The sequence below is a fragment of the Lactuca saligna genome, chromosome 5, assembly GCF_052625555.1.
Source record: "Lactuca saligna cultivar CGN05327 chromosome 5, ASM5262555v1, whole genome shotgun sequence".
Lineage (NCBI taxonomy): Eukaryota > Viridiplantae > Streptophyta > Magnoliopsida > Asterales > Asteraceae > Lactuca > Lactuca saligna.
The window spans coordinates 222,407,576-222,479,513 of NC_136421.1; the positions used below are offsets into that span (position 1 = coordinate 222,407,576).

Sequence of the window (71,938 nt, forward strand, 5' to 3'; positions counted from 1 at the left end):
AAAGAAAGAGAAATGCTGTTGAGTGATTGATTACCTTTAGAAACAGGCGCTTGTCATGGCCAGTTGCAGCAACCCTTAGAACAGATTCAGCTGCACCTACGGTATTAGCCAAGCACGCAAACAGGCTGTTTGCAGTATCCTGAGATATCTGCCATTCAAGTGGATCCACAGGCACTCTGCAATATCAGAGGATAAGTATTATTAAAACATAAGAAGAACTCCTTTTCCGATCTCAACAATACCTAGGATGGAATCGATCCAATACGCATACTACCATGGAAAGTCAAACTCACGGGTTATCTTAGGTATAATTGTAAGCGGATTGCTGGGAAAAAAACCTATTACATAAAAATTGGGGGAATTGAATTGTTGCTGTATTGGATTTGATTTATAACAAGAATCAGTAGAAACAGAAAGTGAAAGACGTACTGGATGTTCATCTGGCGGAAAAGGAGGCCGAGGATGGCGAGGGAACAAAGGAGGACGATGAAGACGTCGGAAATGAGTGATATGATGCTTGAATCACGATATGCGCAGTGGTAATACACCAACGTACCACACATCCCGACTATCAACGGCTTCCCTCTCCCTATTACTGCTGCTGCTCCCAACTCCTTCCTGTTGCCGGCCCTCTTCCTTCTTGTTACTCCCAATCCATCATCGTTTTCACTTGCTCCGCCTCCGCCTCCGCCTCCGCCGCCGCCGTTGCTGTTGAGTTCATCCATGGCCGCAGTTGTCTTCAAGAGACGGAATAAATTTGCTCAGTTACTCTCATCATCATCATCCAACGCATTAATAGTTTAGATTTAGAAACTGGAATAGTTGTTGAAGACCTTAAAGTGGGCCGTCTTGGTCGAAAATGGAGTTCTAATTTTCGGATTTCACTTTGGTCGAAAATGGAGTTCTAATTTTCGGATTTCACTTTGTGCCCTTTTATAATTTTCTTTTTCTAATTTTATCCTTTAACAAAAAGTTTTATCGAATATAGTAACTGTTTTTTATATTATAACTATCATCGGAAAAATAAGCAAAATGACCCTATTTTTCAAAAAAAAAAAAAAAAAAAAAAAAAAAAAAAAAAAAAAAAAAAAACTATATCACAATATTTTCAGAAATAGTGCCTAGAAAGAACTAGATTTACAAAAATAGTCTAGAAATACTCCATGTATTGAGATTTACAAAGTTACAAAAGGTATTTCAAAGAAATTAAGAATTATAGAAATGGTCATACAAACAAGAAATGAAATATCCTTCTATATTTTTTCTCCTATCATCTTCTTACACATTTAAGATTATCACATTTGTCATATTTAATAAATTTAATAGATGGTCCCCATATAATAACAAGAATACATAAATAGACCATACGAAATATCTAAATTGAAATTGAAGACGTGGTCAACGCATAATATCATATCGAAAAAAACGGTCATTATATTACATAAATAACAACATTAATAATAGTCATTATGTAAATAGAAATGATCCTTGTGTAATGTCGAAGTTATAAAAACGATCCATGTGTAAAACAAAATTAAACTCATGGATCATGCATAATAGCAAAGTTATAGAAATGATATTCGGTGTGGCTTTTTGTCTAACTTACCACCATGCCATGGGGTGGTGTGTAAACCTTTCGGACATGGTCGAATTGTTGTTTTCAGTGATTACAATTTCAGTCGAGTTGTTGTTTTCAGTGATTACAATTTCAGTCGAGATATTGTTTAACTACTTTATTAATGATTAAATGAAAGACCAATTTCATCTTCAATTCAATTGCTAGTTGTTATTCTATATGAAATGCTAATATAAATCAACCAATGAGAACCTCAGGCTGATAAAACATTTGGTCAGGAACCTTCATTACTTGAAACTAAATCTTTCGTTTACATAAATTTATAACTTAGTGACTTAATGGTTTACAAAAAATAAATAAAAAAAAGTACCCAAAAACAAGCTTATTGAATATGTGTTGAGGCAACCAAAGCCTATAAAAATGCGCCAAAGTCCTACCAAAGCAAGTATCTAAAATACGTGCTCATGTGTAATATATACCGAATAATGTGCTTATATAGTTCATATGAAGTAAAACAAGTTTTTAACTAAACATAGTTTATAGATACTACAATTGTGAGGCTGGAATGACATTTTTCGGCAAGAAGATGTCCAAGAACTTGTAAAGTATCTTCAAAAGTATGCAAGGATTCACGGTTGATGAATTGACCATAATATCCCACAACTTCAAGCATATTGATGTGGTCATGGGGATGATTCCACAACTCAACTATGCTTCACTCATTTCTTTAGTGACTTTCTCAGCACAAGCTAAATTCCCTTCCTTAATGTAGGAGTTGTCATCCAGATAAAAACCATTGCAAGAAGATCTAAAAAGGTAGTCAAATCCATGTTTTTTTTTCTGAAAAGGGAAAGCAGAGAAACCGAGAAGAGGTTAAATACATTTATAGATCTGAAGCTTTATGAAACATAAAATATGGTTGCTAACGAGTGGTTGCAAATACAATAAGCATCAATAGAGCAACACCGAAGGAAAAAGAAACTACTAGAACGAAGATGAGAGTATGCTTTGAAGACAAAGGCAAACAAAGGGAGGAAGAGGGTTATATGAGAATAAAGAAATGTGTAAACTCAACGAAAAATTTATAATAATAAATTGGATGGTATTTTGGTCGTTAGACAACGGTCATATTATTGATAGTTTTAGTTTTAAATTTAAATACAAGAGCCATGATGACAAGTTTATATTCTAAGAATGATTGTTATGTAATGGTAAAAAATACCTTACAAAGAGAGCGAATGACTGAATCATAATCGACACAACAAAATTTAAGAAATTATCAAAGTGTTATGTGATATTTATTTTTCTTTTGCTATAGTTCTTTTAAATGAGGAAAAAAATAAAACGAGTGCTCATATGTAGTTAATTCAAATTGCAAATAAGTAATGGATTGATACAAGCTAAAAATAAGGAAGTTATGAAAATAAGAAGAAATAGGGTATATGTGACTTTCGCTTCAATGCTAAAATCGAAAAAACTCACTTTAACAGTAATGTTTTAAAGATAAACGGAAGATTAAACCTTGAAAAATGATCCAAATAAAATTAATGGTTTATATATGTATGTGTATATTTTATCCTTGTGATTCAACTATTTCTTATATTTTTTATATTTTAAACACTATAAAACATTTATATTTTATGGTGTAAGATAATATCCGGTTACAAGTCAAAAACTATATGGAACCTGATTGACTTATACTCTATATCTATATGCATTGTCAAATTCAAATGTGTATTGGTAAATAAACCATATTGATGAGACATTTATGTGTGTAGGCCCCACACAAACATATTTATCATATCATTAAGGTTCATTTCAATCTCTTTTTAAAAGAGCCAAATTTTCTATAAGTATGACAAAAGAACATTCAACATCATTAAATGAGACTACGATTCCATTATAACTGGGTAACATTATCAGTTTTTGATCCATCTATTTAAAAGTAAGATGATTTGACGTTTACACCACCTCCAAGGGTGAAAAGCAGCATCAAATTTTCAAGACAATATTTTTTCCATAAAGCATGTAATTGATGGGAGTCTTGAGATTGCTAATGCAAATGGACGTTCAATGTTCCGGTTATCCCCATGATTGGGTGGGGGATTTGTTCAAATTTCCAAAAGCCGGAAGCATAGTTAGTAAGAAAATCTGTTCATCCTATCATACAGTTTTGCACTTACATGTCAAATTGGTCGACAATAATGGCAACATCAAGTAAGAAGGTAATGCTAGATTTATATGGTCAAATAGAAGCACTTGTTTCAAATGCACCTACCCCAACCGAAGCTTCATTAACATTTTCCGGTTTTCTTGTGAAAATAAACAGCCTCCACATGTAATGTAATGTTTGGCATACAGAAAAACATAAACATACCCCACATGATGACAATAACGTGACAACTTTCAGTCGGCATTCTTTTTGATTTGTAAAGCTTATAGTAGGGAAGGGATCAAACATATTTATTTTATTCATTATTAATTCATACGGATTAAATAAAGAAAAAAAACAACAGTTGTTCCAACAACATCAGTAGTTCCAAGACTACACCCTACATGCTGCGGCTTATTTAACTCTCAACATACAAAATCCCAAAAAGAATTATAGCTAAGCACCCAAATGGACAAACCAGTAACCAGCCTTTTGAAGTTTGAATAATAAATAAATCAAACAACTAACAACAATCTCATTTCATTCCTTTCTTTCTTCCTTCATGCACTAAGAAACAAACAACCACCACTTTGATCTCGGTTTCATCTTCAAAATAATCAAATCACGTCTTCTTTCTTTGTTTGTTTACCGGGTTTCATCCTCAAGGTTGCGGAAACCAGCAGTAAGATCTTCATTTAGTTTCTTAAATTTCCCAATAAGAACATCCTCCCCTTCAGCCGGATCCTCAAACTTCTGAGACCTGTTTTGTTAATAATTATACATTATAAACACATTATTTTTTAGACCAACTCAATTTTAGTTTTTACTGGAGGAGAGAAGCGTATTTTTTTCACTTACACCAAGCGGTAAAATAGATCACCCAACCGATGCTTGATGAGCGTGTAAGTGATCTTCTGCCCATCCATACCAGCTCCTCGCTCCACTGACTGTTTATGTATAATAAAAACATATATCATTATTCTTTTTTTTTTTAAATTAACTAAAATCAAAATAAGAGAAGAGATGAGCCCACCTGATTGGCTAAATTGTAGAAATGGATAATGTTGCGCATCATCCAAACAGACTTGTAGAAGGGGCAGAACTTATCATATCTGTCACATCACATCACCACAATATAAACTTTCAAAACCATATTTATATAATATAATATATGTGTGTACATTGGTCAAACAAATTAGGTGGTGTTTGGTTAGTATGATGGAATCATGGACTCAAAGGTTCATTCCATTACCTTGCTTATCCCAATCCATCCTACCAAACAGACACTTGGTGCAAAAAAAAAAAAAACTAGTACTTACGGTGTGAATGCATTTTGAGCAAGATAGTCTTCCCTCAAAAGTTTTGCAGTCTCCAAAGTAATCTTATCAGTTTCAGCCAAGGCATCTTTCCCCACCAACTGAAACAACAATCACCACCACGTTATCCCTCCCCCTTACCAATATATAAATATATATAATGCCTCCACATAAATTCTCATTTAATATTTATGATTCCATATATAATAAAAAGCAACAAACCTGGACAATTTCATTCAGATCATCTTCTCTCTGAAGCACCTCACGAGCCTTTGTCCTAATGTTAATGAAATCCGAATCAAACTTCTCATAGTATGATTCTAGAGCCTGAACAACCAATCATTTTTCAGTAATCAGTACATAAAAAAAAAGTGACAGCTTAATTCATTTAATTTCAACAACTTACAGTTGAGTACTTGGAGTAGGAGATAAGCCAGTTGACAGAAGGAAAATGTTTCCTCTGAGCAAGCTTCTTATCTAGACCCCAGAAAACCTGACATTAAAAAAAACATGCAAAAACTTATGACTATGAATTCAGTGAGCAAACTAAATTTAAAAAATAAATAAATAAAAAAATACCTGAACAATACTGAGGGTAGCGGATGTAACAGGGTCGGAGAAATCTCCTCCAGGAGGTGATACAGCACCAACAATTGTAACACTACCATCACGTTCTGGTCCACCTAGACATTTTACTTTACCAGCACGTTCATAAAAGGATGCCAACCGTGCAGCCAGGTAAGCAGGGTAACCACTATCAGCAGGCATTTCAGCCTGAATAAAACAAAAATTAATTCCATCGTTTTTTAATCAAAATTAATAAATTCATTTCAGACAAGTAGTTTAAAATAAAAGCAAGCATACCAGTCGACCAGAAATTTCACGCAATGCTTCCGCCCAACGTGAGGTAGAGTCTGCCATCATACTTACATTGTATCCCATGTCTCTGAAGTATTCAGCTATGGTAATTCCTGAAAAGGTGAATTAAAAAACAAATTAAATTACCACTTACTACATCCTGAAAGACTAGGAAAAAAAAAAGGCTATACTGGAGCTGAAGTTACCTGTATAGATTGAAGCTTCACGAGCAGCCACAGGCATGTTAGAAGTGTTGGCCACAAGTGTAGTACGTTTCATCACAGATTCTTCACGCCCATCAGGCAATGTCATTGTCAATTGAGGGAAATCCATCAGGACCTGACCATTTATTTACAATATCAACAACTGAAACGAAAATTAAAAATAAAAATAACGAAAATTATATGCAGTGGGAGTGGAATGTGTACTTCTGCCATTTCATTTCCTCTTTCCCCGCAACCAACATAAACAACAGTATCCGAATTTGAGTACTGCAAGATGAGGGGTAAACAATAAGTATAATAAATAAAATATATATTGGAAATTAACTATTTAAATTTAATGTTGAAAATACCTTGGAGAGAGCTTGACTAATAACTGTTTTCCCACAGCCGAATGCACCAGGAATGGCACATGTCCCACCAAGAACCGAGGGGAAAAGGGCATCAAGAACACGCTAATACATACAATACATGATTAGATACGGATCGAAGGGCATAATGGTCAATGATGAAAAGAGAAAAAATAAACATCATTTAGTGAAGGGTACCTGCCCAGTAAGAAGAGGAGTATCAGCAGCAAGCTTTGATGCAACTGGGCGAGGTGTACGTACAGGCCAAGTCTGCAAATAAGAATTTGATAAAAATAAGATATCCATTGTCAAAACTTGATTATGTTAATCAATCATTATCTTAGGAAAAGAGATGTAAAAACCTGAAGCATGGTGAATTTCTTTTTGACACCTTGAAATTCAAGTTCCAAGACAGTGTCCTGAACAAAAAGGAAATAATTAATAATATAATAAGACAGATCATCTTTATTAAGATAAGGGGGTTTAGAGAAAAACCTTCAATGAGTATTGACCAGGTGGTGCAATATATGTCACTTTTCCCATGGCATCAGGAGGTAGACCAATGCGATGTTCCACTAAACTGTTCTCAAACACAGTCTGCATAAAGACAAGAAGATAAGTTAAAACCTTATGACAATTAATCTTATTCTGGATATAAATCAAACAAGAAAAAACTTTTAAATTTTAGAAATAATGGGGGATGTTAAGACTTACAGCATATAGATCTCCACCAGTTACAGAATCACCCTCGCCTGACATCAAAACACATATCGAAATTAATAAATATCTATCACACGAAAAAATTTAACTGCTGAAAGAGGGATAATGCAAAATCACCTATTTTTTTAGGCTGGAATTCCCAAAGTATATCCTTGTCAAGAGCTGGGACAGACACACCACGAGGAATGTAGACATCACCTGATATTCTTGCAATAGTCTTCAGAGGCCTCTGAATCATGTGTTTACAGATACAGAAAATTGCAGTTTGCAGTTAGTAACTCTCGAAAAAAAAACAATAAAGTTGAAACAAAATTAAATGGAAAGATAAAAGAAGCTTGCCAACCTGGATACCATCAAATATATTCCCTAAGATTCCAGGGCCCAACTCCACAGATAGAGGCTGAAAGTTAAAGTTAAAGTTACTGCATATATTGTTCAAATTATAACTATCTCCAAGAGAGTGGTGATCTAAAATGTGTACCTTGTGTGTCCGAAGAACAGGATCATTCACTGTAAGTCCGGCTGTTTCTTCGTACACTGAAATACAAGGAATAACTTTTCTCAATATTGTGAAACAAAAGATACAGGATAGTGTCATTAAAGGATATAAGAAACTTAAATAAATACCTTGAATTGTAGCAGAATCGCCTTCCAAACGGATAATCTCACCAATAAGGTTGTCATGTCCAACACGGACAAGTTCATACATAGCAGCCCCTGCCATTCCATCTGCAATGACCACTGGCCCTGAAACCTGCCACAAACAATCAAGCATAACTCAGTATAATTCTTGTAGATGACTAAAGCCCTAACTAATTTGTCAAATCTTGAATTCTTGATCTACCCAAACAAAATTGTTTGTTCTCTCCAAAGAATAGTATATTAATACAAAAACACATATCATATGATTAAAGGATCAGACAGCTTTGATGACTCAAGCACTTCACATCTTAATCATTGAGCACCATGGATAGCATTCAGCTAAAGTTCTTGATACTTTACAAAAACATGGTGTGAATGCCAATACATACACCTATGTTGAAAATCTAAATCAAACAAAACTGCATTTTCTAATCTAAAACTTGTGTTAAGAAATTAAAAATAAAATAAAATAAAATCTTGAGTGAGCATCTGAGTGATGCATGACTTTTCAGAAGAAATATAGTTTAATCATAAATCATCAATATGATGTGAAAGAGACACAATAAGAGGCTAAAAGAAATTTACTATTTACAAAGTTTCGGGTGCAGGGGATGTCCTTGATCCAAAACAGGTAAATGGGACAACTTGGAACAGGATTGATTTTGAGGCATATGTACCCGAAGTTGATTCTATTATCATTCGTAAACTCATTTGCATAGAGGTTTGTAAAATTTGACTGTATGAGAACTGTACATAGAGTCAGTAGTACTCATTTCATAATTATTGTCATTTTGGGTAAGCCTCTAGAGCAATTTATCTTTGGGCTACTCAAATTGACTGAAAAAGGAAATACTTTTATAGATCGAAAATTTAAACATAAATCACAATACATAAAAGACCAGGGTTCCAAATTGACATGCTAAGTGGATTAGCAAAGAATTTCAAAGCATTGGTCCTTCGCAAAGCGTGAACCACTGGATCGTTAAATCATGTCAGACCTGTACATACAATATCAAAATCTAGATGGCATCTGATTGTAATAATTTTAAGTTTGGAACAAATGAATAAGGAAAAAAAATCCAATCAAAATTCAAAATCAATGAAACGCAGTGAGTGATTGTTGATGGTAGTATCAAGATGGATCCGATCAAGATCAAAAACCGAAGAAAGTCAATCCGATTGAACGGAATGTTAATGAACCATGGAGTTGTATAGCAGGAGAAGAGTGAAAGATGTAGATCGGAAGGCTCACCTTGCGCACGTAACCACACTCGCTTTCCTTCTCGGAATCCTCAAAGGTGGTCAATCGAGCACCATAAGCAGACGGCATATTGAGATCGGGAGCTAGGGTTCGAATACGATTGGCGCTTCACAGATGCAACCAAGGGGAAGACGTGTAGGCAATGCTATGGACAAGAAGATGAATAATGGCGATGTGGTGGGGATCATATCAATATGTCTTCATCCTTGTGCTGTAAATCGGCCTTTGGAGTTTGGAGAGGTACTGATCGTATGCTACGCATTCAGATATGTACCAGATCTTTGCCCAGTAATACATCGCCACGTAGGCCACATCTCACGAGCTAACCGCTGGATCATTTGACTCTTCTTTTGGAGTAAGATGGTTACCTTTTCCGTTCCTTTTAGATCAAACATATGAACTTTCAAACATATCGAAACTATGGTCCTTTTGTTGTTATTTGACATTTTTATTTTAAGTAACCAATGAGGTAACTGTCCAAAAAAAAGGATTTGATTTCAATTTAATGCAACATTTTGTTGCAAATGGCTTCGGAACTAAATTTTGCATAATAATAATCAATTTTGGTCTATGTAAACATTTTGTTTTTGAAACTTTTATTTTACATGTCTTGTTATTGAATTTGTGTGGGATGTTTCTATTGTAGATTTAGCTGACCAAACATGATTTTTCATGCCTAACATTAATTTTTTGTTGATATGTGTTGGGTTTATTATAAGGTTTTATCCTATGAATAAGAGACATTTTCAACTATCACATAACTTACTTAATCTCAACTCTATTTTATTAGTGAAATACATTTTCAGGTATCACATACCGAAAAAAAAAAAAAAAAAAAAAAAAAAAGGGTTAGCTCCATTTTTAGTTTTGAAGACCGTCCTTCAATGTTTGATCATTTTTCAAGGATTCAAGGGTCCGTTTGACCTAATTTTTGGACAAATTCACATCTAAGAGAACGTTTCCATCGGTTGGTTCGCAATTATTTGTCTCAAAGCCTCGGGAATTGCAACTTTTGTTTGTTGTTGCAGCAGCCGCTATTTTTTGTGATCCTTCATTTCCCTTTGTTATTTGAAATATCTAATATGTTCAAAAGTCATATTAGAATGATGTTGTTAATTAACATATAACCCTAAGCGTCACACTAACAACTTGATATATATATATATAGAGAGAGAGAGAGAGGGAGAGAGAAAGAGAGAGAGAGAGAGAGAGAGAAAAGAGAGATAGAGTTCAAATGTTTCCAACAACTATTATATGCATCTAAGAACAAATCAGAATTAAGAAAAAAATAAAATCATTAATAAATCATAAAAATGTATAATAGTAATCTATGCACTTGCTTATATGGAAATTCCAAAGATATTTGATCAGTTCTCCTTAAGGCCTTGTTCCCGAGTTCCACTTAAGGAAAGAAATGGGAGGATACAGAGGGAAAGTGAGGGGTGTCGAAGGAAAATCGTGTTCCCGAGTTTCATGAATGGAAGGAAGGTGAGGGGAGGGGAAGGATTTATAGTCATATTTTCCTTCCAAATTTTCCTCCCAAATTGGGCGGATGTGGGAAGAAAGTGAGGGGAAGGAAAATTTTAAGTTTTATTTTCTTTTTCCTCCTAACTCGGGAATACAAAAACTAAAAATTTTCCTTTCATTTTCTTCGAACTTGGGAACACAGAATAACGAATATTTTACTTCACCTCCCTTTCTTTCTGTTAAAATTTTCCTTCCCTTTCCTTTAATGAATTTACATAAAAACTCAGGAACAAGACGTAAATTACGTCATTTTACATCTCAAAAACCCTACTCCATGAACCGATCACATCTGCAATGATTCTCCCTCTTTCCTATTATTTTCTCTTCTCTTTACTATCCTCCAATCAACGAGCCAACCTCACCATCGACGACAGCAACCACCGATTGTTGCCTTCCTCTAGTCCCAACTTCAATGTCTCATTCACTCCGTCGACATCCTATTCCTTGTTCAATCAACGATCGCCGCCACCTACTCCTTCCCCTTCATCGCCATCAATCACATCAACAGTAGTATCAAGCAGGTTTTTTACTACTTTTTTTTTTACAGAAATTGTGTTTTGTTTTTCTCTCTTTCCCATGATTTCATGAATTTTTCTCATGCTTTCGGTGCAATTTCTGGTGTTGTGAATGTGTTTGGTGTTTAATACAACTTGTTGAAGGGCTTTTACATTATATTTCAAGGTAAAGCTATGACAATTAGATAATGCACAAAAGGTGTTTGATAAAATGCATAAGAGATGTTTCGAGCCAAATTCTCGGTACTTGACTAATTCCATATTTAAAACATACTTTCTAGTAATTTTTACAATAGCATGCTTGTGAAATATTTGACCGGTTGTGTCTATGGTAAGGATGGAATTTCCAAGAAAATATTGCGAACAGACCCATGTCTTCTGTCATATTCTATGTATTCTATCATAATATATATATCAATATTTTGAAGAATCTATGCATTAATAAAATTGTAATTATCAGTAGGATACCATTAGTGTTTGTTTTTAACTTTTTCTCTCTTGCAATGTATAAAAAAACACAATTGGTGTTGTTTTTTAGATGAAATTAGTATATTATGATGTGATAGATAAGTATGAGGTTGAATGGATTTGTGTGTATGTTGTCAGAATTTATTTGTATAAATTCATTCTTTCAAAATGTTTGTATTCTAGCATAACGTATTTTATGTATTCTGCCAAAATTTATAAAATAAATCTTATCAATAAAATTATTTTAGAATGGATTAGTGTTTTTGTTAGATTTTAATGTTTTTTTTTCTTTTTAGGTTTTGAAGAGTTTGTCATTCATGTGGAAAAGAAAGAAAATATGGAGAACAAGAGTATCTTATAGTAGAATGTATTCTGCTAGAATGTATAAAATGAATCTTAGCAATATTATTCTTTCAGGATGAATTAGTGTTTTTTGTTGGGTTTTGAAATTTTCGTTACATTTGTGATAAGAATAGCTTGAAGACTTTATAAGAATGACGTGAAAAATGAATCAAAGATTGATCATACTTACAGTTTAAGAATGTTGTTGTTTTTTAAGAATTACATTTGTTATTCTTTCAGAATGTTATTATTATTCAAGAATGTTCTTTTTGTATCACAACCATAAAATATAATTATTTGATATACTATTTGTTCAAGAATCGGTTTTGTATATTGTTTCATAATGTATTTATTCATGTTTTCTTCTTATTTATGTATTCTTAAAAGATGTCATAAAATGTTATTCTAACAGAATTTCATTCTAACAAAATCGCATTCTGACAGAATAAAATAAGTTATAATCGGTTATGATTATAAATTAAATTAGAATTGAAATTGAATAATTAAAAAAAAATTAGAATTATCCTTTCAAATTCGAAAATTTCTTTTTTTAAATATAGTTAATTGTCTAAAATACCATTTAAATTAAATTTGAGTGATATTATGGTACATGATATTTCATTGTAATGTCATAGACCCTCAAAACAATAGTCATTCATTATTTCATCTATTGTTTCAGAATTCTCGTTACATGCACACAATAGTTACCTAAAACACAATAATCTAACAAGATATATATATATATATATATATATATATATATATATATATATATATATATATATATATATATATATATAAGCACAAAAAGCTTGCATCATGAACTTTTTGGGATTAAGATTTTTGTCGCAGTTCTTTGATCATTTTGACACTATTGGCCCTTGCAGTCAAAACTTTTACATTTTAGCAAAAAAAAAAAAGCATTAGGTTTTTACCACAATTTTTTAGCCACTTTGATATTTTTGGTCTTTGTAGTCAAAACTTTTACATTTGACATAAAATACATAAAAAACATTTAGGTTTTTGCCATAATTCTTTAGGCAGTTTGTCACTTTTGGTCCTTCCAGTCAAAACTTTTACATTTTGGCATAATAAACACAAAAAAGGTCTTCAGGTGCTGCCCGAGCTTTCCTTTTGGTTTTAATAAAAATAAATAAATTAATAAATACTCATAAACTCTTATAATAAATTGGGAAAATATTTATTTCATGAAAATAATTATTTTACAATACAAGTAACACTTTATTTCATAAGGTATGAATTAATAAGTCATGCACAACCTTTTGGACTAGTTGTATCTTTTTGTCTTTTACATAAGACAAAGTTTATATTTTATAAACTTTGAGTTTATAAAATTTAAACAATTTGTCTTCTTTTTGGCTCCATGGTCGTAAGTTCTAGGAGAACCAAAGGCATGGCTCATGCATTTGTTTAATGTAAAGAAATCAACCTAAGAAGCATGGCAAGACACATTCATGACATAGGGACATGGTTGATTAATGTGTTAAGACCCAATGAGTATTAACTTAACTTTATGCATATAGATTTGGCGCTTGCATTTGGTCTTTCACTCTTATATGCCGAAATTGCTCTCTCTTACTCTCTCTTATTCTTTCAAGCAAAGGGCTTAATATTTAGTTACTTATTTTTCAATCTCTTGGATCAAATACTTGTGTATTTCTTTCCAAGATTAAGAAATTACAAAGAACTAGTATTCTCATCAAGTTGGTGCATGTTGGTGTTGTTAATCAAACTAATAGACGCGCAAGGAAACCGACAAATAACATTGAGAATTATATGTCGATTAGTTGTGAATAATAGATCCAATTATTATTATTATATTACCGAGTTTTGTCAAGAAACCAGATTTATCCTTCTCGATTAGATCCGATTATAAGAAAGGCAGAAGAAGACTGTCCTGTTATTGGACGAATTAAACACAAGACAGAAAAGTAAAACCGACCTGTTGATTGCTGACTTGATCTTGAAGCAATTGCACGGATCAGATTCCTGTCCTTAAAGGTTTTTACTTCGCTTGTATTGGCTGTAAGCAACAGAGTAAAACCCCAGGATTTAATGCAGCTAGATCGATATTCCAACAGCACTAGAAATCGACAAACACAAAGCGACTACTCGGAAACTAGAAGAAAAAACCGCAGAGAGAGGGAGAGCTTTCAAATTTTCGTGAGAGACTATATGGCTCCTTGGGAGCTGTATTTATAGGTATCATAACCCTAGAAGGCATCAAACGGGCCCCCATAGACTAGCCCCAGAAACCCTAGGGCGACAGCTTGCTCTCCAAGCAAGTTGTTTCCTAATCCTTCTAGAATACCCTGACTTGGCCTCCACGAAGTCAACGGCGGTCAACCATTTGACCGGATCGGTCAAACCGGCTTGACCCGAACTCTTCAAAAATAAAAGCTACTCAGCTCCCAGCGACCGTAACCCTAGAAGGCATCAAACGGGCCCCCATAGGCCGACCCCAGAAACCCTAGGGCGACAGCTTGCTCTCCAAGCAAGTTGTTTCCTGATCCTTCTAGAATACCCTGACTTGGCCTCCACGAAGTCAACGACGGTCAACAATAAATTGTTTGACAATATCCCAGAATCCTCAAAACATAATCTTTAGCTGGTGTGTACAATCATGTCGACACCTTCTTAGGATCCTAAGAGGTACCTGAAACACATTTCACACAACACTGTAAGCACGAAGCTTAGTGAGTTCCCCAAAATACCACACACAAATAATTAGCCTCTCATGGCTATACTCGATAAATTCCCTCCGGTCATGTGTCAGTGAAGACCCTTTGGTCTCACAGCTTGGGTTGGACCCTCCAATATGGTATCTCAATGAAGACCCTCCGGTCTCACAACTCGGTTTGGACCCTCCGGTCCTAACTTAATAAGGCACAAATTAATATACAACATAAACCACAAAGACAAAATGCATAATATATCACACAACTCAATATAAGCACATAATATCCTTCGGTCAATAACTCAGATAAGACCCTCCAGTCATACAATATTACAAATCAGGTAAGTATAATGAGAATACTCACCACATAAGTAAAGCAAGTAGGTCTCGTACTCAACGATTGGTCTAGACTCCGCCTACATATCATAATCATCTCTAATAAACAATTTATAACATCTCCAAATACGTTAAGCTAACTCATTTACTAATTCTCGGAAAGGGTGAAAGATCATTTTACCCCTCCATGACCTCTAAAATCCACAACTTGACCAAACCCGACAAAGTCAACAGAAGTCAACAATCCATGTTGACCCAACTCGTCGAGTGCATCTATGCGACTCATCGAGTTCCTCCTGTTCTTAGAAAAATCAGGAAAAATCCAACTCAACTCGCTGAGTTGTCTCACCAACTCGTCAAGTTTTCACATTGTCCAGAATAATTGAGGAAAACCCTAACCAACTCGTCAAGTTGGCCAACAAACTCGTCGAGTCCCTTCAGCTCAAACACTCATCCAGACGCTTTTAAGTGAGACTAATGCCCCAAAATCTAGATTAGGGCCTAAAATCCCTCGTTTCGGGAGTTCAAGGCGTGTGGGGCGCTAGAGTTTTCAAGGGTCAAGGACCCCATTGTCAGTTGATGCTGGGTGGCGGATATCGAAAACGCCCAACGCATAAGTTCTTGCCCGAATGCGAAAAAGGTTGGATTTTCTTCTTGCATGCTGAGAGACAGGGCCCATTATTAGTGGGGCGAGGTTACTAGCCAGGTAAGAGCAGCTGGGTGGCTGAGATGATGTGGGCTGAGTTTGTTAGATGGTTTGATCTGGAGTTTGCACCATCGATTGAGGTGCAACGGCTTGTGAGGGAGTTTCATGTCCTTCAGCAGACCACCAAGGTTGTGGCATAAGATCACACCAAGTTCCGAGAATGAGCTTTTTTGATCCCACAGTGCGCTACTGATGAGGACATGCAGAGGACGAGATATCATTCCATGCCGAGGGATGATATCCGAGAGTTTGTGAGCTTTACAGGGTGCCAAATCCCGAACGAGATGGTAGAAAAGGTACGTAAGCGGGAGATGGAGTTAGACTTCCGCACCAAGAGGAAGCCTGAGCAGGCACAGACGGTAGTAGGTCAGGCTAAAAATCCTAAGACCTCGGATTCATCTAGTAGGGGCCAGCAGGGTCGGGGCCGATGCGCCAAGTGCAGTAAGCCGCACAATGTACTTTGTCAGGTGACAGGATCGAGATACTATACATGTGGCCAGCAGGGCCACTTGAGCAGGGATTGCCCCAAGAAGGGCTTGATTTGTTTTAACTGCAACCAGACCGGCCATAAGCGGGCCGAATGTCCGAGGTTGCAGGCAGGGAGAGGAACAGTGGCGGCGCCTGTGCCCACCACGTTGAGGATTACCGATGGCCGCCCTGCCAAGGCGTATGTTCCAATGGTGAAGACCCACGCATCTCAGTTGACCACCAAGGAGGCTCGGGCAGCGCCAGACGTTGTGGCTGGTATGTATCTACTATTCTTCACTCTTTATGATCTGTACGATTTATGTGTATGTTATACTTGTTTAGGGACCTTTTCAGTCAATTGTATGTCGGCGCATGTTTTGTTTGATTTGGGTGCTACCCGATCGTTCGTATCTCTTGTGCTTAGCAAGAAGTTCTGGGACGTGCCTAGAACTATGGATTCCTCACTCGATATAGAGATTCCATATGACCACACCGTTAGTGTTGCGAGGGTGTATCAGGACTGTGTCCTGAACGTGCTTAGTGAGAGGTTTCGTGTCAACCTAGTCCCGATACCGTTGTGAGGGTTGAAAGTTATTATCAGGATGGATTAGTTGGGGGCCAACGGAGCCATAATCGACTATGAGCATCAGTTGGTGAGGGTTCGAACCCCAAGTGGGGGAGAACTGGTTATACATGGTGAGAGGGCCTTGCAGGGACCGACCCTTTGTTCGACTGTTAGGGCTAGAAGGTTTTTCCAGCAGGGTTGCACGGGGTTTCTGGATTATATCTCGGATAGGAGGTTAGAGACCGTGACGTATGTGGACAGTGTGTCAATTGTACAGGATTTTCAGGATGTCTTCCCCGAAGAGTTACCAGGAGTGCCCCTGGAGAGGCAGGTGAAGTTTCGCATCGACTTGGTGTCAGGTGTCGCTTTGATAGAAAAGGCGCCATACCGGGTGGCACCACCGAAAATGCAAGAGTTATCTACGCAGCTTCATGAGCTTCTAGACCGAGGGTTCGTTTTTCCAAGCAGTTCCCGTGGGGTGCACTGATCCTTATGTGAGAAAGAAGGATGGATCCCATAGGATGTGCATCGATTATAAGGAGCTGAACAAACTAATAGTGAAGATCCGTTATCCTTTGTCGAGGATCGATGATTTGTTTGATCAGTTGCAGGGTGCATCTTGGTTTTCCAAGATTGATCTTCGGTCAGGGTATCATCAGATAAGGATTCGGGATGAGGATATACCGAAAACGGCTTTCAGGACTCAGTATGGGCACTATGAGTTTGTGGTGATGCCGTTTGGGCTCACTAATGCCCCAACATCGTTCATGGATCTCATGAGCAGGGTGTATAGACCGATGTTGGATCAGTCGGTGATTTTATTTATTGATGACATCCTGGTCTATTCTAAGACCAGGGAGCAGCATGAGCAGCATTTGAGGGAAGTACTGGAAACCCTGAGGGCGGATAAACTTTAATGTAAAGTTCTCCAAATGTGATTTCTGGCTACGAGAAGTACAATTTGTAGAGCATGTTATCAATCAGGAGGGTATTTCAGTTGATCCGGCCAAGGTTGAGGTTGTAATGCGGTGGGAAGTACCGAAGAATACATCAGAGATTCGTAGCTTATTGGGTTTAGCGGGCTATTACCGAAGATTTATCCAAGATTTCTCCAAGATTTTTGTACCATTGACCCGCTTGACCAAGAAGAATGTGACCTTTTGGTGGGGTACGGACCAGCAAATGGCTTTTGAGACCCTGAGACGGAAGTTATGCGAGGCTCCAATTCTAGTACTACCTGAAGGGTTAGATGATTTAGTAGTGCACTGTGACACATCGATTTTAGGGTTAGGTGAGATGCTGACGCAGAGAGGGCACGTGATTGCTTACGCCTCGAGGCAGTTGAAGCCTCACGATGTTGATGCAGGCGGTTCACCATTTATATTAATCACAAGAGTTTAAAGTATTTGATGGATCAGCAGAACCTCAACATGCGGCAGAGAAGGTGGTTGGACGTGCTAAAGAGCTATGATTGTGAGATCATATACCATCCAGGGAAGGCCAACGTGGTTGCTGATGCATTGAGCGCAATACGGTGTGGTCCCCGATTAGGGACACATGTATGAGGATGATGGTGATTTCTCCATTGTTGGATATGATCAAAGAGGCTCATATTGAGGGAGTGAAGAAAGAGAATAGGAAGATAGAGAAAATCCAGGGACAATATCCTTTGTTTGTTAAGGACGGTCGAGGCCTTTTACGCAATGTGGCCGGATGTGGGTACCGGTGACAGGGGGAGTGAGGCAGAGGATATTAGAGGAGGCACATAAATCCAAGTTCTCGATACATCCATGGGCTACAAAAATGTATAGAGACTTGAGACTGAGTAATTGGTGGCCCTGCATGAAGCGGGAGATCGTCTGGTTCATGGAGCGATGCTTGACTTGCAGGAAGATCAAGGTTGACCATCAACGACCTCATGGCAAGGTACAACCACTACCCATTCCCATATGGAAGTGGGAAGAGATCACTATGTACTTCATCATGAAGTTACCGAGGACGGCTAAGGGCGTGGACGTCATTTGGGTGATCGTGAATAGACTGACAAAGAGTGTCCACTTCATTCCGAATATATATATATATATATATATATATATATATATATATATGTGTGTGTGTGTGTGTGTGTGTTTATAAATTATTGAGGCCAAACAAATGGTCATGCACTTAAGAAGCAAAGAAAATATGTTGATGCAACAAACGTGAACAACAAAACTCGTGTAAGTTCACAAAGAAAAGACACATAATTATAATCCATGTCATGCGCCTTGCTAAGGTAGAGTAGTAACGATCATGGACCAACACTATCAATTTTCTAGTATTCACTAAATTTAATATTTATTTCTGTTTTTTAAACAATGTCATGGACTACCATATTATTTATTCTAATAAATGAATGTTTTTTTTGTCACTTGTTACATTCTCATTCAATTTGTCAAATATCATTTGTGGTTATTTTGAATTAATTTTATTCTACATATCATTTTATGGTTTTTTTTATTTTATTAAATTCCACATAATATTTAAATGCTATAATAAATGCATATTAATTTCCTTAATGAACTTTCATTTTAATTTCAAATTTACTAACTTAAAGGTCCATTAATTTTATTTATTTATTTATCTAAATTATTTGTTTAAATTTAGAGAAAAAAATTTAATTTTTATAATTTAATATTTTTTTCTTATTTTTTTTATAAATTCAAACTTCTCAAATATATAAAATTTTATATTTAGTTTTTTCTTTTAAATAAACTATTTTAAATAAACTATGTAATATATGAATCTCATATGTAATGTATAATATTTTCAGGGAGTTTACATACTATTTATAAAAGTTTGGGACAATTGTTCTACTATCATCCTTTTTAAGAATCATACTTTTTGAGAACTGCGCTACCAAGTACCACCAACATTTCTATATATTTTAAAAAAAAATATTAGTTGTTTAGTCTAAAGACGTTCTACTTTTGGTCTTGATCGGATATATTTAGAATATCAATATCCTTTCTAAATATATATACAATTATGTAAATTTGTTTATCTAGCTTTTGTTCATGCTATATGTGTTATATCTTTTTGCTTGTCCCTTAAACAAATATAAAATAACTCAAATGAATAAGTTGTGCACTTTCTACTAACTTTTAATATATATATATATATATATATATATATATATATATATATATATATATATATATATATATATATATATATATATATATATGAAATGGAAAAATTGAATTACAAAGTCATATATCGATAAAAATTTTAGAATTTCCAGAGAAGTTTGAAAATCTAAAACAGATACAAGCTTTTTTAGGATTGGTTAATTATGCGCGAAACTTTATTCCTAATCTTTCAAAGTTAGTGAGACCATTATATAGTAAAACAAAAAAAAATGGATAAAGACATTTTAACCAAGAAGACATTAAATTAGTTAAAGTAATTAAAGAAGCAGTTAAAAATATTAAATCATTAGAATTACCATTAGTTACTGATTACATAATAATAGAAGTTGATGGATGCAAAGAAGGATGGGGAGCCGTTCTCCTTTGTAAATCCGATAAATATAGCCCAAAAGATACAGAAAAATATGCTCATATGCTAGTGGAAGCTTTAATAAGACAAGAATGAATTGGACTTCTATAGACTACGAAATACAAGCTTTAATAAATGCTTTAGAAAAATTTAAAATATTTTTACATAAAGAATTTACAGTTAGAACAGATTGTGAAGCTATAGTTCGTTTTATTAAAAATGATCAAAGTAAGAAAATAAATAGGACATGATAGATTAATTTACAAATATACAATACAAGGAAGTGGATATAAGATATATTTTGAGCACATAAAAGGAGAAAATAATGGAATAGCTGATATGCTATCCCGAAATATTAATAAATTATTTTCTGCAGATGGATAGTCGAAACAAAGGAAAGAGCAAATTAATACAGCCTACACAGCAAAAAAGGAGTTCCTCTTCCATGAGTATTAGAAGAAGATAGAAACACAACATCAATGGAAAAATTATTGGATTCAGCAATAAAAACAGAATATCTACATAAACCCACACAACAAAACTCGATTCCTTATATGGAAATAGCGAGTATTACACATAATAATAACCTTTTGCAAGGATCTAGACCACAATCTCAAAACATTCAACATGCACATTATTGGACAGAACCTTCAAAAAATACACAATATACACAGAACAAAGAAGCCGTTATAGCATTTGGTAACTGCACTTTACCAATTTGCTTCGATGAACGTAAAAAGTTTAGGCCCATGATCGGGGTATCTTGACAGAAGACCAACAATGTTTGCTAGACAACTTATGGCATATTCAGACAGTTCCACAAGCTTCATCATTTAAAGTTCAAATTCTCAATGCTTTAAGTTTTTACTTTCATAAACAATCACCATTGACTCCTGAAAAACAAATAAAGAAATTTACACATTATGTTGTCATCAGGGGCACTAAAGTTGGGATTTTTAATAATTGGGCAACAATCATAAAATATATACAGTGTCAAAATCCCCTTTACAAGGGATGTTATAGCTTCCAAGAAGCTATGAATATTGCTCGAGAACATTTTGGGTTAAACAGTTTTTTCATAGAACCTGAACAGGTGAAAACTTTTTCAGAAATAGCAAGAACTAGTCCAGAGCAAATGATCAAGGCTTAAGAAAAAATTATTGTAAAGTTACGACAACAACTTATCCAATCTGGAAAAGATACACAATATATACAAAGCCAGATTGAAAACAATATTTTGAAACAAAAAATAAAAATTCTTGAAGCAAAAAATGTACAACTTATACAAAGAAATGAGAAAAAAAAGACGAGAAATTAAAAACAACAATATACATAAATTATGAATGCTTTAAAGGTTGCATTTTAGATCTCCCTTGGAGACAAACGTTGAGACCAGTACTTGATCAGTTCAAAGAATTTGAGCAAATGGTGTCTCAAAAAATTTGTATAGAATTTCCAGTAATTCTATATGATTTACAGCAGAAGATTGTACAGATTGCTTTTCAAGAAATCAATTATAAAGGAGTTACAGTAATCCAAAGATTGAATGATGAAGGAGAAGATACTCTCATACTCCTGTTACAGATAAACCTAAAGACTACAGATATGTCAGAAGAACAGATAATTAATTTTTATCACAATGGAATGATAGATTACTTAGAATTCTGCCTCAATAGCAGCATAGAAAGTCTTCTTAATAAATTAGGAGAAAATTTTATTTTAACAGCCGGAAACATCGCCTCTCACAACATCAGTCCAATTATTGGGTGCAAAATTTTTCCTTCTTTTCCAGCAGCAGATGAACATACATACAGACCTGCTAGAAAAAGGATCTTCATCACCCAAAGAACAGTACAACATGGATATCTTAAAAAGTTATCATGCAAACAAGAAATAGATTTTGGGACTCTACAGAATCTTTCAAACGAAGATATATGCATAGCTCTAAAAACACCTTTACTACCTGCAAGCTTTCGTTGGGAAAATTATAAACGCCTAGCAGAAGGACACTACTTACAAATTTGGTCTCATCAAAACTAGCATATGCTCTTGCCATTCAGCGGCGAAGGAGATACACTATTGAGACTAGAAGATATCATGAACAGTGAAGAACAGATTGACACAGAACCAGGATCACCGGTTTCTATTGATAGTAATCATCGGGATTTTTAGCAAATGATGTTTTTCCAACAAAGGATACAAAGTGATAAGTTTAAACAAATTTAGGGGCCATTTGTAATAATGATAAGACATAACAAGTTCAAGGGCCATTTATGAAATTATAGTTGTGGTAGATAATTATTATTTCCAACTTTTTACAAAATGTGCCTTTACTTTATTTGGTGTGTAGTCTTTTCCTACTTTATGTAATGTCATGTTTTGTCTGTCGATATTTTAAGTGTAAATATTACGCTACCATTTCCTATATAAAGGATTGTAAACGATTGTAAAAATCATCGAATATTCATAGGAATAAAAAATTCTATTGTTATTTCCCTCATGTTTCTCTAAACACTCTCTTTCCGATTCTCTTAGCTTATCTCTTAAGTTCCTAGTTCTTTCAAGCACTTCATATTATATCCCTTATAAATAAATAAATAAATAAAAAAAGAAGTTGCTGCTGCACATTGTTTCCCTTCTCATAGTCTTCCTTGTAAGTTTACTCTTCTTGATTTTAATTTTTGTTCACATTACATTGTTTCCCTTCTCATAGTCTTCCTTGTAAGTTTACTCTTCTTGATTTTAATTTTTGTTTACATTATTTTTATGGTTTAACGGTAAACCCGGAAAAAACCACCATACCCTCTTATCAATGTGAAACCCTCGTTCACAACCATTCTACAAATCAAACATACGCTAAAACAAATTTCATCAAATAATATGACTTTTAAAAGAGAGCTACTAAATTAAAGTTGGATATTTCATATTTCGCCAAGACAAATAGATCAAATAACTATCATTAAGCCAGCGTCATGATGTTTAAAATCATTGTAGCTCTACCAATTATACTTAAAAGTGTAAGAAGACTCGATACGAAAAGTTGATTACAGAAAGAAAATAACCAAGGTTTATTAAACGTACCAATAGAAGAGCATAATATACTTCTAGATAGAATATTAACATTAGTTTTTAAAAAAAATTGAAGTATATTCTTACTAAAAAGTGAAATCTTGTACTGAATTATGACAAAGATTAAAGTACTTTCTAGAACTACTAGTTTTGTGTTAATAATTTCAACATTTCAGACAATCAAACAACCGAACAAGCAACTTCTTCATTCCATACTGCTAATGCTACGTTCTAGTGTAACACCCCTCATAAAATATCATCAGAAAACAGCATACATAGACCTTAAGATCAATAATTTAACACCCCTCGTAAACTATCAAGGGCTTGAGTTCAATAATTTATCAAAACTAACCAAATACCAATATATATTTTTTTTCTCATAAAAATACACACGAACATTGCATATCTCCATGTCAGTAGATCCCTGGTATGATCCTATATGGAACCTTGTTGCAATACGTCTTCCAATACTTACCATACCTGCATCCAACCCAAATCAAATCCAAAATCAAAATCAAAATCATTACTTCTATTATTTTATTTTCTCAAAAGAAAACATTTCAATCAAACAAAACACGAATGGGAAGGATGCTTACTTTGAACGACATCTATCATCGTCTCTTTTGGCTCGATCAAACAACAAGATGGTCAAGAACACGAAATAGAAGTATGGAAGAAACTGCAAAAACAAAATTAAATAATTCAAGATTCCTTTCTTTAGACTACTACAAGTCTATAACAACACCAATAAAGATCATATTCAAGTAATCAAATTACATTATCGAAAAGGGCCGGAACTGTCCAGAAAAACGCTGCCATAATTTCAGGTACATAGTGGAAATGACGAGATAGACCCCACCTGCAACAACATCAAAAAACATCATCATCTCATGGGAATCGGAATCAAAATCAGAATCGGAATCGGAATGGTGATCTAGTTTGTGACAATTAGCCACTGCCAACTCACCACCCTGAAGTCAGCAGAAGGCTGGTCTTAGTCTCCCCCTTGGTTGTAGTGTATGATGCAACTATCTGTAATAATACCGAATATATCTTACTATTAATATATCAAAAATTAATAATAATAATTTAATTTCACTACAGAAAAGTTGACAGTTTGAACAAGTTACCTTGCTTGGAGCTTTCCCCCAAACCAAGCTCTTGCCATTTGTTCTACGAAATTCTTGCCTTTGTCTATCACAGTCATAATTTATGTATATGCACAAAATTCCTGCTATTAGGATGGAAATCGCCAGCTGTTTGTATTGTATCAACACAGAAACAATTTAAAAAATGATGTATACATGAAAATAAACTGTTCAAAATATTAATTTACATTAGACAAAAAATTAAAAAAAGAACCTGAGCTCCAAGATTAACAGGATGATTGACAAGGTACATGCCAGGGGAAGTATATATAGAAGGAACCCAAACCAAGCATCCCCAACAGATATAAAATCCAGCTACCAAAAAGAATCAATAAAAAATATATATATATACATTTCAGAATATATATATATATATATATATATATATATATATATATATATATATATATATATATCATACAACTCGTGTACAAAAATAATAGCAATATATTTACCTCGATCGTGTGCAATATCCATTGTGTTCCAGTACCCTGCTTCCCACCAAAAGAACTTTGTAATGTAAACCAACATTAACAATGTGCTTACAGCCATAGAATCTGCCACTTTCCCATCTCTTTCATACTGAATAAAAATAGATTGCAAATTTATCAATCAATGATTCTATTGCTTCAAATCATGCATGGATAAATAGTAAATTAATTAATGGTTTTCAACTGCATACCTGTTTTATGCAGTAGGTTACAGCTAGAACAGCCCAAGACATCATCCCGAATCTACAGTTGGTGAAAACTTTGATATCAAAATTCTTTCCAATTCGAGGATAAAGCTCCATGCCCTATTAAACCCCATCAAGCATAACATATACTCAGAACAACATTTCTTGATATTCATTCATGTAAACAGAAACAAATTCACAGAAACTCACCCAATAGAAATCGAATATTATGTTTCCTGATGAACCAGAATCAGTGGAAGAAGGTGCTACATGACCCTGTAAACCAAAGCTACAAGTGTCAGAAGAATAAATATAGTATATGATTGATGATATGTGACATCATGTATCATGCTCACCTTTATGTATAAGAATATACAAAAGACAAAGCTTCCGAAAATGAGGGCGGAGTATATTTCTCCCAAATGATCATAAACAACTGTCGGATTAAATATCCCAAACCTGAAAATACAAAAAGAATAGGTAGTTGTAGGTCAAAGATGCAACCTCAACTTATGTAAGAAGAAAAAAAAAAACGATTATTGTAACATTTTAAGCTTACCACCAAAGGCTAATGTATGTAATCAGTGTCACCACATACGCTGCCACACCATTAGCCTGAAACACAAAAAATATATATATATTCTTGAAACATTCTTAAAATCTATTTAATGTTATAGTGTGAAATTGTCGATGTTGTTGATTTGGTACCTTATAGATTGGCCTATTGCCTGTAGGCGATATTGGGCCTTCAACTGTTTTCCCGGGTAACCATAGCTGGAGGGCTGCTTCAAAGAGGCCATAACAAGCAATGATCTTCCATGCGATAGCAGTAGGTTTAGGCCATATGTTCACAAACCCTTCAAATCCATGCTCCATGAGATAATTGAATGTGTGTAGTAAAGAACCATCTAGATGTACCATTGTATACCATCTGTAAAAAGTAATCAAGTTTAGTTAAATCCATCGATGTCTTCTTTTATGTTTTCATTGTTATCAATAACTAGCTAAGTTATAATGTCAGGTTAATTTACAGGCGACAACTCATTATTCATTACTCTATGATAGTTAAGAAAACACTGACAACAAGCTACTGTATCTTTTTTATTTTGAAAATCAGTTTTTGATGTGTAAGTGATTGAGAAGTATGATGAATGTGAACTTTAAAACTAAGAGAATCGATTATGCATGCTCTCGTAAGGCCATGGAAGCACAGAGATCTACAAGACAAGATCCAGATTCATCAAAAATCGTCGGCTTCAAATATTCTCAATTTACAATACAATTATACAATTATCGTTTTGAATTAAAATCTATATGGATAAAGATCGAATCAAGGAGCAGAAACAAAGTTAAAATTTTTACGAAAAAAGAAACAGAAAGAGTAAGTATAAAGATCTGATTTCATGTTGGTTGTAAAGAAGTTAAAAGATGTGAAAGAAGAAAGATAGGTGAGAACTTACAGGAGGATGACGAAAGGAGGGCAAGTGGAGAGAAGAGTGATGACTGAGAAGTAAGTTAGAATCGGAGAATGAACCATCTCCTTCTTCTTCGCGGAGTCTGCATCTGTTGCACCCATTTTCTTCACCAGATGCAGAGTACGATGGGGGAAAGAGGAGAGTGACAAGATGTTTGTGTTTAGTGAGAGAGAGAGAATGCGAAGACGCGAAGACTTGATATGCTTCGTGGTCGTGGAACGACTTCCACCAAATCAGGTGGGCATAAAAATAAAAATAAAAGTGTAGGGTACAATTAGACAGCGGTGATAATTTCACCAAATCATCCTATGTATATGCTAATTTAATACACCAAAACATAACTTGCCTTTCGTTTTTATATTTATCGTTTTCATGTATTAAATTTCATGACCCTTTGACTATGCTACCTCAATACATTTGTGTTAGTAAATTCTAAAAGATCAAACTATATATAATTTTTTTTTTTTTAATAATAGGATTAATCATCCTTTTAGGAAAACTATTATTTTAATGTTTTTAAATCGGTAACAAACTGATTTTAAAAACGGCAATCAATATTTTTTTCACTATTACTATTTTCAATCCTATAGTTTTGTGATTCAAAAATGATTTATAGTACAACTTATTATTTATTTACCCGCAACATCTATTTAAATATTTCTTATGAATTTGATAATGAATTGATATTTTATTTTAAAAAAGAATTGTATAGTATATATGTTTTAAATTTTATACTTTCAGCTTATATTTTAAAATTTGTTATAAATTTGATCCAGACTTTAAAATTTTTACAACTTTTAGTGTAACATTTTAAAACCTTTTTTATATTTTATTCTTTAACATCCCGTTCAAGAGTTTTTATTTATTTATTTTATTTTAAGAAAAGAAAGGGAAGGAAATAAAAGAAAAAAGATGTTCTTGAGCTTTTTAAAGAGGGCAGAAAAAAAATGTATTTTTGAGTTCTTTTTAGGATGAGAAATAAAGGAATAGTGTTCTTGAGTTTTCTTTAAGAAAAATAAAATAAAGGAAAATGAAGGAAAGAAAAAAATTATTTCTTAATATTTATTTTCTTTCATTTTTGAGATGATTAGGAGGGAAATTGAGATAAATGAAAAAGATTGAAAGAAAATGTTACTAATTTTTTATTTCTTCCTCTTTCTTTCATTCTTTATATTTTCCTTCATTTTACTTCTTTAAAAAAAATTAAAAAATTAAAAAATAATAAATAATAAACTCAAGAATAGGGTGTAAGACTTTTTTATAACTTTGTGTATTCTTTTTTAAAACATTTCTATAGTTTTTTTTACAATATTTTAAAATCGTTTTAAATAAACTTTCATGTAACTTTTGTATTATCAATTTGTAAATTTTTTTAATATAAGTTTCCATCAATATGATTATATTGGTTTGGTTTTATGGGTTTCCATATGTGTAATTTCTCTTTCTATTTTCTTAACAAAGTTGTTTATGTGGTTTTTGATTTATGTTTTGTGATAGTTGGTTCTATGGATTTTGATATACTTTTGTGATAATTAGTTCTATGGGTTTCGATCAATAAAAAAGATTGTATGAAATGTTAAAAAATTGTAAAAAGGTTTACAAGGGTTGTGAAGATTTGTAAAAATGTTTGAAAATGTTGTTAAAATTTGTAAAAAATGCAAAAAAAAAAAAAAAAAAAAAAAAAAAAAAAAAAAAAGAAGTAGTAATGCTTTTTTTATAAAAAAGTAAAAGAAAAAAAAGTTTTACAAAAGTCTGAAAATTGTTGTACAAAGTCTAATTAAATTTTAAAAAAAAATAGTTAAATTCTATGGAAAAAAAATTGGATCATATTATATAACTAGCTGTGAGATCCATATATTACATGAGTTAATTTTAAAAAAAAAATTATATATAAATGTTAAAATATTTAAAAACTTTGAATTTATAATAAAATAAAAAAATAATAATAAATTATTATAATGGATATGTTTTTTATTTTTAAATTTAAATAAATAAAAGAAACTAATGAACTTTGATTTTAGAAATCTTGAAATTAAAAAGTAAGTTCATTAATAAAATTGATATCAATTTATTATTATATTTTTTGCAATTATTATATTGAAATATAATATGGAATTTAATAAAATAAAAGACTCATAACATCCAGGTGTCCATAAGGAACCAATCATTGCCGAACCTTAGATTGTCCTTGACAGTTGTTTAATTAATTTAGTCAAATCCGGTTCTAGTCCTTTTCCCTCTTAATGCCCTAGGCATTTGGAAATTTTAGAACGTTCGAATATTATAGCATATGCAATTGATCCTATACCCGAAGCGTATGGGACACGATTCATAATGAAAAACGTGATACTTTATCAATTTTTTGTTATAATATTGTCATATGTAGAACTCCTATATGTTGAGTCTTTTCAACATAACATCCATATATGTCATTTGACTATATTTAAATAAAATTTATCGATCCAACCTTTTATATTTTCAAATGAAGTATAATATTCTCTCTCTTACTTACAGAAAAACAACTTTTTAACCCCTACAACTTTGCAAAGTGAAACCTTTTGTTTCCTATAATTAATATTGCTAACTTACAACACTTGAAATAATAATCATGCTCCCACTAACATGATGATTATATCAATACCAGCATAACATTTATGCTCCCACTAGTTTTGACACGTATTCAGAAAACAGTTGGACTTCTAGAAAGCAATACTTATTGACTTCCAAAGTTCATATTTCAAATATGATATTCTTCGATAAGCCTTTATCTAAGCATATCAAACTCATACACCTTTCCTTAGATAACTCACATGCGTGTCTAAACAATTCTAGAACTTACAACAATAATTCTCGAATGTTCAAACTAATTGCTAAATCTCACAATTCGAACTATGAAGAGGGATGTCGTAATCATATTTGAATTTGAGAATGCAATTTACATAATCGCTATATCCTTAAAATCTTCCTAGTGAAATCGTTTCCTCACAATCATTTTCATGAAGGAGAGAAACCTTATGACACTTAGATTTTATGGTGTATGTGTTCCTATCCATGTGAATTTGTCATAACCATAATCATAAGACAAGGTTTGTGACAAATCCAAACTCTTATGGATAGAACTTGTTCATTCTTAATTTCTTGCCATCAAGGGACTCACCATTGCTTCCAAGTTATTTAGCAGCTCACCTATACTAGTCAATGTACTTTCATTGAACAAGGTGCTTGTCTTATGCAGTCTGTTGAGAACTCGTAGAACTCATATGCATAATCAACTTTACTGAAATAACACAGAAACAAGAATATGTTAACACGATAGGTTACAAACCTCAAGTTATGTGCTAGTGTTTAACTAGGTTTATTCTTGATTTGTTCTTGAAACTTTTTCAAGATCATTTAGACTCCCACTAACCTCTTGACATATAAGACCCTCTTGTCAATAAACATTTATTGACAACCAAATATTCAAGAGTTATCGAGGATTCTTATCAAGGCGAACACTACACACAACTGGTATTAGTTGGTATTTGTCTTATCCAAAATATCACAATTTACCAATTTCAAACGTGCAAGAGTAAGAAAAAACAATTTTATGCTTCACATTTGATGAGTGTGTTTAAACTTATTAAGATGTGTCACCTACGTCACAATCTTGGAGTATAACTCTAAGATTTGATTTTGGAACAAAGTATGATTCATCCTTCTGATTTAACCATTTCAACAATTTCTGATTCCTCTTCTTAGCCATACTAGTGCACTAAGGTGTCCTTAGAGGATTAATTGTAATATGGTTTCATAATCAACAAGATGATCATAAAACATGATATTAAAGTACTCTCCCATCTTTTCAGATTGGAGAAACTTTTATATTTCTGCCTATTTGATTCTTCTTATTTATTCTGTCATTCATTGAAACTTTTCAATGACTCAAAATTATACTTAATCTTGTAAGCATAACCACATTTACTAGACTTTTAGTAATCATCACGAATAATCTTATTGTTTTTTGTGGTGGACTTGACCAGTGCACAACATTGTGTATCATTTCTCCTAGTCCTTCACTTGACTATTTGTCAAGAAATTAGTCTTAATCTTCCAAATATGAAGGTTCTCATTCATCATACGATAGAAGTCGTATGATTCCAAGTTTATGTCCAATTGAAACTCAGGCGAAAAGAACCTTTCCTTATTTGGTAAATTCTCAACATACCCACAAATAACATAATAAAGAATCACATCCATTACTCATAATATAAATACAAAAACATCAATTTTCACACATGCCATTGCAAGGAAATATGTAAATAAGACAATATCAAATTTTATTTTATTTATCAAAACGCGGAAAAACTTGTACTTAAAAAGCAAATTAAAAGAAAACTATGCTATTATATATTCCTAAGCAGTTTATCATAAATCTAAAAGTAGCAGCTCAAAAATCTAATCTTCGAATCATGCGATCGAAATCCATTTCTTCGTGATCGGATTCAGCTCACTTCTTCCTTTAAGTTTCCTTTCTTTTCTTCGATCCTACAAAACATCAAAATGTAATCTTATCACATCATGTATTAAGAATCTAAAATAGGAACTTAATAGAGTTAGATAGTGGATTCTATACCTGAAGTAGAGCCATAAGTCTTGACTCTCCCATCTCTTAGATCTCTCAGGTACTCAGGACGACTTCGTGACCAATGCCCCTTCCTTTGGCAATAAAAGCAATGGACTATTTTGGAATGGCGCATGGGACAATTTCATATTTAGCCCTTTTCTTTACCATCCGGTCAAACGGTTCGACCAAAGCCAATCCATTTCCATTGGGAAGAGAAGACTTTTCTGAACTTCCAGTGTCGCCAGTGTCCATGGAAGCTTGGGACACTGACCCACCAGACAAATTTGCTTGTCCAGCACATCAAATCATTGTTGATTCAGCAGCAATAAGCAAATATGTGAATTCAATGAGGGTCACGTCATGGTCCATCATATCGTACTCTCTTACGATCTCGCTATATGAGTCAGGAAGCGACTGAAGAACCCAGTCAACAACCATCTCCTTATAGACAACAACACCTAACATTCCCAGCTTGTCGATGTGTGACTTTATCTCTAAGACGTGTGCACACATAGACTTTCCATTTTCGTGTTTACTTGCCAAGAGGGCTTGAGTGAGCTTGAACTTTTCAAGCTTTTGAGCTTGTGGGTCAGGGAGAACAATTGGAGGGGGTGGAGGAAATGAAGCATGATTCTTATTTCCACGATCCAATCGCGGAAGATCATCTTCTATAGATTTAGGAAGACCATAATTGTTAGACATCTACAAAACGGGAGAAACTCAAGTTGGTTGATTGGAATCCTTGATATAACATCCAAATGAAATATCAATGCTACGACCAAACACAATATCCTACAATATGGAAGAGGGATGCCGTAATCTAAATTGCAGAATATTTGAAGGTAGGTAAATGACGATTTACCAATTTCCACCATGAAAAACGAAAAGGAATTTAAGTTTTAAATGAATTGAAACTCCTAGATCTTTTGAGATTCATTGAACTTTTCAATGACATGTTTAAATCTTGATTGTGCCCTTCAAGCTTGTGACTGTGATGCCGATGATCACAAACAAGTTGTGGATAATCATGCAAATTAGCTTGGTACTCTCGATGTTACAAATCACCTAACCAATGCGCCGGTTAACAACACACGCTCAATTGATCTATGATAAACATCAAACTACCCATTACGCTCCACTAATCGACCAACAAGGTGCAATGTGAAATTTCATGGATTAGCACCAATCCCACAGTTTTCCTAAAATAACTAAGATTTGGGAATTTATAAAAGTGTTTAGTTACTTCATATTTCATTATACTTATAATGGAAAGTTGTGTCATATCCTACCCGTTTGGCTAACGACCCTCCACTAGTCAAGAGTACGGTGAGTAAGAGTAGATGCTCATTCAATCGCCATTTTATAGGCAATTTCCTTAAACACCCCTTATAGACCAACTTCGAGAATGAGGCCTACTAACGGTAAGACTGACTTTTTACTTATACATATATAATATTAGACCTTTTTAATTTTATATAATATAAGGGTGAATTTTACACTTTTAAAATGCTAGGTGGTATAATTTAATAAATTACACTTTTAATTTAATTAAATGTAAACCATATCATTATGGATTTATTAATTCTCTTTTAGTTATACACTTAACTAATTTAATAAAACCATAATGGTATAATTTGAACTTTTCAAAAAACTAGGGTTTTAGAATTTAATATTTCAAAATTAAGTTTTCAATCTAAATTTTAAATTCCAAAACTTGAGGTAAAGTTTTGAACTTTTCAAAACATTAGTGTTTAGAATTTAAATATTTCAAAATTAAAATTTTAATCAAATTAATTTCCAAAACTTGAGGGCAAGTTTTGAAACTTTTCAAAACTATCTAGATCAAATTACAAATAATTCAATTAATCAATTAAATGGTGATTATCTAAATTTGACATAATTCAATTACTTGCAAGATAATTCATCAAATAATTCAAATAAATCAAGTTTATCACATAAGACAATAATTAACTAATTAATTTGACAATTATCTTCTATTTTGATAAGGATAATCACTCCAGATTAATAAAAATCGGATTTTTATCAATAGAAAATGTTTTTGGTAATTATCCCACAGCAAAATAGGTCAAAAACCTGAAAATCTAGCATCTGATACCCCGACTCGTCGAGCCAACCTTGGACTCGTCGAGTTGCCAGAGAACTCGACGAGTTCACATATGGACTCGGAGTCCAGCCTCCAAATCCAAGATATTTCGATTTCTAGCTTTGAATAATCATGTAAAGCATCAAATACATCAAACAAATAGCCTAGGCTATGATACCACTGATGGGATTTGAGCACTACATCAATCCTATGGTGTACATGCAAACCCTAAAGCTTTTGGATCTAGTTTGTCTAATGAACATGCGATAATCATCCAAAGCTCATAAACCCTAGATCTAGCATACATAGAAATCGAAATCTATATTAAACTAGTTTAGATAGTACCTTTCAATGTTTACAAGAGTTCTTTGATCTTCAATAAGTTTAGTGTTACAAGTGTCACACATCTAATGGCTCACAAACACCAAGAGCAAAATAATGATGTAGAGGAGAGAGGATGGAAGGCAAAAATCAGCTTTAGGGTTCCAAAGGTTCAAGTGTCCGATTTTCTAAGCCTTAGGGGTCCTTATATAGTTAGACTATTAGGGTTATCAAACAAGGAAACACTAATTTGACTGTTTAAGCTCCAAGCAGCCCATAGACTCCCTCCTTAGACGCCTTGGACGAATTTTTATGGGTTTCCCCATAGATTTCGTCCACTCCAACTTATATGGAGTCCATCAACCCATTATTCAACTATCACACAATTGACAGTTTTAGTCCCCTTTATTTAATTAATGACTTTTAGCCACAAAATTAATTTTTAATTAATTATTGTCTAATATTAATTAAACTATATCATCTCTCTTTTAATATATTATTCATATAATATATTAATAAACCATAATAAACTCTCTCTTTATAAATCATCCTATCAAGTTGCTTTAGGGAATGCAACCCAAAATGATCATGCACAACAGGGTAAAGTACTTACCAAATATAATTACGAGCTAAGATACTAACCCAACAAACGTAACTGTCACCAGTAAAACAAGCACAATCAGGATGCAAAGTTCAAGTTGATGCTTTCCTTTTGCTAGATAACAACTACCATTTCATATGATGAAGCTTTTTTTTTTTTGAGGGGCGTGTTGTAAGAAGTTTTGAACCTCCAACTTCCCATTGTACTTTATGTTATGCCATATGCATTTTTTTCCTACCTACTATAATCTATTTATCTACTAATTAAAAATAACAAAAATCCATTTACAAAACAACCAAACTAGCTATAAAGATGCTTACTTAGAAATGTGAACTAATACTTATAAAGGAAAAAAAATAACGTTATATATATATATATATATATATATATATATATATATATATATATATATATATTCTAAACATATTGTTCCGGACCGGCCATGAGGAATTAAATATTCTCAAAGGTCCAAGAAGAACAAGAACAAAAAATCGTTATCATTAGTATATATAATAATGTTTTTATTTTTGAATAAAAATATATAATAAAAAATTTAAACCATGTACACCTGTTCACTTTATCATTTTCCATAATGTTATTCTTATTTAACAAAAACGTTGATAATAGAGTAAAAATCAATAATTTTCTTATATACCAAAACAAAACCATTAATCACCCAAACCATGTAGGCATGTAGCCAATTGTACTTATTACATAAAATATCCATATGATGAAGCTTTTTTTTTTGGAGACGTATTGTAAGAAGTCTTGAACCTCCCACTTCCCATTGTACTTTATGTTATGCCATATGAATTGCATTTTTTTCCTACCTACTATAATCTATTTATCTACTAATTAAAAATAACAAAAATTCATTTACAAAACAACCAAACTAGCTATAAAGATGCTTACTTAGAAATGTGAACTAATACTTATAAAGGAAAAAAAATAACGTTACTTATATATATATATATATATATATATATATATATATATATATATATATATATATATATATATATATATATATATATATATATATATTCTAAACATATTGTTCCGGACCGGTCATGAAGAATTAAATATTCTCAAAGGACCAGGTAGAACAAGAAAAAAAAATCGTTATCATTATTACATATAATAATGTTTTTATTTTTGAATAAAAATATATAATAAAAAATTTAAGCCATATACAGCTATCCACTTTGTCCCTCCCCATGATATTATTCTTATTTAAAAAAAAACGTTGATAATAGAGTAAAAATCAATAATTTTCTTATATACCAAAACAAAACCATTAATCACCCAAACCATGTAGGCATGTAGCCGATTGTACTTATTACATAAAATAAAAATAGATCTTGTAAAGAGAAATCATAATTACAGTTAATAAACAAAATAAATGAAATTCACCTGTTAAAGAAAAAATTATTATATCCATCCAACTCATTCAATAGCCGTCATTTTGCTAATGCCATGAAGTATAACAGTTAGAAAGGCAATTAAATAACCAACACTTCATTTAAGGGAATGCATTGACTCTTGACAAAACCCAAATGCAGAACTCATCATCATTTCCCAACAAGATAATTGTAAAAATATGGATAACTTATAAATAGGTTATAAATTGTAAAAATATTGATAACTTATAAATTGGTTATAAATAAGGAGTGATAACATGTTTAACACATGTTTAGCATCTTGACATATCATATTTTCCCTGTTGCCTAAGCTTCATATACACTTGGATTTTAGAAAAAAAAAAATTAAGAAAAATATTACATGAAAAAGAGCCAATCAAATCTTTTGATTTAAAAAAAAATGAAAAAATAAAAACACAAAAGGGAAATAGCCAATCACGATCCTTCTTTTCTTATGCAATTTCTCTTTCTTCTCACTAACCAGATAGCGAACTTACCATGGCGAGTCTTGTAGCAAAGCTTAAGGGGTGGTCTGGCGAGCTGATGGCATCTCTTGGCGAGCTGGAGGTGAGGGCTACTCCCTCCAGCCTAAGCACATCATAGATAACCAGCCTCGTATATTAAATATTTAATGTCACATTCAATGCCACACAAAATACGATGAAAATTATAACGAAGTACGAAGAGACTACACCATACGAAAGAATGCAACAATGGAACTATGTTCAAAGATAATCATAAACCTCCCACATATGTAGCTAATTAGTTCCTTATCTACTTAGTCAACAATGTCGATTTCATGTCATTTACGCTATCTTTTTACATGTTCTTTGTAAGTATCTTCTTAGAAACATTAAGATATCGTTTTTATATTAAAGTCGGGTTAATCGTATTGATAAACATAAAATACCTGTCTATATTTCCCATATAATGAATATAAGATGTATAAAAAAAATATTTTAAAAAATAAGAATCAATACAATTTCACATAACATCCTGTTGAATACATACACATTTAGACTTCTTAATTGCATCCCACCTCGACTATCAAAACAATCCATCAGTTTCATTTCCAAAATTATGAACGCATTTATTATAGCAACTCAAATGTCACATTCCATCTATATAACTATCAACCTCATTACCGGTTCTTAACCCATCCACTTACAACCTCAGTCACAAACCCCCACAAAAAAAAAACCAAAAAAATGAAACCCCAATAAATGGAGAACATTATTCAAGTTCTCATCCGACGGCTGGAAGATGAGAAGATGGGACTAGAAAACCTTCAAAATGATTTCTTCCTACATCAACAAACCAAAGACGAAATACTAGAGAACATGAATCAGCACTAGAAGTACATTAACTACTTGCAAATAGAGAAGCTCCTTCACAACAACACCTACGAGGTGGCGAAGACAATTCAGGCTATCTATATACTGAAGAAGAAGAAGGCAGAGAGCATGATTGATGTGTTGGATCTATATGCCCAATAATCATTATAGAGTGATATTGTTAATAATATATGATCCTATAGGGTTACACATTCATCAAGTTGACACATTTTGTATATTTATTATTAATATGATTATTAATAAATAATATCAATTCTTGTAATTTAATTAGGAAAAAATTATTGTTCTATGAAAATAATAATTATAAGAGAGTATTACTAGTTATTATTTCATATGGTATGAATTAATAAGTCATGCATAACATTTTGGATTAGTTTGATTCATTTGTCTTTTATCAAAAGACAAAGTTTATATTTTATAAACTTGGAGTTTATAAAAAATAAAGAAACTTGCTTTTTAAAATGCATAATGATGGTGTAGGATGTTGCTTTTTCAACCTTCCACATTTTGTCTCTCTAATGCTTCTAAATGCTACTATTACTTTAGATTATTTTAATGGTTAGACGTTACTTTTCATGGGCTATATAAAAGATGCATGAGGATTGTATTTTTGCAAGTGTAAAGCTCTTCTTCTTCCTTTCTTTCTCTCTAAAACTGTGGGTCCTCTACTCCTTTCCCTTTCTCTCTTTTGAAGTTAGTTTGGTGGTTTAGAAGACCTCTTGAGTTGTTCCCTTTAGTGCTTATTTAAGTTAAGCACTTAAAGACTTTAGACACTCAAGAATACAAGAAGGAACTAGCATTCCAAGTGCCTTACTCTTGATGATGGATACTTGTAGAGAATATCATACACTTTGATCTATTGTTATCTTCAACAACACCCCAAAACCAAGTGGGTTCAAAGGCTTCAAATGTTATCTCTAAAACATCATATGGTTGATTTTATTTCATTCCAACCTCTATAAATGGATACATGATGGTTCAGTTTTGTTATGAACTAAAGATAAATTTTTTATTTTCAAAGTCTTCCGTTGTCGGTTTTTGTGAAAAACAAACTTTTATTTCATATCAAAACCCAACATGATGACCTGAAGAAAAAGCTCAAAAAGCTTCCTGAAGACGACCAACCATATATGGATTGACGTTAAAGGTCAAGACAGATGGTTCTTTCACTTTTTGCTTCAGCATATATATATATATATATATATATATATATATATATATATATATATATATATATATATATATATATATATATATATATTGTCACACCCCAAAACCGGGAATGGCGGAAACGTTCTGGGGCGGAGGACGTCATGTAAAGTATTACAACACAGTATAATAGTAAACAAGTAAACAACATCATCCATTGCATTAAAAATATAATTTTAATACAAGTCTGTTCTGTAGTATATAAGACAACAAAATATGAAGCAAAATATAAGAGGAGTCTTGTATGCGCTCCATCTTCTCAAAAGTTGGCATCGGTACGTGTCTACTGATGACCTGAGAATACAAGTTATTTTGAAAGAGTTTATCAACATTAAAGCTGGTGAGTTCATAAGTATTTAGTGTCTATGTTTGTATCAAAATGTTTGAAATGTTGTTTGAAGTACGAGTTTGTAAACGTTTGCAGTAAAAGTATGTGAATGTTTGTAAGTGTTTGTAAAAGTTTGTAACTCCTAGAAAATCCTATATTTTCTACTAAAAGTAGCCTTCTACAAAGGCACAACTGTTTTGTATGTTTGTTTTCTTGTAAAAATGTGTAAATTTCCCAAGTGTAACTATCATTATCAAGATATAGTTTGTACATTAATGTTTAAGTGAAATAATCACCAAATAAATGTAAAGGGTAAATTAATGTGGTACTGTAGTTTTGTATTATAGGAACTACTGTTGTACAAACTACCTTAAACCGAATTTATATCAAGGTATTATGAGATTACTTGTACCATACTATCGGCTGGTCAACACGACAATGTAAGTCGTCAAAAGGTATGATGTTTGGCACTGCAGACCTGCAGGTCCGGCTGTAGCTAGCAGCAAGGTGTAGGATAGTCAATCCAGTATAGATCTATACGCAAACTCACGCTCTCCCTCCAGGAGATTCTGGTTACAACTCGGGCCATGACAATGAAGGCATGCTACGATACAGTGGATCACATTTATGTTAATGTATTCTTGTATATGTAATGTATTGTTACTCATCATAGTATCATTGTATATGTTCTTATCATAGTATAGTTGTATATGTTATCATCATAGTATAGTTGTATATGTTCTCATCCTTAGTATAGTTGTATATGTTCTCATAGTAATAAGTAATGACTCATGAATGAACTGACTCTTGTTTGCTTCATTGGGCTGAAAGTAGTAAGTAGTATAACTCTAAACTATACCTATTATAGTTTATTAGTAAACTTGTTTAAATGATTGAATGTACTGAACTGAGATGAAAGTCTTTATATCTATACATATATACATAATATATAACTAAGGATTCAACGACACTCGGACAAACAACCGGGTACTTTAAGACCACAACCAAACAAGGACATGAAGTAAAGTGGGTTACCTTTCCTAAGTCCTTCAAACCTTTTTTATATAACTATATATGTAATAGACATGATTTTAACAATATATAAGATTGAAAACTATACAAGAAAGGTTTAGTATAGAAAAGTGAATTTGATAAAGAGTTTGATATGTAAAATAGTTTGATAAACAGTTTGAAGTCATTTGTTTGGTAAAACAGTTTAAAGTATGAAAATCCATTTGTATGTTAGTTATTAATCACATGTGATTGATCTAATAACTAACATGGTTCAACTTGTATCCCCCCATAAACATTTAAAAACATTTAAAAGCATTTCAAAGGTTAATTAAGGGGTATGAACTCACCTGCAGTGAGTGGTTTGTTCGGAAGTGTTGGACAAGGTGCTAGGTGTCAAGTGAGGACTTGAACACACACAATGGTCCTAGTTATCATATAATAAACATATATGCATCTAATTAATCATTTAGCAACTAATTAATCATGTTAAGACACCCTAGGTCATGGAAACAGTTTGATTCTAGTGCTATAGGTACCAAAGGGTTGCATCTAAGGGTTGTATGGCATGGCATTGGAGTTTATGGCCCAAGGACCACTCCTTATGGAGTTTACGGACCATGACCATTTACCCATGAGTTTATGGTATTAACTCATGGTACTAAGTTCCATTTTGTGTTTTGAGGTCTTACAAGTCATGATTGGGCATCAATTGATCAAGTCCAAGCCTTAGGAAAGCATTAGGGGCATATTAAGGCTCCTTTGTGGAGTTTACGGCCAAAGGACCATATCCTTAGGTGTTCACGGCCGTAAACTCTCTCAGGGACTTGTTTTGATTGTTTTTTAAGGTCTTAAACAATTCTAGGAAGGATCAAGGTTGGCATCCAAGGCTTAGGAAAGGACTAAAGTCCATTTTACCACCTTATGAGGGGTTTACGACCCAAGAACATCCTTGGCCGTAAACTCCTTTGTTCTTATGATATTTGATGATTTTTCAAGTGTTATAAAGTTCATATTAAGCACACAAGAATCTAGGGTAAGTGTACTTACAAGATAGAAGCTTGATTTGGTGTTTAAGGTCCAAGAACACTAGTGTGTGTTCTTGTTGTTTTGAAGAACACTTGAAGATCTATCTATAAATCAATAATGAATGGATGAAATGATGTATAACTACTAGATGTTAGGTTATAACAACAAATCAAGTCGAGAAACACTTACGTTTTCGGAAGATCGGATGAAGAACGGGATGATAGTTGAGAGATAATAGAGGGTGTTCTTGAGAATGGAAGTTAGAAATGAAGAGTATGGGGAGTAAACTCATGCCTAAGGCATGAGTTCACGGCCATGGGAGAGTTTACGACCCAAACTCCAAAAGTTTGGTCGTGAACTCTTTGTTAGGGTGCAATGGGTGGGTTTGCTACTTCAAGACCCGAGACGGTACTTCCTTTCCTTCGTTCGTTTAAAGAATAAACACTAAAAACACTCAAAAGGACTTTTAAATTGGCTAACAATTATTAGAAATTTAATTGACTTTTACTTGAAGTGATTAAATTTAGAGTTTGTCCGAATGAAAATTTCGGGTTGTCACACACACACACACACACACATACATATATATATATATATATATATATATATATATATATATATATATATCAGTTTTCCTATCCTAAATACTTCTACTCAAAAATCATCATCTTTGTTTCGCTTTGTTGAATGGATGTAATGGAAAAACAATCGTATGCATGTTTAACAAATGTTATGTAATGGACACCTACTTGAAATATGTTTCTTTCCCATTTGACAGACTCCCCTATCACATACTTGCAAATTGATTATATGACATTATCGCTTTAAACAAAAGTAAAATTTTCTGTTGGACTAAAAAAATAAATATAACTAAAATAAAAAAATTACACACCACTAGAACCTCGTGTGACAATCGACCAGTCCACTTTAGCATATTAACTATTCTTATAAGTTATAAGTAGAGACATAGGACAACACACCACCTGAATAGTAAATAATACAACTTGGATATGGATATTGTTGTCCGCACCTTTACCCTGAATCCAACTCAAAGTTCTCGATTATATATAAGATTCCCAACATCACATCCTCTTATCCACCATATAACCCTTATCAATACAAAACCAAGTCCTCCATGAAGAACCAAACTGTTATCACCGTCCTTTCCTCGCTAATCAGCTACCTACGAGAAATACATGATCTCGTTGAAGTAGCACAAACCAAACTTATAGAAGGTTTCATGATGGACAACAACTCTTATAACATCATTTCCACACACAAAGAACACCCATACTACAAGTTCCTAAAGAAACTCCTTCAAGATGCAAGCGATGACAACCTATCAATGGAGGACAACATAGCTTTCATGCTTGGATGTATCCAGAAAAGAATTGGGAATTATAACTGTATAATAAATGATCAATAAATCGGTTGTAAACGATAGTTGATGCCATGCTTATCATCTATGCTAATAAATTAAGCTTTTTATGTTGTTTCCTTTACCGTTTCTAATCCCTCAACGCGAGGTTCTTCTTTTTTTCTCTAGTTTATAACAAAATTTAAAGTTTCTGTCAAATTCGTAACAAAATTTTAAAACATTAATAAAAAATATAAATTTGAAAATTACATGTTGGAGGTGGAAATATAAAATATAAAATGTTACCTTTAATGTAAAAATCTCACCAATCTCAAAACTAAAGTTAAAAGGAAAAAAAAATCATTTGTGAATGCAACGTCCCGAAAATCCAAGGTAAAATGTTCATTTTTAAAACATTAATTCATATAACAATTTGTTCCCCAAACCATGTAAGGTGAAAAATAGTATTTAAACATCAGAGTAAAAGTTATTAATGCGGACTAAACTATGGGTGAATGTTGTGCAGTCACGTCGGCCTCTTTCCTCTCGCACTGGAAGTACATGAAACCATAATCATGAAATCGTAAGCACAAAGCTTAGCGAGTTCCCTAAAATACCACATACCATATATATCATTGCGCCTAGCCCTCATATTGGGCCCAACGTATAATAATGGGCCTAGCCCTTACTAATCAATGTTCCCAACCCAGCATACAAATAGGTTTAACCCTTCCTAAACAATGGGCCTAGCCCATCATACAAATAGGTCTAGTCTGTCATACCATAGGCCTAGCCCAACATACAATGGGCCTAGCCTAATACAAAATGAGCCTAGCCTGACATACCATGGGCCTAGTTTGACATACAGATGCAAAAGTCACGAAGACAGCTAGCATCGTACATAACATACCTTAGTGGGTTGGCATTGGTGCCTTCGACCCACAGATATAAGGAGGAAACTCACATGAATCACAAACCCGACTAACACTCAGCTCAAAGCCACGCAACCGCCACTACATCACTCCTATTACAACATACAAGGTCCAACCTTAGACTACATACTGAAATCAATCATCTTGGCTAAAAGTCAACCCATGTTATAAGCGAACGGTCAAAGTCAAAGTCAATAGCCCATAATGTCAATTATTTAGCCTCACGTTATGACCAGCCCTTGATCACGTCGTGAGAGCTCACTCTGTCCGATTCCAACTCATCTCAACTCAACTCAGCCAACGCAGACATGAAAAGTCACTGGAGTTGATCTCACGTCGTGAGTAGCCTCCTCTTACGTCCTGAGCATTATCTGAAGCTAAAAATCCAACAATTTAAGTCCTTAGTACATTAAGCCTTTTACCCTAATTTTCTAGAAGGCCTTATGACTCAATAATACACTTAAAAGTCGATGCTTTATAAGCATGTATGTCTAATACATGTCTAGATCTCATTTGGGACCAATATTGAATAAAAGATCATCCAACTTTCATGCATGGTTCCAAAACCTAACCACTCATTAGATCTGAACTTCATAGCACTCTAAGGACCTTTATAACCCATAAAGTTGCCAACTTTATGGTTTCTATTCATTCAAACTTGCTCAACCAAGGAGAAAAGTGGGACAAAACTTAGATCTAGCCACAAACAACAATAAAGGTGGAAGCTTTGACACTTACAAGGATCCAGAAACGATATGAGCTGATGATGATTCCTTGCAAACCTCTTCAAAATATCACCTTCTTCTTCAAACGAAGAAAGGATCCAAAATGACCAAGAATCAAGCAAGGGATAGAGGATAGGGTTTTCTGAGGTGAAAGAGGATTTGGAGATTGATAATGAACCCTAAAATAGGTTTAGAGACGCTTAAATATGAAGGAAACCCTAAAAGTTCATGGGCTTGGGTTGCATAAGTTCTCACGTCGTGAGCCTCTATGTCTCACGTCGTGAGACCAGTTCCGAAGAAATAATTTCATATAAACCTATCTCATGTCGCGAGCCTTTATGTCTCACGTCGTGAGGCTCGTTTTTTTTTTTTCCAAAATCCAACTTTTTGACTCCTTAAAACCCTAATTCGACTCATCCAAGAAAACGGCTGTTACAGTGAAAATTGTGGTTTAAAATACGAAATTGAGAGTTTATTTGTGAAAATTTTTAGAATAATAATAACTTTTAAAGTTCCGGGTGTTAAACCGTTAGAAGTCTTAAAAACCATTTCCATAGCCAAAAAAAAAACTTAATATTAAGTTTTTTAAATGACCAACTCACATATTCACTATTCTATTCTTAAATCTACCATTTCGTCCATGACGAGACTTGGTTGAGGTATATTGTTCCGTCAATTTCTGATACCATTAAGTCACATTTGGTAAAAAAAAAATGCTTAATATTATATTTTACCTACGAAATTAATAAAAAAAAAATGAATTTCACACCTGCAAAATCCTCCGATCAATCTATGAAATCCTTTGAAAATTTGTGAGAAATCTATTTTTTGTTATTTTCAATGGTCAAAACTAGAATATTAAGCTTTTTTTCATTATGAAAATGGTTTTTAAACACTTGTAACAAAAACTTCAATATATATATATATATATTAAATTTTATAGGTAAACTTTTATTTTCATAATTAAAACATGGATTTTCACAGATGCTATCTGTAAAAAAATAAATTCAAATATAATTTTGGAAACGATGTGTTTCAAAGATTTTCACAATGTTATATGTGAAAATCATGGCTATTTTGGTATAGTTGCTAATTTTTGCTTAAATCTTGAAAAACAGATAATAAGCTTAGCTTGATTTGTCTTTTTAACCGGTTTGAAGATATTTTATGCATGGAATAAAAAAATCCCTTAAGAATTATTAAAAGTTTAAAACCCATATAGAGTAAGAATATTTGTCATTCAGTTTAAGTTAAATTTTAAAAAAGAAACACTACTAATACATGAACCCCAAATCTGCTGTTACATACAAACATCCTAACCAACAAGACTACAAACATTTGTTGTAATTAAAATATGCCATGAGGTTGGCAGTTTGATACTCGCATTACTTTATAATGTAACTAAATTTTGGAAAATGAAACACCATTCTTTTGTGTGCATAGATTCTTTTTGCCACCTTTCCTATTTCTAATGTTGCCCTATTAAGATTTAACACCTTATGATTATAGTTAATAACATGTATAAAAGTAGTGGATTTCAACTTCATGGGTGTTTAAGTGAACTTTACATAAAGCAAAAATTGCTTTTTCAGTGATGGTGGTAAAGTTAATATGCAAGTCACATTTATTATCAATTTATAGAACTGTCTTGGGTAAAAATAGTAATTGGGCCACTTATATTATAGTAGTTAAATGTTTGTTTCATTATTTTTGAAACAAGGAATTTAATGATTAATAATCCAATTAGATATGAAAAGTAGCTATCATCCTTTCTTTCTGTAGGAATCATCCTCCATATTAGGAAAAGGAAACTAACAATTCAAGATCTTCTAAACTAACATTTATTATTGTTTCTTTCAAAAAAAAAAATATTATTGTTGTCCAATACGTCAATTTTTCAAATCCTGGTCAAGAAAATAACAATTTAGTGAGGCTGAATATGTGTATGTAGTTCGGAAAAAAAAAAAAAAAAAAAAAAAAAAAAAACAAGCATGCATGCGATTTCATTTTGTTAACACTGATAAGTAGAACCAAGAAACAGACAATCAGCAATCAGCAGTAACATTTGTCAACTGTAACAACCTTAACACATTATAAGATAAGTAGTTAAGTACTACTACTGGTTTTGTCTATGTTGTTGAAAGTTGGCATGGTTCTGTTGGGGATTCTGCTGCATAGGTACCATACCAGGTTGTTGTTGTAAATTCTGTGTGTTTTGTTGCATGTTCCCAAAGCCACCTTGCTGCTGTTGTTGTTGTTGCTGTTGCTGTTGCTGTATAGGCATCATGCTACCAGGATTCCCTCCCATATTAAACACTGTCATCCAAATGAAAACCCCATCATTATAATTTATTCATACACAACAAAAATAACCTAACTTCAAACAAAAACTATGCCCCTACCCTGATCGCTCAAATTTTGAGCTCCAAGAGTCCGGTTGCCACCCGATAATCCAAACTGAAAATTACAAAAAAAAAAAAAAAAAAAATTGACAAAATAATACAAATTTGTAAATTAAGCTATAAAAAAACCAACCTGCATCCGAGGTAAAATTGATTGTGATGGCATCATACCCGTCATATTCGACATCTAACATTACAAAACACACAAAACCAGCATCAGTTAGTCACCAAAATATGTAACACCAAATGACCACCTTTTCAATATTTATCACAAAACGACAACCTATTTCATGAAGAAAAAAAAAAAAGGTTCCCTAGTTGTTAAATTAAAATACCCTTGGTCACTTTTGTGATCACTTCACAAAGTTAATGAGAATTGAAAATGTAACAGATGAGGAAAGTACAACTGACCATTTGGTTATTTGGTGTAGCTTGTGCAGCATTGAACAATGCAGTGTTGGCAGTGGTAGACATTTGGTTTAAATGACGACCTAATTGGTTTCCTTGGTTTAGTTGACTTTGTGCAATCCCATGTTGAATGCCTCCAGAAGGTAACTGTCTACCCTGAAATTGCTGCCCACCCAATGACTGAGAAAACGCCATTTGATTTTGACCATGTAACTAACACCACATAATAACAAATTAATATTAACTACACTGAAACAAAATACTAAAAACATCAACCGAAAAAACATGATAATATCCAATCACCTGATACTTCTGTTGACCTTGCAAATCATGCAGCTGTGACAATTGATTCTGGACATATCAAATAATTACAATAACATTACACATTATCTGAATTCTAATAATATATATATATATATATATATATATATATATATATATATATATATATATATTGTACAGCTACAACAATATCCATACATACCTGTGCTAATCCAGTCATTGGATTTTGCCTGAGTGATTGAGCAAGCATTTGCTGCTGATGTTGTGGTAACTGCTGCATCAATCTTTGTCTTTGTTGTTGTTGTTGTTGTTGATGTTGTTGTTGCTGCTGTTGTTGTTGAGTTTGTTGTTGTGGGGAAGGTGTGTTCATCATGTTTCCAGATCTTGGTGAGTTTGCATATGGTAAAGGGGATGCTGTTGTGTTATCAAAAGATGATGCCCCAGTGGGACCCGAAGGTGATGCAGCTGCTCTTCCCATGAGTTGTGAGCCAGAAGCCTGCAACAATGCTCCTTGACTGTTTACAGTGTTTGAAGACATTGGAGGGGTGTTCTTCATGTACATTCCTGTGAAAAAAAGACAAAACCATATTATTGTTACAAGATGAACATTTATTGATCTTTGATTTCTTTTCTTTTTTTTTTAAGGATATTAATATACCGGATGACTCGGAAATGGTCTGTATGCCATCATTTACTGGGAGAACATCCACTAGATGAGCTGGAAGTGATGATGTGATCTGTCTTTGGTCCATGGGTATGCGTAAACCTTGACCATGGTTAACAGCATGTCTAAGTAAATTTTCTTGTTCTTGAATCTTTGCAGCTTGAGCTTTATCTAGAGTTAAGATATTGGTGGGCCCTTGGCGAGTGCCAAAGTAGGTTTTTCTAGTGTCAGCAATGACTTTTTCAGCGCTTTCACAAGCTGCTCCAATCATGTCAATTCTAGCCTACAAAAAATGGTGCATATGTAAAGGTTTCAGGAAATATAAGGTGATTGATCACACTTGTGCAGGATTTAATACCTTTAACTTTTCAATCTGTGAGGGTACAGAGAGATTTTGCATTGCGTATAGTAACTGCTCTCGTTTGGAATTGTCATCTGCTTCTATCTCAGGTAATAGCTTTGATGAAATCATAACAGGCAAAACTACAATGGAAGTAAAGATCATTAGTTGTATCTTCAATTTGAGGTGTAAAAGCATTGTAGGAATATTTTCAGATGAGGAAGAAGGTTTGCAAGTTCTTACTTCCAGCATTTTCACCATTGACATTCTTTGGATGGACAACAAATGCCTTTGAAACCTTCTTAATGTCTTCGACAATGTTATAGAGCTCAAGGTTTACCATAGAAAATTGACCCAATACATCTTGCCTGGTGCACCCGAAAAAAATGAGAGCAATTCTTTTTTAAATGTTAACGATTGACATCGTTCTAAGTTCAGAAGCATTGCTAGATTCAACGAAATTAATATTACAATGCGCGGATTCGAAATATTTGTTAATTGGGGAAACTAACCACTTGGGTACGGAATTGGTGCGGGCAATGAGTTCGAAATCTTCAAGGATGCGAGTGATGGCTTTATAAAGGCTCAAGGCTCTGGTCTTGACGGATTCTAGGTTAAGTTGCTGCTGTACGGCAGGGTTCAGCCTCTCCTTCGCCACCGCTTGCTGCTGTGGTTGTTCTTGTTGCTGCTGTGGCTGCCCTTGACCTATGCCCATCGGACCATCCATTGCCTGCACAACTCGGAGCACAAGGAGCTGATTTCGGTTAAACGATTTCAAAGATGCGAAATTCACAGAGCTGATTTAAGATTGACGTTTGGTTTTAGTTCGAGTATTTCATTAACTTTTCCGGGTTTTTTTAGGACGATTAAAAAAAATGGAATATGATAGTAATTTTTTTTTTGGTAGTAATTTTATTATTATTATTATTTTTTTTTTTTTGTAACAAATCATGTTCATATATAAACATTATGATTTGTTGTAGCTGGTTACATCCCATCATAATAGTTATGTGATCATTTTCAACAAGTCCGTTATCTACACAAAACGAAAAGTAAGAGTAATTACACGAATAGTCATTATGGTTTGGAAGAATTTGTGTGTTTAGTCTCTAACTTTTTTTTAACTCGGATGGTCCCTACTGTTTATTTTTGTTGTATGTTTGGTTTTTGTCTTACTTAAAATGACTATTGTGGCCTTACTAATTACACAAATCGTCTCTCGTGTACGTGTCAAAATGCACGTTTAGTCCCTATTTTCAAAAATTAACCTGAATCATCCCTTGTATAGTTAAAAGTTACACATGTCGTCCCTCATTAGTTTAAATTTGCATGTTTCATCGCTTGCGAGCCATGAAATGACTATTCTACCCTTTTTATTCTTTTTTTGAATTATTGTTTTTTCTTACAGTTATTTGCCAGCCATGAAAATTTCATAGACCCCACATATCTATATCTCCCCACCCTAAACATTGAGAAATTTAATCTGGATCTCACCGATCACCATCACATCTCCTATCCTCCCCAACTTTTATTTACTTTCTATCTTTAGTGACATCGATGGCTTCACCATCCATTTTTTTTCGGTGCTTCAACTTTGACAAACCAACAACACAAAAGATGGAAAGGAAATAGAAGTTGTGATGCATTGGGTTGTGGTGGTGGAAAATTCGATGAAGAGACCGTAGGTTGTGATTTTGGTTCGACAGAGTTGATGGACCGAGGAAAAAAAAAATTGGAAACAAGATTTTTAAAGGTATTGTGAACTCTGAACTTCGAATACCACAGGGAGATATCTGTTAAAAAAATCAAAAACGAGGGCAGGAGTAAGATTAACCTCCATTTTAATTTCGGGGATGGAGATAGGAGCAGACAGTCCCGTCCCAAACCTCCATGGGTGTCGATAATATATTATATATTATATATAAACGTATGTATATATTAATTATATAAATATAATAAATAATAAAAATGATTTAGAATTTTCAAAATTCAACAAAAATCATGTTTTTAAGTTGTTGGTATAACGTTTTTGAGATTGTATAAGATTTTTGTTTTTAATATGTAACCTTATGTTATAAATAACTATTTAACCTAAAAAATAGTTTCTTTAAGCCCCAAAAAACAACTTGTTTTAGCCCAATAAAAAAGATAGTTCGAAATCAATCTAGGGCAGGGGTGAGGAGGATGAAAATTTCTGGGCAGGGAAATAGGAAAATTCTAGGGGTGGGGACGGGGGATGCAACCCCCATCATGTTTGCCCCCGTTGACATCCTTATACTAAATCAGTGCGTACCCGAGAATCTTAAATACTGAAATGGGTGAAAACAATAACACCAACCGAACTAACATTAGTGGTACGGATTTTTGGTACTAGCACCAATACCGACAATAACGAATCCTGAATTTCATAATTTTAGAGTACTGATTACAGTCTTATTTATTTAAATTTGGTATCCGTATCGATACGTGATCAAAATTTGGTATTAAATGCTTATCCGTAATAATATTCCCAGCTTCGTTTGAAAATGGACAAAAAATAATCCAATAAAAAAAATACATATCATATTATTGTATTATTTTTGTATAATCTTATAATAACAGTAATTCTATAGTATTTTTCTTTTTCTTATCTAGATAATCTACATCAGGCATGGATTATTTTCCTGATTTATTTTTACTGTAATTTTATAGTATTTTCTATGTCAATTATATTCTATATATATAATCAAGATCGGATATAAAATATAAAATATTATATTACTGTATTCTTATTTGTAAGGTTATTATATTCTTATTGAAATGATATTATAATATTATCACAATTTCTTTGTCTGATCCAGATCAAACAAAGAGTATTATTTACTATAATTTAATTGCATTCTCTCTATATTTTTATTGTAATGTAATTGCATTCCTACGTAATTTTATTGTATTTTTTTTTGTTTAATCCAAAAACTTTGGATATTATTTTACTATAATATTATTGTATTCGTTCTACTAGAGCAAAATAATATCATTGCATTTTATCTGTTTTAGATCAGTATCCTATTTTATTTTCGACAAAGATATTGAAAAGTCGTTTTATTTTGAAAAAACCTTTCCATCTGGATGATCTTTTTTTACCGGCTAAAATCGCAAATGTGTAAAAATTTATCGGGGTTTTTTTGGTTAAAAAAATCATAACTTTTTCATCAGTAAGACTAAAGTTTTTTAACTTTAAAGTTTCAGGGTTTTACAAGAGATTTTTCTTTTCAGAGGTGATAAGCATGTTATAATACTAGTAATATTTGTCATGTTATAATACTAGAAATATTTTTCACGACATTTCTCTCGAGTCACATTCATTGATGAATGGTCCCCTATAAACATGCTCAATCTCAATGTACTACTTAGAAGCTTCAACTTAACATCCAATTTAAAGGTCGTTCTTCATAAAAGCAATGTATATGGTGTTGGTGTCGATTCCTCGAAGATGACTAAATTTGCTTGCATTGTTAGATGTGAGCATGCTTTGTTCCCCTTTTTATTATGGAATAAGCTTTTTATGCCCTTGAATTTGTTCAAAAATTTCTTAATCAATCAATGAATTAAGGTTGAAGATCACTCATCAATTGCGGTGGTTTGGGATTTGAAAACACCAATGCGAGCGGGATTGGAAGCTAGATTATTGGATGATTTGTCACAATTCTCACATGGTGTTTTTTTTATCGGGTATAAGGTTGAAGATCCTTCTGAGTATTCAGCTAAATCTCTTAGGCATTTCCAACCCATCTTTGGTGTAAATGACAACATTAGGCATCTCCAACCCAACTTTAACTTTTACATCAAAAATTGAGTTATAGATAGTATTATATTATATTTGGAGCAACACTATTTATTCACATTATATAATAGAGTTTAAGTTGGTGGCGTTTTCATGGGAAAATCAAGTTTCAGGGTTATCCAAGGGTTTTAAACCAAGTGTTGATGAGAAAATCAATCCCAATTTATTTATATAATTCTTATTGATTCCTTTCCAGAGACAATATTATTTTGTCCCTACATGATAAAGACATGAGGATCTATAAATGAGGTTTAAAGTTCAAAGTCAAACATCACCTTCTTTAAAACCATTAATTTGAATTGTTATTTTAAAACCATATTATTAATTTAATTTAATTGTTTTTTTATTAACATCAGTCAAACTAGCAAAACAAAATCCTAATCCAAATAACAACAAACACAAAACCACAAACCATTTTGCAAATCAGGATCTTTGTTACTTGTGCACAGTGTAAACACCACCTCTTTTTATCAACTTCCACAGTGCTGCTTTGGCTTCCTCCACTGTTCTAATCCCTTGCCATTCTTCAAATACCAACCTCTGTATGTTAAACTGCAAAGACACAGAGACAAAGTTAAGCATCACGGATTCCAAAGGAGTTGGAGTCAAATGAACGGAACTAAATTCCAACAGATTCCAATTCCTTTGACCGATTCCATTCCTACCTGAGCACCTTGACGAACACGAATATCTGTCCCCTTGCTATCAATCGATATCAAAGAAACATCATCCACCTCACTCTCCAATGAGAGTAACTCTCTCAAGGGCTTGGAAAACATTACATTCAGCTCCTGTCACCATCATTAATTCAGATATAAAATTATAAAAACAATAGTTATTGAAATAAAAATAAAAATAAATGCAAATCCTCACCTTCAGGTTCTGCTCACTGCCATCAACAGCAATATCATCTGGTTGAAGACCTTCATATTCCTTCACATTAACCCAAGCAACAGTCCCAAAACCTCCGATAAAGTATATATCTCTGTTTCAAACAAAGGGATAATGTCAGCCAATGGTTGACCGGTTTGACCACTACCATGCTGACGTGGCAGACACGAAATAATCTTATCTTATTTGTAATAGACAAACCTTATATTCTGCATCCTAAAGTAGTAGAAGTTTCCCCACTGTTGTAAAGGTGCTTCTTGGTGTTTTGCTACATACTGCTTATGTGCCCATTCCTGAGGTAAATAACAACAATTCATACATAAGAAATAAGATAACAGTAAAAAAGTTGATAAATTTGACAAAGAATAATGAATAATCACCTGCTGATCTTCTGGAAGGGGGAAAACATCACCAAAAATTGTAACCCTAGCATTTGACAAGCCACTCCATCCAGGAATCTACAAAGAGAACCACTAGTAAAAGCTATATTTGCGCAAGTGATACAAGATTATTAAAGTTTATTAACATGTGCAACTGCAACAAAAGAATACTAACCTGAACCACTAATGTACACCTTGGATTGGCTAATAGATTCCGTGTGTGCATACCCAACTGTGAGAAAGAAAATATTGGATCTAAAAGTTCAACATGAAAAAGAGATGTCAGAATCAGAATATATAGAACATAATCAATCATCAAACACTCACGTCCCATTGCATCTGATACAAAATCCACCAGTGAACCAAATGGGTATCCTTCACTTCGTTGGTGCATACATGACATTACAGTAGACATGTGAGCAAACCTAGCCTTAAATGGTATATATAATATGGTGAAAAACATCAGAACTGAACTTTGAAGTTAAACATGTGATAATAAGTCAACGTATGAGGTTATATATATGTTTATATACCTGTTCCATCAGATTGCGAACTGCTAGAGGTGGTCTAGGTAAGTCATGAACAGAGGTTGCACTCTGCACTCCCCCAGATATTGGGGTTCTGAAAAGGCTAGCTCTTTTGTCTGTATGAGATGAGGCAACATCGGATTTCTTATTCAACTCCTCTTTGCTATAGGTTTCACTAGAAGCACCCTTCATGATATGAAATATTTCATCATAAGTTTAAAACATAGCTCAACTAGTCATTTGATAAACTACATTACATCAGATTTTGTGATGTTTTCCTTGATTTATGCTTCTCATATGTTCGCTCGTTGTTTGAATTGCTTAATTCACAAAGCATAAAAAATAATAACAATAATAGGGATACTATTCACTTTTGCATGCATCAACAGTCACTTTGAGGAGTTGGACAAAGCCCTAAATTTGCACTGTGCCTGGTTTCTTTAGAGGAATAGTCTTAGATTTTGTTCATTTTAAGTTAGTTCTTGATAATTACGATCTTCGAAGCTCAAATTTGGCAGGTATGACCTTAAGAAGTCAAATTGCTTGTGGATTATAGATGAAATCGGTATCATATGAGCATTTACACCAGTAAGTTAAAAATAAAACACGGGATGCGTGACATGCAGATACTAGTTGAGGTTTTCTACAGATACCAAACTGTTACAAGTGAATAGAAAAAGCAGAGAAAGCAAAAATAAGTTGTACCGAATAGGAAGAAGAGGAAGCTTCTTGAGAAACAAAATTTAATACATTATGAAAAGGTATCTGTTGATCATCTTCGCCGTCAGCTGAAAGTTGACGAGAAGCAGCGGCCACAAGCGTAGTTTTAGGCGAAGACAAGCTAATTCGGAGAGAAGCAGCAGGCTGAATGGAATGTGAGTCTGGAAAAGTAGGAAGGAATACAGAGGTTGAAAGAGCTTCCATTGTTCGATTGTGATGAATAGGGATTTTGAGAGAGGAATCCGGCAGCCGCGAAAAGATAGTGAAATTGCAAAAAGCTTGGCCTTTCGGCGTTATAATTATTAAATACTTACACGCTCGCGAGTTAGGAAAGAATAGAAAGAAAATCGATAGTAAAGAGACAAAGCAAAAGAGATTGATACTCTTGAGTTCAAGAAAATTGAAGGATCATTTTCCATCTTAATTTTTTTTTTCATTTGAGAGAATTTGAAAAGAAAGAATAAAATATTTAATTTTTCTTTCATTTTTCTCCAACTCGAAAAACAAAAGATAAATTTATTTTTCTTTTTTTTTTCTTCTTTTCTCTCCTTACTTTTTTTTCTATTTTCTTCTTTTTGTTGCTTCAACTCAGGAGCTGGGTGTTACATTAGACTGGAATGAGTAGGAGGGATGGTTCCCTCACTTTTGGTGGGCCATACCATTCTTTCCCTCACTCTCATTTCCCTCACCTAAAAGCCAATGAGTATGGATGTAAGTGAGCCGAGCTACTCGCGAGCTACTCGGGATCGACTCGCTAAAAGCTCGACTCGAGATCGAATTAAACGAGCCCGAGCCGAGCTCGAGCCCAAATATGAGGCTCGTTTATTAAACGAGCTCGAGCCGAGCTTCAGCTAGTGGGCTCGCGAGCCTAAAAGAACCTAAACGAGCATATATATATATATATATATATATATATATATATATATATATATATATATATATATATATATATATATATATATATATATATATATATATATATATATATATATAGGGAAAAGTGAATATACCCTTAAGGGTATATAAGCTTATGTACCCAAACTCACTATATTACGTCATTTTGTATCATATATATACATTGTAATTGTTCAATGTTCTTCTAATTCAACTTCTAACTTGATTTACTTCGAAGATATTTATAAATTTCACATTTATTGTCCTCTTACATAATTTTCATTTTTAACTATATATAGCCTAGTAATGTTCGACAAAAAGATGTAATGTAAGAGGAAGATAATGGAGAAATATTGGAAATGTTGAACGTAAATCAAGTTAGGGGTTGAAGTTTAAGAACATTATAATGAATATATGAAACAAAACATTGTATTATGGTGGGTTTGGGTACCTAAGCTTATATACCCTTAAGGGTATATTCACTTTTCCCATATATATATATATATATATATATATATATATATATATATATATATATATATATATATATATATATGTATGTGTGTGTGAGAGAGAGTGTGTGTGTGTGTGTGTGTGTATATATATATATATAGGCTTGTATAAGCTTGTTTAGGCTCGCGAGCTCACTAAATTGTTCACGAGCCGAGCTCGAGCTTAATTTTAAGGCTCGAATCGAGCTCGAGCTCGAGCTTCTTCAAAATTAAACGAGCCGAGCTCGAGCTTGGTTAGGCTCAGGCTCGGCTCGGCTCGTTTACACCCCTACCAACGAGTGGGTGGGAAGCCTTTCCCTCAACTTTTTTTTTTCTATAAATAAAATTAATTTTTTTGTTATGAATTATAATTTTTAAATTAATATTAAACATAAAACTTAATTAAAAATCAAAAGTATTTCATAATTAAAATAAAACTTACATTAAACCTAAAATATAAAAAGATAGAAAATTTAAAAAAAAAAAAAAAAAAAAAAAAAAAAAAAAAAAACACACACACACACACACACATAAACTAAAAATCAAACAAACCACCAACTACCTTCGGAAAATATTTTTTTCAAAATTTTTTCCCTCTTCTTCATTACGAGCTCGAGAGCCGGTCCCGAGAGATGATCGACGTTTTCCATCAAAAACTTCATGTCTTCCATTTCTTGTCTCTCCGCCCGCTCCTTTTTCCTTGTTTCTTCTTTTTCTTTGTCGAAAGTCAAACGTTCGGAGAAATTAAGATTATATCGATCAAACGACGATGTTATCTTCCGCATTTCCTCAATGTCCACGCTGAAATCAGATGCACTCGAAGAAGTCCATTTTCCCTTTCTCTTCGCTTTGTCCCTACCCATTGGGCGGACAATTTCTTCTAGCTTGAGTTCGTCGTCCTAATTTAAATCTAGACCGACCCGAGCATCGGAGGAGGTTGTGTAACCACTAGAGCCCGTTTTCGTTCGCTTTGATTGTTGGACTCCAAAAATAAAATCTCGCTCGTATGTTATCCACCTAGGACTTCGGACCAATAATTTCCAACAATCGTGCCACTTGAATGAGTTTCCGACTTCCTCAAGGTAAAATTGCAACGCTTCTTGAAGTATTTCTTCGTTGCCTTGGCCGCTTTTTCGTTGGGTTTTTAGGTTGTTGTACAACTCGTTAATTTTTGAAACCCCCTTGTTATTTCTCGAAACTTTGAGTTAAGTTGATGTTTTTAGTACGGTAGTCGTCACATTTTCCTAGCTCCTCTCGAAATCGTTCTAATATGCGAAACCAAAAATGTTCTCCCGGTTGTGCGTTTCCCTGAATTGAATCTTCAGAAATATCAACCTATGTTTTGACCAAAACTAGCTCTTCGTGTGGAACCCATAGTGTCGGCTTTGTCTTCCCGGTTATGCGACACCCTCGCGCACTTGTTTTTTTCCTTTACGTCTTTGTGGTGGTGGTGTTGGTTGAGTTCGAAAACCATGTCTTCTTCTTCCGTGTCATCCAATTCATCGACAAGTTGGTGGTGGTGTTGAGTTTGGGTTTGAGTTTCAGTTTCAGTTTGAGTTTAGCGTTGAGATTGATTTGGCGATTGTTGATCCGGAAACACAACAAAGTTTGAAAGCATTTGCGACAGAACATTTGGAACTTGCATCGGGTAATATTGGCCAACATTTTGGTATTGAAATTCTAGTGGCGATTGAATGGGAGAATCGAGTTGGAGGCGGTAAACTCCTTGTTGTGATGAATCGATAGCAAAAATGTTGCGATGAGGGATTTTTATACTGGAACCATGACTTTTTTTCCGTCGATCGGAACTTTGGGGTTTGTTTGTCGGGATTCTTTTTTTTTTTTTTGATATGAAGTAGAGAGTATAGAGAATAGTTTGATACATTTATAAGTTATGTGTATGTATTTATAGTAGTTGTAAAAGGATTTAAAAAAAAAAAAAAAAAAAAAAAAAAAAAAGTAATCGTTAACAACCACAGGAAAAAAAATGAAAAAAAAAAAAATCATTTTTTTAGCGTTGTATACAACGGTATTTTTTCAAAAAAATAAATAAATAAATAAATGGACCAATCACAGCAGGAGAGAGAGAGAGCGGGACTCTCTCCCCCCGGTTGCTTCCCGCGGTTCCTTTCCCGCACCCATGGTTCGGTGTGCGCAGGTACGGGATCGGTTCCTCGCCCTTCCCTCACCCACTCCGTCCGGCCTTATGAAAAATATTTAAAAGGCAATATATTATCATGTTTTATGTATTTAGTATTTTTTTTAATTGATTTACCAATTAGTTTTATAACCATAGAAATCAAATGATTATAAAATTAATTAAATTTTTATAACAAAAATTTATAATTATTAAAAAATAAATAATTTTAAACAAATTATTAATTAAGAAATAAAAAAAAAATTAAGTTAATTATAACTTCAAAATTAACATATAACTAGTGAAGAATGTTAGAATAGTAGAATGTCATATTTGACCCAAAAAAATGTGTTAACAAACTCTTAACTGTTGTTTTTGAGATTTCTTGGCATGTATAATGCTAAAAATATATATAAAACAATTCTTGCACTGCATCTTTGAAGTTTAAGAAACAAAGCACGATCTATGTATAACTATAGTCCCAAAATTCTAGCATGTGAAAAAGAAAATTGTGCAACACTTGAAGTCGCTCCAAACCCAAGGGTAAAATTCAGAAATGTTTTTATACTTCCGCCTTCTCCCGTATACCTATATGTAAGAGAGGATACTACTTTTTCTTGACCAAGGTAATTCTAAAATTAAAGCCATCCAATGCCAGTTTTGCAAGCAAATAACTTGATGCATGTCAACCTTCCATAAAATTAGGCGATAAAGCATACATATTTCCTGCAATCTAAGAGATATCAACTGAATATATCATTCTTTGCCCACAAATGAAAAAAAAAAAAAAGAATAAAAAAAATAGAAGGCCAGTAAAATATGTAAACTGAATCTATCATTCAAACCCGAAAGTAATCTCATAATGCAACTATAGTTGTGGAACTATGATGATATTGGCCTTTGATTTATATCTATTATTATTGGGTTTACCTAAGCTGTAGTAACAAACAAACAAACATATGTCATGTTAATCGACAGAAACATCACAAAGAAAATCAATAGAATCATAGAATCACATAACCAAATTAGGAAATTATGTTATTTATATATGGGTTTAGTTTGATTATATAGGTATTATTGTCAAACAAACATTAGTGATCTTTCTGATAAGTGTAGGATAAAGTCATAGAACAAAAGATAGAAAGCAGACCCTAAAAGCAAGATTTCTCTTTGCAGGAAAATAATTTGGGAAGGAATCAGAGATTGGTGGTTTTGATTACACCTCCTTCAAAATTGTAGTTGGATTAAGAAATTCCATTTCATCATCTGATGTGTACCGCATAGCACTCGGGTGAACTATAATAAAACCAAAAAACATTATGAGCAAAGGGTAAATCAGTAAGTGATACAAAGATTGACCTCTTTTTGTTTCCATGTCAAGTTCGTTCCTTCACAACCACACAAAAAAACTCATAAACTCATTCCCAATCAAACTCTATATGAAAAAATCAAATAGTTTTCAATAATTTGAAGAAAAATTTATGCATATTCATACCTAAATTAAATCGATATGGCTGCAGCTCTTTGATCTTCACCTTCATAAACACCATCCTGTTTCATTAGCTTACATTAGATCCATATATTTCTTTTTATTTCATTTGCATATATTGTGTGAATTCTGATATAAAAGATTTGGGTTTTAATCTACCTTCATGTTACCATAGGAGATGCAAGAGTATGCGTGTAATCTTCTGATTAGTTTGGATTAAAATAAACAAATTTGGAGTGGTTTATAGTTTTAATGAGATGATTAATTCTCTGAATATCCACTGGTACTCATGGGAGAATCAAACAATTTACGATTTAGGTAGTACAAACCTAAAGGGTTTTGTTCGTAACCCCATACCTGTATTGGAGACCATACTTTGGCAAGGCGAGCCCTAATTTCTTCTAGATCCTCATCATCAACACCATCATCCTACAAATCCAAATCAAAAGTTAATCTCTTAAAGAAAGATTAAAACAGGGGGTATACCTGAGCCGGGGTGGCAGGTTCCTTCAGCCATCCCTTCCTGGCGGCTTCTAGAAGCTGAGCAGCGATCTCACCAGCTATGGAGGTTAACACCTTATCAGCCTCTTCTTCAATCTCATCTTCCATGTAATCTGTATCCAATGCAGAATCAACAACACCATTCACCATTTCTTCAATCACTCATGCTTTGATCATTTCTTTGTTGAATTCTTGCATTGTGACAGCCATTTGTGGAGAGTTCATTAGGTCGTTAACAATCTTCATGACTTAAGCACTTTTTTATAAATGCCCTGATGTTTGAGCAACGGCTGCAAAATCCCAACGCTTAGAAATTAATAATGTAATAGGTAATTCGTGATGATAATTGATAAAAGAAAGTAATTATCACATAGCAACAGTTTCTTCTAGATGCATTGATATGGAATTTAAAGAGCATAAAAACGAACCGGAAGACGCAAATTCGAGTAGTCGCATTGCCAATTCGACATAAAACTATTAGGGCATGAAGACCATAGAAGAATCAACAAAGACATCGACGGAAGATTCAATCGAACTGGTGGAGGTTGAGGCAGATGATGTGTCATCGACTCCTGCTTCTGTGGTGGACGTAACTCGCCGGAGTCATAATCTTTGTATTGACGGTGGAGGGAATAACTTCTAGGAGTGGTAGAAGATTGACAGTGGATGGAGAAGTACCTTGGTCATGTACTGTGTGGAAGGAGGAAAAAGGAAGGAGTTGTTCAACAACTAAATATGTATAGGTATCAGATTGTTAGTGTTGGTCTTCACTGATGCCTCGCGTCCTGCCACCTTTATCCTCCAATAATATCATCAACTGAATAACAAAATTGAAACGATCTTTAAACAACAACAGACATCGATAATTGAACCGATTAATCCCATAATTGAAATCAACAAGGGACGGTGAAGGAGGTAGTATTACGTTGAATCGATTGCAAAGGTAGGGTTCATCGTGAGAACTTACCGTGTCCCTTTTCGTTATGTGCAATAGACGCAAGAACAAAGAGGAAATCAAAGATGGAATGAAATCCATGGAGCCAATCAAAACCACCTTCAGAAGGTGTGTGAGACCGGAGATGAAAACGACGTCGGAGGAGGGAAGTATGTGCGAGAACGGAGTGGAAACAGAATCATCGATGACTCAATGTTCCAAAAGAAAAGTGGGAGTAGTGGGAAGCATGAAGGTGCGAAGCAGGATAAGAGAGAAGCGGTGAAGGGTGTGGATGGAAGAATGAAGCAGAAGAAATCAGTTGAAAGTAAAATGAGTATAATCGAGAAGATATCGATCGGTGGAGGTAGCAAATGTGGATGGAAAGGATTGGTTAAGAAAACTATGGAACAACACGTATCAACAGCACTCGGTAAAAAGAACCACCGACTGATAAAGAGAGACACGTGGAAAGAGGTTTGAGAAATTAAGACATTTATAATCCACAATGAGAAGAGGCTTGAGAAATAAAAACATGTGTAATCCACCGTTAACTGTAACATAAAATATCAATTAAATCAAAGACACAATGAGAAGAGGCTTGAGAAATAAAAACATGTGTAATCCACCGTTAACTGTAACATAAAATATCAATTAAATCAAAGAATATAATAAAGAAAAAAAAAATGAAAAATCCAAAAAGAAGATTCAGCCAATAGGAACAAAGAACTATTAAGTGCACCTTTAGAATTAGTAAGTATATATAATTAGTAAATGTTTCTATAAAAATTTTAAAATCTATTATTTAAAAACTTAACATCATTAATTGTGATAGGGTAACACCCCGTTTATTTATTTAGTAAATAATTAAACTAATGAATATATAGTAACCCAAAAATCAATAATTATATAGTGAGGTGTTGGCTTCGAGAAGTTACTTGGCATAATTTAGAAGTTGAGGGTTAAAAGTGTAAGTTTCGAACTCTGTTTATAATTAATTATGAAGTCAGGGGATCTGTGGTAATTATTTGGATTAAATTTAAAAGGAAATGAGGTAGAATGGTTGATTATGTCATACGTAAGATATTGGGGGTTGTTTGGTAGATTTTGTACCTAAGGTGTAAAGGATTTTAATGTGAGGTTTTAAAAGGTAAATTATGGGATCTATTCCGAAATTATTTCTGAAGGGTGGGACTAAGTATGACATTATAGCAATAAAGTTTAAGGGATGGGGTATATATGCATCAACAGCTGTCTAACCTTAACCCTCAGGAAAGAGTCCAGCTGCCACCCCTTCAGTCGCCACTTTCTTGTCGATGATGTCGGGAACCAAGAGACCGAGCTAACCGCCGCCATTGAGGGAGTCATAAAAACCGTCGGTGAGCATACCGACGATGATGAGGAACGTTGCATTCGTGAGACACCGTTGTTGTCTTGTCGTTGGTGAAAGAACCATGAAGTCGACGTCCCTCTGTGAGTAGTGGAGGCTAGAGGAAGCTTGGTCGTTTCTACTATTCCAATGATGGGTAACCGTCACCTCCCTCGTTATTTGTTGCATCGCCGATTGCTACCTCGTTGTCGAGGTCACAAACCACCACCACCACTGTATGGTGGTGGTTGTCGTCGCAAAGCGTTGCTGCTGCCATTCCCAACCGACGACAGTGCTGCCCTTACCCACCATTGATGTCGTTGCCGCTGTGATGCCTTAATTTGCCGCCACTAGCCACCATGTGATAGACGCATCACAATACACCACCAATCATCCTACCCCTCGGGCAGTGCTAAAATTAAGGCCTCACATAACCGTTGTCTCAGGGTCTCGAAAGACAACTACTGATCTGGCCACACCAAAAAGTCACATTCTTCTTGGTCAAGCGAGTCAAAGGTACATCGATCTTGGAGAAATCCTGAATAAATCTCCGATAATACCCCGTTAATCCCAAGAAGCTACGGATATCAAATGTATTATTTGGTATTTCCCACCGCATCACTGCCTCGATCTTGGTTGTATCAGCCAAAATGGCTTCTTGGTTGATGACGTGCCCTAAAAACTACACCTCAATAAATCACACTTTGAGAGCTTGGCATAAAGCCTTTATGTCCTCAGTGTCTCCAATACATCCCTCAAATGCTACTCGTGCTGCTCCTTGGTCTTAGAATAGACCAAGATATCATCGATAAAAAACGATCATGGACCAATCCAACATCAACCTACATACCCTCTTCATGAGGTCCATGAACACTGTTGGGGAATTGGTGAGCCCAAATGGCATCACCACAAACTCATAGTGACCATACCAAGTCCTAAAAGCGGTAATCGGTGTATCCTCATCCCTAACCTTCATCTTATGGTACCCCGACCAAAGATCACTCTTGGAAAACCAAGATGCACCCTGAAGCTGATCGAATAAATCATCGATCCTCAGGAGCTGATAACGGTTCTTCACCGTTATCTTGTTCAACTCTCGATTATCGATGCACATCCTATGTGACATGTCCTTCTTCTTTACAAAGAGAATCGGTGCTCCCCACGGAGAGCTGCTTGGATGGATAAACCCTCGTTCTAGTAGCTCCTGAAGTTGCATATAAAGCTCCTGCATCTCAGGCGGAGCTAACCGGTATGGTGCCTTGGTTATCGGAGCAGCACCCGACACTAAATCAATGTGAAACTCTCTCTGCCTCTTTGGAGGCACCCTAGGCAACTCCTCGGGAAAAACATCCTAAAAATCTTGTATAACTGGTACGCTACCCAAATCTGTCGGATTCTCAACCCTCATATCCAAGATGTATGCCAAAAATCTTGAACAACCCTAATGGAGAAGTATCCTAGCCCTCGCAGCTGAACAGAGGGTTGGCCCCTGTGAGGCCCTCTCTCTCTCTCTGAATAACCAGTTCTCCCCCACTTGGGGTCCGAACTCTCACCAACTGGCGCTCGCAGTCTATCATGGCCCCATTGGCCCCCAACCAGTCTATTCCAACAATTACCTTCAGCCCTCACAATGGTATCAGAACCAGATCGACACAGAACCTCTCCCCAAACACATTCAGGACACAGTCCCGGTATACCCTCGCAGCACTCACAATGCGGTCATCTGTAATCTCAACCTCTAACGGGGAATCCAGAGTCCCTGGAGCATCCCGAAACTTCTTGCTAAGCACAAGAGATACAAACCATCGGGTAGCTCCCGAATCGAAAAGAACATGAGCTGACATACCATTGACCAAAAAGGTCCCTATATAAGAGCACACATACATACACATAAGCATAATAAATCAATATCGAGAGGGAAAATAAATTATGTACTAGCCATGACGTCTGGCACTGCTCGAGCCTCCTCTGTGGTCAATTAAAACGCGCGACTCTTCACCGCAAGAGCATCCGCCTTGGAAGGGCGGCCTGGAGTGATCCTCATCATGAAACATAAGCATAAACAGAGCTTACATTCATTTATACTAGTGATTTTCATTTTCTTAATCTCTCAATGTAGTGTGACTTTATATCGACACCTGCGATGCAAATAAAATGAGTGGGTTAGGTTGAGAAACCTAGTGAGTACATAGGGTTTTCAACCCACAATCATATAGTTATTATGTTTCATCATCATCAAACAATTAACCCATCTACCCGTCCCCATTATCTTCTTTATTCTTAAGTATCTCCTCTATAAATCGTTTATCCCTAACTATTTATTCTTAAGGATTATCTCGTTTATTGACAGTATCGTTCTCGAGAGTCCACTCGCAATACATGTCAATGGGTTTTTAGAGTACACCGGGTGAACACATTGTTCACAACACCTAAAGGTTGTGAGTTGATGTGCACGAACGTACCCATTAATTTTAATATTTATAACCTAACAAACTTAGACTAACTATGCACTTATAGGCAGTGTACCTAGTCAGATTAAAGTATAGCTTAGGTAAGTCGGGTGTCGATCACAAGGAACGGTGGATTAATTTAATATATTTGATTATAGGTTACAGGTCACACGAAAAGAATAAAAGAAATAGTTTAATAAATCTCAAACTAATAATTAATTAACCATTCTCGATAAACTAACACGAAAAACAGGTTTCTTCAGGTACTTTGGTTTAGACAAATTCCACCTTAAAAACATAGACAATTGCATACACAAATTCATTTATTCATGTTCACCGATTCCTAAAATGATTAGATTCGCGTTCACTATAACTAATCCTTTAGCAAACAAGTCAATTCAAACAGTGATTAAGTGGTTAAACTAACATGCTTCCTAGTGTTCAGTTCGTATCAAGCAAGACTTGTAAATATAGTTAACCAAATTAAACATTCAATTAACCTCTTGTTGATGGTCATCAAACAAGGCTCACACATTAACTTACTTATTCCCATGTTAATCCTAGTTTCACATTCGTTATTTCTAGACGTATAATCTCGATGATCATCAAAATCATAAGAGACAAGCAATCAAGCATATGTTCATACAACTCAATTCACTTAACAATTAACATAAAATAATCACCATTAATACATAAGGATCTTTTAACAAGCTTGGCAAGATAAATTAAACACAAACAAACTATTCAATATAGCAATTAGTCTAATAATCAAAGTTTCATTCAATCATAAACACAAAGTAAAAGGTTTTTACACCCAAGTTAGAAACTAAATACAGAATAGTAACACAATGGAATGCCAAACATGGTCACGTTAACAGTCATAGGATTACTAACACGTATCCGCTGCTAACCCTTCCGATCTCCGCTCCCGTTAGCTTAACGGCCTTCCGGTCGCCTTCTAGACCCTCAAAACGGCTTAACAGAAGTTAAGTGTCGACTAAATTAGGTTAGAAGTCGAATCCTCCCCCTGGTTAGCTGAAAATCGACTTTTATAATCTTTGTAGCCGACTTAAGTACGCTGGGCGTACATAGGATTACGCGGGGCGTACTTAGGATTACTACCCGATTTGAAGTTATCTGAAACCAACCGGTACGCGGCGCGTACCCTTTAATTACGCGGGGCGTACATCGCTTTTGGGCACTACGCTGGGTGTAATGCGACTTTATGCGGAGCGTAATCCACTTCTTCAGCATATTTAATTTCTTTTAGCTCCTAAGTTCGGTTTCCGCTTCAGTCTTTTCTTTTGTGCTTTATCGACAACGAATAGCTGCAAAACATAATTCAAAGTATTATGAGTACTTTTTAGTTCTAAAATAGAATAAATAAGGCCAAAATATTAAGATAAAGTGCATAAAAATATATATAAAAATACACATATCACGAGTCTGCTAGTGTTCCATTGAATTATATAGAATAGTTTGTGGTTGTCATCTATACTCTGCTAGATAACGGGGTCATCGCTTGGGTCATCACTTGGGTCATCGCTTGACTAATCGCTTCTCACCATATTTTACCATTCATATATCATCCTTCCTCATTCATCTCATCTTTCATCGCTCATCATTTATCTCATGTTTAATATACCCATCTGTAACACCGAAAATTTAAAACCAATTTTTCAATTTTTATAAAACATAATTCCATTAATATTCATAAAACAACCATCATAATTGTTCAACAAAAACAGTACAAAATCCCAAGATCATAATGTCAAACTCCAAACGTGTGTGTGTACGGATCAAGTCGGCGCCTTCCCGCGGTCGTCACTAGTACCTGAAACAATTAACATCAACACTGTAAGCACAAGGCTTAGTGAGTTTTCCCAAAATACCACATACAACACACATTAGCCACTCTAGGCTATAACTCTGTGGGTCCGTGCACCCAAACTCTGTGAACCCTCAGGTTCTAACTCTGATAAACATGCACCACAAAAATCACATAGAAATCATGCAGTACAACACATACATAGCATACACATACTCTATCACATAGCTCTGGGTACCTACTCAAGGTAAAGTATAGTGAGAAGACTCACCTCGCGTGTCTCGGTAAATCGTAACCCTGAACTCGCTAAACACTCGATCTGCCGAGCTGTAGTCCCCCTATAGCACAATACATCCCTAATTAACACTTTCCCAACTTGGGTTGACCACACTGTCACAAGTCAATCTAGGTCAACGCTGGTCAACGGTCAACGGTCAACTTTGACCGGACTCGGCGAGTGCACTATAGCGACTCGGCGAGTCTGAGCGCATGCACCAATTTCCCTGGAACCCTCCCCTGACACGTCGAGCATTTCCCTCAACTCGCCGAGTCTCAAGAACAACTCGGCGAGTCCAGTTTGACTCGGTCCACCTGTCCATCCTGACTCCCCCCCCCTGACTCACTGAGTTCACCCTTCCCAACTCGGCGAGGCCACTCGCTGAGTGGTCGGGCAACATTCATGCTACTCGCCGAGTCTGTTCTTCGGACTCGGCGAGTCCGTGCCATGCACTGACTCAATCTTGCTCTAAAGGTCAGATCCAGTCCATTAATCCATAGATCCAGTCCCTCCAAGCTTATTTAGCACGTAAAGTCACAATCTTGATGCACATATAACCTCTACATGACCATAAATGATGTTTTTGACTCAAATACTTCAACGCAAGGTCAAGGACTCCATTTCCACCCATAAAGCTTGATGAGTGAGGCCCTCTGGACCTCTATGGATCCAGATCCATGGTCTCAACTCAAAGAGGGAACCAAAGGGGCACCAAATCACCCCATAAATGACCACATTAAGCCCTAATTTGCATCAAGCTTCACCAAACAGAAAATGGTCCGAAATAATACCTCTAGAGTGATGATCCAAGCTCCAAATCCACGAAATAGCAACCTCCTTTGCTTCCTCTTGCCTAGGGCCTCCTTCTTCTTGCTAAACAACACACACAAGATCAAGAATGGCTCTCCTTTCTTCACAAAACGCTCAAGAACTCTAGGGACACTCTCTGGGGGTTGGGTGAGCACAAATGACGGCCATAAGGCCCTTTAAAAAGGCCTCAAACCCGGAGATTTAGGGTTTCATTACACAGCGCAGACTCGCCGAGTCCATACCCTGGACTCGCCGAGTCCAAGCGCGCACCAGCGATCAATTCCGCGTCCCTACTCGGCGAGTCTGAGCTCCAACTCGCCGAGTCCCTCTCACAATATAACACAATTTAAACTTACAAGATACCTGGTAAAATCCGGATGTTACACCATCTTTTACCCATCATAATTATAGGTATAAAATACACATATAGTTTAAGACAAATAAAACATGTGTATTTTTGTTCATCCAACATAGATATTAAGAACACAGATAATATGCACACATGATACGTAATTTATATTAAACACTTCATATCTATGTGTAAGATGAAAGTAACTATACACTCGCTTGTTTAAGTGATGATTCCAAATCCGAGCTGCGCTTCGCTTCTAACGATTCTATTTTCCTTCGACGGAACCTAGTATTACTACCACTGGATTTTAGTCTAATATTTATTGCGACTAATTATAAGTCTAGATTCATCATTAACTCAAAATCTACTTTCATTATATATCAAGTAAGGAACAACCAGGTAGGATTATATCGGAGGTAGGGTCCGTTTGGTATACGAAATATACTGTTTGTAAATCCCACTTTAAACACCTCACTAAATCACTACCTAAACATCATCCTCGCAAGTAGATTAATCAGTATAACGGTTTCGGATCGGTGATAAATCTTGTTTATAGGTTCATAATAACGACAATGAACTTAAAGATAAGTTATACTTAAAGTAGGGTAAGCATAACTCACTTACCGGGAGGTTTGCTAGAAATCGGGCTTTGCGGGGGTAGAACTTTTGAGCCGAAATCTCTTCCTCTTGGAGCCTTCTGGCGTTCCGAGACTCGCCTATAGCACTTAGAAGTTGATAGGGAAAGAGGAGAGGGTTTAGGGGTAATGGAAGAGAAATAGTATGAAAGGTGTGAGTTTTGGGGGTGTTCCATGCCTCTATTTATAGGCTGTATGGGGCTTCTCACTTCGTGAGACATGGTGCTCACCTTGTGAGCCTTGCACAGGCACAAAGGCAAAGCGTGGAGCTGACTAGTAGCACAAGACGCTGGTAAAAAACCAATCTTTAAAAATTCACAACTTTCGCATATGAACTCCGTTTTTGACATTCTTTATATCCACGCGTAGGTAATGACAAGATCTACACCTTTCCCTTTTGACTTCATCAGATAAATCTCAATGGATGAAATCTTATTAATGAAATCTACATACAAACTCTGTTTTCGTCTACACCTTTCCCTTGTTAAATAAACGTGTAAAATTCATAACTTCTACATACATACTCTGTTTTCGTCTGTCTTTTTATCGATGAAATCTTATTAATGAGATCTTCAATTCTCATTTAGGTTGCATTGGCCAAAAATATATCGATCTAAAATTCGAATTTCGGGCTGTGTACTGCTATGTCAGATCTTAGAAAAAACATAACTTCGTCATACGAAGTCATATTGGGGCGTTTTTTTTATGCACGCTCTCGGTTTAACATATACTAAAACTTCCATTTAGGTCTCTAAGGCTAAAAATTAGTTTATCAAAAATTCACTTTTTACGTTACACGATGTCGTGTCGGTTTTGCCGTAAAATTTCGACGTGCCATAACTTATTCGTTATAATTCAGATTTCGGTGTTCTTTTATGTACGAAACCATTATGACATATACTATAACTTGGTTAATATTATTCATTCAAAATAATATTCCATAAAAAAGTCAATTTTGATGGTTATTGTCTCTAAATTGACTAGCACGAATCTGCGGGCATTACAGTAAGGCATCACAGAAATCAGACATTTGTATCCAAAAGTTTCTAAAATAACCTTATCTACTAGCATGATTTTTTTAACAATTCATATATCAGCAAAATCAAAACTCAACAAACATAACAATTATGTGTTTTTTGGGAACTAATATCATGTTCGGGCTTCGACTGACTGTACACACCGCATCTTCCTGAAAAACCAAAGTTAAGTCAAGGTCCACGTTCCCGATCCCAAGCCAACATTCAAACAAGAACATGATAAGAGACCGAGCCCATGCCCTTAACCCAACATTTTTTTATAAGTTATTTCTTTCAAAAACATTGTGCAAAAACTCACTAAGGTTTGTGCTTACCCAATTGTTTATTGTTTCGGGTATCATCGGTCATCATGGGAAGGCGAAAGTGTGATTGTACATGTTCATCAGAAACAATGGAGATTCCGCTCTTTAATATTACTCTGATTTTTTATAAATGTATTTTGTGACATCCCCAAAATCACGGCCAGAAAAGACCGGTTTGTTTATGCTTTGTTTAAAAATCAGAGTAACATTTTTAAATAAAAGTGTTGCGGAATTTGTCCCAAAACAAAATATGATAAAGATTTATCAAAAGCATTTCCATAGAAATGTATTTCATTAAAAGACTCGGGATGTCATGTTCGTACATATCAAAAGCATAAACAGTACAATACAAGCCTTACTACAGTATTTCATATCTACAGCCTATATCCGTAATCCCTCGTCCAAACATCATATCTATGCTCAAGCTCCACTACCTGTAATACATAAAACTGAGTGGGTCAGGCTTGGGAGCCTGGTGAGCACATAGGGTTTTCAACCCACAATAAATAAGTTTATTAACTTCATTAAATTAAACAAACCCAATTACCCGTTCCCGTTATCCTCACATTACGTCCCTAAGCATCTATCATAAGGGACCTATCCTAAGGATTATCATCGGGATGGACATTACTGCTAAGGGGATTCCTTAGCAACAAATGTCCTTAAGGCAACCATGTGGGGGATGGAGTACATCTGGTGAGCACACAGTTCAAATAAACACACAGTTAGAATAAACACCTACAGGTTGCGAGCCTGCTAGTGTTCCACTGGACTGTCTAGAATAGTCTGTGGTCGTCATCTATACTCCGCTAGATGACTGGATCATCAATAACATCTATAACGAGACCTCTCATTATTTTATTTTGTCACACAGCAACTATTACATCTACCCATGTTTTACCCAACACATTTTGTAGATATAAAATACATATACAGTTTAAATCATTGAAAACATGTATAAAACGTTCATCCAGCATAGATAGCAAGTATTCAGATAATATGCACACATAGCACGTAATTTATATTAAATACTTCATATCTATGTGTAAGCTGAAAGTAACTATGCACTCACCTGATTAGGTGGTGACTCAGCACTCGGACAACGCTTCGATACTCTCAAAACTATATTCCTTCGATAAAACCTAGTATCGATACCACTAGGGTTTAGTTTAACGATAATTGCGACAAATTAATTAGTCCGAGTATTATTAAGCGTTAATAATTACTCGATATAACTCTTAATAATAGCCCAAATAATTATTTTAAGGACCTAATAACAATCCTATAATTATTTGAAAGCTATATTAAAAATTGCGTAAGCGTAGCATACTTACATCGAATTTTATCGAGAACCGGGACTTAATTGGAGCAGCGTTTCGAAACCGAAAAACTCCTTTTTCTCGGGACTCCGGGAGCCTCGGGGCTTCCCTAGGGTGCTAGGGGATTTTTCTAGGGTTTAGGGGGGGTTTGGGGTTGTAGAGAGAGAAAGAATTTAGAGAGAGAAAGGATTTTCGGTGGTACGCAGGGCGTTCAGCAGCTACGTGGGGCGTAGCTTCGGATCAGACCTCCAGGTGTCAAGCTTCGCATGGTGCTACGCGACCTGATCTCGGACCATATGAAGACCCTTCGTACGCGGCGCGTTCTGAGCTCGGACGCTGGGCGTAGTGAGGGGCGACGCGTCACTTATCCGAGGCGGGTACTGAGTCAGCAATGGAGGGTCCAGATTGCGCCACGTCATCAATCTCGCAACAAACTTTGCAAATTTCCTTCTCGACTTCTAAAAATCATAACTTTCGCATACGAGCTCCGTTTTCGACGTTCTTTATATCCATGCAAAGGTGGGAACGTACTCTACAACTTTTGTTTAGACTTCGTCGACTAATTTTGGCTCAATTTTAAATTTTATATTATTAACGGGCCGGGACACGATTGGTCCGTTAAATCCTCATAACTTCTTCATCCGACATCCGTTTTCGCCCATCTTTTTCTCGTTACGCTACTCTTAACGAGATCTTCGATTATCATTTAGGTCGTGTCGGCTAAAAACTGCTCAATCTAATACTCGAATTTCGGGCTGTACACTGCTATTCCGAAACTTCGAAAAATCATAACTTCTTCATATGAAGTCAGATTTGGGCGTTCTTTTTATCGATGTTCTTAGTTTAACATATTCTACGACTTTCGTTTAGATTGCTAAGGCTAAATCTCGCTCTATCGTAAATTCACTATTTACGCTTCCCGGTATCGGGGCGGTTCTGTCGTGAAACTTCGACGGGTCATAACTTCTTTGTTATAACTCGGATTTCGGCGTTCCTTATATGCACTGAAACCTTGAGACATATTCTACAACTTTATGTAGAGATATTGGGA

The 71,938-nt window shown here is 34.5% G+C and overlaps 6 protein-coding genes across 10 annotated transcripts in view; all 6 read right to left on the reverse strand.

The window, feature by feature from the left end:
• Positions 1-913, reverse strand: part of LOC145045175 (Reticulon family protein) — a 1,781-nt gene extending 868 nt beyond the window's left edge. The window contains exons 1-2 of the mRNA XM_078993519.1: positions 430-913; positions 35-176 (exon numbers count right to left, since the gene is read on the reverse strand). Of these exons, the coding sequence (XP_078849645.1) occupies positions 35-176; positions 430-725 (438 nt within the window). The 5' untranslated portion in view covers positions 726-913. The remainder of the gene's footprint in view (positions 1-34; positions 177-429) is intronic.
• A 3,113-nt stretch (positions 914-4,026) lies between these two features.
• On the reverse strand, positions 4,027-9,328 carry LOC145045176 (V-type proton ATPase catalytic subunit A-like). Its single transcript, XM_078993520.1, has 20 exons — positions 9,088-9,328; positions 7,821-7,947; positions 7,675-7,730; positions 7,537-7,593; positions 7,311-7,422; positions 7,188-7,225; positions 6,969-7,070; positions 6,836-6,892; positions 6,672-6,743; positions 6,477-6,578; positions 6,331-6,393; positions 6,109-6,241; positions 5,909-6,015; positions 5,624-5,818; positions 5,451-5,537; positions 5,267-5,371; positions 5,048-5,145; positions 4,762-4,840; positions 4,587-4,675; positions 4,027-4,488 (listed from the first exon to the last, which is right to left on the reverse strand). The coding sequence occupies exons 1-20, from the start codon at positions 9,163-9,165 to the stop codon at positions 4,374-4,376; spliced, it is 1,872 nt and encodes a 623-aa protein (XP_078849646.1). The 5' UTR covers positions 9,166-9,328; the 3' UTR covers positions 4,027-4,373.
• A 14,182-nt stretch (positions 9,329-23,510) lies between these two features.
• DWF5 (Ergosterol biosynthesis ERG4/ERG24 family) lies at positions 23,511-26,857 on the reverse strand. Its single transcript, XM_078993522.1, has 13 exons — positions 26,615-26,857; positions 25,863-26,085; positions 25,714-25,769; positions 25,511-25,613; positions 25,365-25,430; positions 25,161-25,274; positions 24,934-25,060; positions 24,693-24,793; positions 24,461-24,586; positions 24,298-24,362; positions 24,108-24,189; positions 23,927-24,009; positions 23,511-23,810 (listed from the first exon to the last, which is right to left on the reverse strand). Exons 1-13 carry the CDS (start codon positions 26,728-26,730, stop codon positions 23,744-23,746), a joined length of 1,329 nt encoding a protein of 442 aa, XP_078849648.1. The 5' UTR covers positions 26,731-26,857; the 3' UTR covers positions 23,511-23,743.
• An 18,750-nt stretch (positions 26,858-45,607) lies between these two features.
• On the reverse strand, positions 45,608-48,533 carry MED8 (mediator subunit 8). The gene is made up of 10 exons (XM_078993525.1): positions 48,237-48,533; positions 47,968-48,092; positions 47,743-47,867; positions 47,379-47,667; positions 46,923-47,284; positions 46,742-46,789; positions 46,442-46,651; positions 46,164-46,217; positions 46,031-46,085; positions 45,608-45,944 (listed from the first exon to the last, which is right to left on the reverse strand). The coding sequence occupies exons 1-10, from the start codon at positions 48,449-48,451 to the stop codon at positions 45,745-45,747; spliced, it is 1,683 nt and encodes a 560-aa protein (XP_078849651.1). The 5' UTR covers positions 48,452-48,533; the 3' UTR covers positions 45,608-45,744.
• Positions 48,534-51,836: 3,303 nt separating this feature from the next.
• On the reverse strand, positions 51,837-54,418 carry LOC144997406 (uncharacterized). Of its 2 annotated transcripts, none has more exons than XM_078957309.1 (9): positions 54,096-54,418; positions 53,352-53,531; positions 53,146-53,248; positions 52,994-53,073; positions 52,819-52,896; positions 52,640-52,731; positions 52,421-52,532; positions 52,213-52,338; positions 51,837-52,099 (listed from the first exon to the last, which is right to left on the reverse strand). In XM_078957309.1, the coding sequence occupies exons 1-9, from the start codon at positions 54,267-54,269 to the stop codon at positions 51,983-51,985; spliced, it is 1,062 nt and encodes a 353-aa protein (XP_078813435.1). In that variant the 5' UTR covers positions 54,270-54,418; the 3' UTR covers positions 51,837-51,982. The 2 variants fall into 2 exon arrangements, with proteins under 2 accessions (XP_078813435.1, XP_078813434.1); XM_078957308.1 differs by having other exon boundaries at positions 54,051-54,418.
• Positions 54,419-57,998: 3,580 nt separating this feature from the next.
• Positions 57,999-60,919, reverse strand: LOC145045182 (vacuolar protein sorting-associated protein 24 homolog 1-like). 4 transcript variants are annotated; one of them, XR_013681779.1, is made up of 7 exons: positions 60,545-60,917; positions 60,006-60,394; positions 59,563-59,867; positions 59,434-59,505; positions 59,083-59,138; positions 58,738-58,883; positions 57,999-58,313 (listed from the first exon to the last, which is right to left on the reverse strand). XR_013681779.1 is itself a non-coding variant. In XM_078993527.1 (7 exons), the coding sequence occupies exons 4-6, from the start codon at positions 59,725-59,727 to the stop codon at positions 59,088-59,090; spliced, it is 288 nt and encodes a 95-aa protein (XP_078849653.1). In that variant the 5' UTR covers positions 59,728-59,867; positions 60,006-60,155; positions 60,256-60,394; positions 60,545-60,919; the 3' UTR covers positions 57,999-58,883; positions 59,083-59,087. The 4 variants fall into 4 exon arrangements, 1 of the variants encoding a protein (XP_078849653.1); XR_013681778.1 differs by having other exon boundaries at positions 57,999-58,320; XR_013681777.1 differs by having other exon boundaries at positions 57,999-58,522.
• Positions 60,920-71,938: the final 11,019 nt, after the last annotated feature.

Excerpts from the sequence above, each read along its gene's own strand:
- LOC145045176 (XM_078993520.1), bottom strand. The coding sequence starts at position 9,165 with ATGCCGTCTGCTTATGGTGCTCGATTGACCACCTTTGAGGATTCCGAG. Across the intron at positions 7,423-7,536 it reads ATATATTTGATGGTATCCAG|AGGCCTCTGAAGACTATTGC; the intron begins GTTGGCAAGCTT and ends CACATGATTCAG. Across the intron at positions 5,146-5,266 it reads ATCTGAATGAAATTGTCCAG|TTGGTGGGGAAAGATGCCTT; the intron begins GTTTGTTGCTTT and ends TTGTTGTTTCAG.
- LOC144997406 (XM_078957308.1), bottom strand. The coding sequence starts at position 54,269 with ATGGAAGCTCTTTCAACCTCTGTATTCCTTCCTACTTTTCCAGACTCA. Across the intron at positions 53,074-53,145 it reads TGTATCAGATGCAATGGGAC|ATCCAATATTTTCTTTCTCA; the intron begins GTGAGTGTTTGA and ends TTGAACTTTTAG. Across the intron at positions 52,732-52,818 it reads CCCTTCCAGAAGATCAGCAG|GAATGGGCACATAAGCAGTA; the intron begins GTGATTATTCAT and ends TATTTACCTCAG.
- MED8 (XM_078993525.1), bottom strand. The coding sequence starts at position 48,451 with ATGGATGGTCCGATGGGCATAGGTCAAGGGCAGCCACAGCAGCAACAA. Across the intron at positions 47,285-47,378 it reads GACCATTTCCGAGTCATCCG|GAATGTACATGAAGAACACC; the intron begins GTATATTAATAT and ends TTTTTTTCACAG. Across the intron at positions 45,945-46,030 it reads TCAAAATTTGAGCGATCAGG|TGTTTAATATGGGAGGGAAT; the intron begins GTAGGGGCATAG and ends TTTGGATGACAG.
- DWF5 (XM_078993522.1), bottom strand. The coding sequence starts at position 26,730 with ATGGGTGCAACAGATGCAGACTCCGCGAAGAAGAAGGAGATGGTTCAT. Across the intron at positions 25,770-25,862 it reads GCAATAGGCCAATCTATAAG|GCTAATGGTGTGGCAGCGTA; the intron begins GTACCAAATCAA and ends TTTGTGTTTCAG. Across the intron at positions 25,431-25,510 it reads GTATATTCTTATACATAAAG|GGTCATGTAGCACCTTCTTC; the intron begins GTGAGCATGATA and ends TTTGGTTTACAG.
- LOC145045182 (XM_078993527.1), bottom strand. The coding sequence starts at position 59,727 with ATGGTGAATGGTGTTGTTGATTCTGCATTGGATACAGATTACATGGAA. Across the intron at positions 59,506-59,562 it reads AACCTGCCACCCCGGCTCAG|GATGATGGTGTTGATGATGA; the intron begins GTATACCCCCTG and ends TTGGATTTGTAG. Across the intron at positions 59,139-59,433 it reads AAGTATGGTCTCCAATACAG|GATGGTGTTTATGAAGGTGA; the intron begins GTATGGGGTTAC and ends CTAATGAAACAG.